Source organism: Zingiber officinale, chromosome 6B (assembly GCF_018446385.1).
Source record: "Zingiber officinale cultivar Zhangliang chromosome 6B, Zo_v1.1, whole genome shotgun sequence".
NCBI classification, from domain to species: Eukaryota; Viridiplantae; Streptophyta; class Magnoliopsida; order Zingiberales; family Zingiberaceae; genus Zingiber; species Zingiber officinale.
In genome coordinates this window covers 79,089,643-79,161,731 of record NC_055996.1, presented here as the reverse complement: position 1 = coordinate 79,161,731, position 72,089 = coordinate 79,089,643, and the positions used below count along the sequence as shown (strand labels likewise).

The following is a 72,089-nucleotide window of genomic DNA, read 5'->3' as shown; positions in this document are numbered from 1 at the left end:
TTTCCAACTTGGACTTTTCCCTTCCACATGATCAACCTTGATCAGTAATCAATCCGAGTTCAATTAACATCTGATACAAACTTAAATCAGTGTCAACATCAAAACAACAGCCAGGTCAGACTGTATCAACAATCTCCCCCTTTTTGTTGTTTGACAACACGATTTAAGTTTAGATCAGAAATGTTCTTATTTTCATAATTTTAGGGGAATCAAGATCCTCCCCCTAAGATGAATACACCACGATGTAAGGAAGTCAATAACAGGAATCAAGATCCTCCCCGTTATCTTCTCCCCTAAAATCAAATCTTCATACATCTCTAAACTTAGATATCCTCTCCCCCTTTGTCAAACACCGAAAAGGTGCAAATGAGGTGACAAAACTCAAAAGACTCCCCCTTAACCCATACTGTCGTTTTCTTAATGCACCTAGAATTCCCTCTAAGTGTATTATGAGACAGTAATAAAGAAATAAGAGGCAGTTAAGACAAAACATATGAACAGCATATCAATAGTCAATAGGAAATGACACATAAAGAAAAACAGGAAAATGAGCAGCATAAATAGATGAAATAAGCAAATATCCATGTCATACAAAAATATCCAACAGAATCGCATCCAAAACACAGCCAGTCAAACAGAATGTATCAATCAATGTCCTCAACATGAGGAACATCATCATCATCTGTGGGAGGCACGTAATCCTGCGGCGGCATGCTGGAGCTCGAAGGTGGATGGCCCGAGAAACGCTGCGGAGGTGGGTAGTTGGCCATCCAGCCTAGAAGCAGCTGCTGCTGCGTCTCCAATTGCTGACTACGTAAGTCATCGTAGCGCTGGTCGATCCGAACACGCAGTCCATGAAGCTCAGCAGACAGCAGCTCATCGTGTCGATCAAAGCGACTCTCCAGCTCGGTGATCTGCCAGCGCAGATCAGGATCGACCTCTCCATCGTCAGCAGCAGGAGGAGCAGCAACAGGAGCAGCTGCGACTTGTCGTGGAGGTCCCCGTGGTAACTCACCTAAAGCTCTCCCATCCTTCCATTGAACATCCCCATTTTGTCCTATGATGCCAGACTTGGAAAATGCCCGTTTCCCAAGTCGGCAATCCTGCCTGACCATTTTGATTACTCTACCCTTAGAGACATCAACCTGAAGGGTCTCGAGCCAATCAGTAATTATATGCTCATAAGACATATAAATAGTGGAGCTGCTAGGCTGAGAATATGATATGATCAAGGAGTAGATGCTCGACATGATATCAAAATCGAGACGCCGACGCAAACCATAGAGCATAAGACAATAATATGATCGGATCTCAGATAATGGTTTAGATGTGATAGGTAGAAGGCAGTTCGTGACAATCTTAAAAAGAATGTAGTCTTGAGGAGATAATCTCAAGGCTGCAAAAGTAGGGAAGTCAACATCTAGCTCATCTAGCCCTTATCTAGGCTGTCTGAAGAAGTACTCATAAATATCGTCAGGTGAGATATCAAAAGGTGGAAGTAAAGGATCTGGTAAGTCAGGAAATATCGAAAAGACATTACCGGTACACCTCCGACAATCGAGATACTCAAAGAAGGATGAGACACTGAAATCAAGAGTCCGCTTAGCAACTCTTGTTTTATAACCTAGATCATTAGTCTGATGAAGGTTATTATAGAACTCAGAGACCAAGTCATAGTTGATATCCCGTTCCAGGTAGACTAGTGAATCGAGTTTGTAGTAGGCTATGACTTCTGACACTTGTGGGCAAAATTCGTCCATGAATTTTCGATCCACGGACCTACAAGGGAGTAATTTGAATGTTCTTTGGTTGAAGGCATCCTCATAATGTTGGTTTGGAAATCTAGCCGAGACAGATGGTTGAGGTCGGGAAGTAGCCCTAGGCTTCGATTTCTCAGGTGACTTAGATTTAGAGGTCCCTTCACCCACTACTTTCTTTCTAAGGGTTAACAATGTGGTAAAATGGGGCAATGAGTGAGCACCGGAGCCACCAACAATTAAGAACCGTGACAACAGAAGATTCAGTGAGAAATGAAAACAAAATGCCAAGTTCTAGAGAAGTTAGAAGTTACCTTGGTGCCATTGAACTTTAGGCTAGGGCTTCCGAGGGCTAGAGCTTCGGCTAGGGTTCGGCTAGTGGTCCGCGTGCAACGAGAAGAGAAGGAGTGAGGTGAGGGAAGGAATCGGCTAGGGTTCCGCATGAAAGAGGAAAAGAAGAGATCGGGAAGTTTTAATGGTCTGATGGGTATACAGTTGATGAAATGATCGGACGGCTGTCCGAACAGGAGAAATCCTGACCGATCAGGGAACGTCCTGATCGGTCAGGGAGTGTCCTGATCGGTCGTGGAGACCGATCAGGGATCCTCTTGATCGGTCCCCGGACCGATCAATGGTGGATCAGAGGCCAGAGCCCCTGATCGGTCCCCGGACCGATCAGAGGTCGATCAGTAACTACTGATACGTGCCAGAACCCCTGATCGGTCTGCAGACCGATCAGATATCGAACAGAGAGTTGGAACTCTCCTGATCGGTCGTAGAGACCGATCAGATATCATCCTGATCGGTCCCTGGACCGATCAGTGTCTGATATTTAGTGATTTCAGTCTCTGAAATTCGTATCGAAAGCTCTAAAACTTGTTTCAACAACTTCCAAGTTCAGAACCTAGGATCTGAAGAGCCCACAGATTATATTCAGTGATACCAATGAATATTTCCTAATGATGAGCTCTAATGATTTGGAATTATTTAGGGCTCGAAAGTTTTAGACACTTCAAAACAAATGTGTTGATTCTCAAAGTTTCAAAACCAGAGAGGTTTGTTCTGTTTGTTTGCTGAAACTATGATCTATAGTGTGTAGGATCAAAAAGAATTTAGATATCTCCACAATAGCATGATATTGTCCACTTTGGGCTAAGCCCTCATGGTTTTGCTCTTGGGCTCTCCCCAAAAGGCCTCATGCCAATGGAGATATCTTTTCTCTTATAAACCCATGATCTTTCCCATGTGTTTCCAATATGGGACTATGTTTGCAACCTTGCAACCCCAACAATCCCCCCCTCAAACAAAGGACCATGGACTTCCCACGTCCGATCCTCGACCCACCAGGTCTTCCTGCCCCTCGGTCTACTCGACCTACTAGGACTTCCTGCCCCTTGGTCTACCCGACCTACTAGGACTTCCTGCCCCTCGGTCTACCCGACCTACTAGGACTTCTTGCCCCTCGGTCCACCCGACCTACTAGGACTTCCTGCCTGGTGTATGGTCCTCTTGATCCGAACATAGGAGCCCCCACTTTCTTTGTTCGAGGTCAATATTGTACTCACATGGTTCAATCAGACCATAGCTCTTGTGCACAGTCGGCGGTTAAACCTTCTGGTAATCCGGGCTCTGATACCAATTGTAGGATCGAAAAGAATTTAGATATCTCCACAATAGCATGATATTGTCCACTTTGGGCCTAAGCCCTCATGGTTTTGCTCTTGGACTCTCCCCAAAAGGCCTCATGCCAATGGAGATATCTTTTCTCTTATAAACCCATGATCTTTCCCATGTGTTTCCAATATGGGACTATGTTTGCAACCTTGCAACCCCAACATAGTGAACCAAGGTAATCAATCTGACTCAGGCTATCGGTTCAAAATATATCCTTGGTATGATTAGTTACAAGTTTGTCAAAATATGTCAAAATTTCTTCACCAACTTGTCCTATTTTCAATCAAAATCAGGAAGGTATCAATCAAGGGTATCAATCAACACATCAACAAGGTTAGATGATTTCTAGACACAGGTCCAACCAAGATTCCTTGGTTGGAATATATGAGTAAGATCTAGGAGCCAAATACACATGAATTATGTAATGGCCTTCCCCATACTCAATTTATGTCTCTTCAACCTAATTATTCAAAAGATGCATGATACATTTTGAATAATTTGGTTGATCCTAGCATCTCACCCCATTTCTAGCAAACATAAATATTTTGTTAAACCTTATAGTTTGTGTGAGATGTTCCCAAGTTGCCCAAATTAATTTCCCAATTTCTCTTGTCATTTTAATGGTCCTTATTGATCATGATGTGGTCAAAATGACTTATTGAGACAAATACATTCCCAATTCCCTCCTTAAATGACTAAACTCATTTTCCGGAAGGGGTTTGGTGAAAATATCGGCTAGGTTTGACTTTGACTCAACATATGTGAGTGCAATGTCTCCCCTAGCTACGTGATCTCTAATGAAGTGATGACGCACTTCAATGTGTTTGGTCCTTGAATGATGGACTGGATTTTTCGTTAGGTTTATTGTGCTAATGTTGTCACACAACACTTGCACTCCCTTATACGAAAGTCCATAATCTTCTAGAGTGTGAATCATCCACAACAATTGTGATACACTCTCTCCCATGGCAATGTATTCAGCCTCGGTTGTGGAGAGAGCAACACAATGTTGCTTCCGACTTGACCAACTAACCAATGATGATCCTAAGAATTGGCAACCCCCACTAGTGCTTTTCCGATCCAATTTGCACCCAGCATAATCGGAGTCGGTATAACCTATCAAGTCAAAAGACTCAGTACGAGGGTACCAAAGACCTACTCTAATTGTGCCCTTAAGGTATCTCAGAATTCTCTTAACTGCAATTAAATGAGATTCCTTGGCACAAACTTGATATCTAGCGCACATGCCCACAGCAAAAAGTATGTCCGACCTACTAGCTGTGAGATATAGAAGACTACCAATCATGCTTCTATATTGCGTTAGATCAACTGGTTTTCCACTCTCATCATTGTCAAGGCGAGTGTTTGTCGCCATTGGAGTGGATACTTCCTTAGAGTCACTCATTTTGAATTTCTTGAGCATCTCTTGAGTATATTTTGTTTGATGGACATAAATGCCATCTCGGGTTTGTTTGATTTCAAGTCCAAGGAAGAATGTCAATTCTCCTACTAGACTCATCTCAAACTCACTTTCCATGTGAGTGATAAATTCATTCAAATAGCCCTTGTTGTTTGAGCCACAAATTATGTCATCGACATATACTTGGGATACAAAAATGTTTTCACCATCTCTACGTAGAAATAGTGTTGGGTCTATTTGGCCTCTCACAAAACCCTTTTCTAGTAGGTAAGTTGACAACCTTTCGTACCAAGCTCGTGGTGCTTGTTTAAGCCCATAAAGTGCTTTCTTGAGCTTGTACACGTGGTTTGGAGCTTCGGTATTCACAAACCCCGGTGGTTGTTCAACATAGACCTCTTCTTTGATGAATCCGTTTAAGAAGGCCGATTTAACGTCCATTTGATAGAGCTTGAAACCTCTATGTGCAGCAAAAGCTAGCATCAAACGAATGGACTCTAATCGTGCCACGGGAGCATAAGTCTCATCATAATCGAGGCCTTCGACTTGACTATAGCCCTTGGCTACAAGTCTCGCCTTGTTTCTTACGACTTCTCCCTTTTGGTTTAACTTATTTTTGAAGACCCATTTAGTTCCAATAATGGTGGTCTTCTTAGGTCTAGGAACTAAGTCCCACACTTGGCTCCTTTCAAATTGACCTAACTCATCTTACATAGCTAAGATCCAATCAGGATCGTGCAATGCCTCATCAACTATTTTTGGTTCAATTTCTGAAATCAATGCGACTTCATTAGACTCATTTCTAAAGAATGACCTAGTCCTAACCCCTTGTTGGATGTCTCCCACAATTTAGTCTTGGGGATGACTAGTGGCTATCCTAGATTGTCTTGGTGTTGATGGTGCCTCATGAATGGTCTCACTAGGCACAAGCAAGGACTCAATATCAGGCAAAGGATCAGATTGAGTTCTTTGTTGCCTTTGCTCATCAACATCAGAGTCAACTTCGACTCGTTCTTCATTTTGATCATTCAAACTTAGATTTCTAAGTTCAAGTTGAATTTCTCCTACATCCCTTGATTGATCATTTAAGTTAGGGATTTCTTCAAAAGCTACATCAGAGAACTCTTCAATCAATTTAGTCCTATTGTTGTAGACTCGATAGGCTTTGCTGGTGAACGAATACCCGACCAGTATCCCTTCATCAGCCTTGGCCGAAAATTTTCCAAGATGGTCCTTGGTGTTCAAAATAAACACCTTACAACCAAACACCCTAAGATGTTTAATTGTAGGGGGTTTACCAAACCAAAGTTCATGGGGAGTCTTTCCTAAAAACCTATGTATCAGGATTCTGTTTTGCACATAGCAAGCTGTATTCACAGCTTCAGCCCACAAGTAGCTCGGTAGTGAGTACTCATTGAGCATGCTTCGTGCAGCCTCTTGTAAGACTCGGTTCTTTCTCTCCACATCCTCATTTTGCTGTGGGGTCCTTGGAGTAGAGAACTCATGTCTATATCCCTTTTCTTGACAGAAATCTAAAAACCTATGATTTTGAAATTCCCCACCATGATCACTTCTAATGGTTTTAATTGTTGTTGATTTTTCATTTTCAGTTCTTCTACAAAAGGAAATAAAAATATCTATGGTTTGATCCTTAGTTTTCAAAAAGAAGGTCCATGTATACCTAGTAAAATCATCAATAATCACTAAACAGTATCTACTTCCATTTAATGAAATAACACTACTGCAATCAAACAAATCCATATGTAATAAGTCTAAGGCAGTAGTTGTACTTACAGCGCTTTTACCTTTATGAGGCGCTTTAGTTTGCTTACCCTTCTGACATGCATCACACAATTTGGTCTTTTGGTACTTGATGCTTGGTAAGCCTCGTACTAATCCTTTGTTGGCCAGCTTCCGGATATTCTTCATGTTCACATGAGCCAACCTCCTATGCCAAAGCCACGATTCTTCTTCTTTTGACATGAAACACTTAGCAAGAGCATTAATAGCACTTTTAAAAGAAACTTGATAAATGTTATCTACCCTTGTGCCTACTAGTACCGTGTCAAGTGTGTCAATGTTTTTGACTAGACATTGACTTGAATGAAACTCAATTGTGTAACCCGTATCACACAATTGACTGACACTTAGGAGATTAAAAGTCATCCTCTTGACTAGAAGGACATTCTTGATTTGGAGGCATTCGGATATATGAATGTCTCCAACTCCTATAACCTTAAGACTACCATTGTTACCAAATGACACATTACCTCTATTTTTGTTTTGAATGGTAGAAAATAGTGACTTGTCCCCGGTCATGTGCTTGGAGCATCCAATATCAACAAACCAAGTTGATAGACGCTCCCCCTTTACCAATGCCTACAAGACACGAAAGATAGATGTTTTAGGTACCCAAATCTTGGGACCTAATGCATCTACAATGAAAGACTTAGGCACCCATGCCTTTGTTACCTTCTTCCTAGTCTCATGAACCCTAGAAACATGCGATCTATGAAATTGGGTTCTTGACACTAAAGAAATAAAGCTAGACTCCTTAGGTTGGTATCCTAATCCAGCCTTGTTGTAGACCGCCCTTTGGGCATTTAGAATCATGTCTAATGTCTTGGAGCTAGTTGAGAATTTCTCAAGCATTTTCTTGAGTTTCTCAACCTCACCCTTCAAGGCCTTGTTCTCATCCTCAAGGAGCTCTAGATGTAGGTCATCAACCTCATCTTCCCTAAGAGCTCTCAAGTTTTCTACTTCTTCTTTTAATGATTTATTTTCTGTTTTTGATTTTTTAAGCAAGATAGACAAATGTGTAATAGTCTTATAACATTTTTCTAGGTGAGAAGAGGTTACCTCTTCATCATCCGAAGATGATGAAGCCGCGGCTGAAGTGCTTGAGTCATCACTCTCGAACTCGGACTCCTCCCTTGCCATGAGTGCCAATTGCCGAGTACTCTTCTCCTTCTTCTCTTCCTCCTCCGATGAGCTTGAGGAAGATTCATCCCAAGTGGCCTTGAGAGCTTTCTTCTTCTTGACTCTTTCCTCCTTCTTTTTGGCCCGTTCCTCCTTCTTGAGTTTTGGACACTCACTCCGGTAGTGGCCTTTCTTGCTACACTCATAGCAAGTAATGTTAGACTTATCAATATTTTGATCTACAGTTTTACCTTTGTATCTCCTGCTTCTTCTCATGATCCTCCTCACAAAATTTGCCATCTCGCTTGATGATGATCCACCTTCATCATCGGACTCGGAGGAGGATGAAGATGAAGGAATCTCTTTCTCCTTCTTCTTTTCTTTCTTTCTTCTCCCATCCTTGCTCTTTTCTCCTGCAACCAAAGCTATACCTCTCTCCTTTTGACCTTTGTTAGCAAGTTCATGAAGTTCCATTTCACAAAAAAATTCATCTAACTTTACAATTGAAAGATCCTTAGAGACCTTGTAGGCATCTACCATAGATGACCACAAAGCACTCCTCGGAAAGGCTTTTAGAGCGTACCTTACAAGATCGCGATTCTCCACGCGTTCATCCACGGAATGGAGACCATTGATGATTTCTTTGAATCTTCCATGTAGCTCACTTACTGTTTCATTTTCCCTCATGGTGAGGTTTTGGAGTTGATTCAAGAATAGGTCCCTCTTGGCTATCCGAGAATCTCGAGTTCCTTCTTGGAGCTCGATAAGCTTGTTCCATAAATCTTTTGCACTCGAGAATGGACCTACCTTGACGAGTTGGTCCTTGGCAATCCCACATTGTAAGGTGACTACCGCCTTGGCATCGGCTTGCCCTTTACGAGTTTGTTCAGTAGACCACCTTGATGAATCGAGTTCCTTACCTTCTTCGTCCTTCGGTGGTGTGAATCCTTCCTTGACCGAGAACCACATGGAGATATCAGTCTTGAGGTAATACTCCATGCGGCTCTTCCAATACTGGAAATCTGCTCCATCGAAGAAGGGTGGTCTGTTGGTGTTGAATCCTTCCTTCATGGCCATCTTGTTGCTCCTTGGAATGTTAGTCCAGATGAAGAGCACCAGGCTCTGATACCACTTGTTGGGATCTTAGATGACTAGAGGGGGGGGGGGTGAATAGCCTCTTAAAAACTTAAACACAAATTTCTACAAAAAACTTGTTAGCACAACGGAATTAGAAAACTAAAACAAGAAGGAAACAATCACACTAACACACTGATTTACGAGGTTCGGGGATAACTTGCCCCTACTCCTCGGCGTGTCCGTAAGGTGGACGAGCCCTTGATCTTCGGTAGATCACACCCCGGATGACTCCGGCTAATGAAGCTCTCCTTCTCGGTGGAGTAACCTCTCCACAAAGTCTCAAGAAATATATATGTTAAAGCACAAGACTTACAGAGCTCGGTGGCAAAGAAGAATGAAATAAAGCTTACAACCACGCAAGGATCAGTGGAAACAGAGAACTCCCAGATTGTAGTTTTTCACCCGAGAGCTCAAGAACACCACAACGATCAACAGAACGTTTTTCACTTTCTTGCTTTCTTTTTTTTTTCTTTCCAGCATACACTGCTTCTTATGTCTCTGCATTCGATCAGCCTGCACCGAATCGCTGCCAACCTGCACCGAATCCCTCCTGCAAGCTACGGTGTCGCCAATCGCTTCTCTTCCTCTTCTGATTCTCTGAGCTCACACCAATAGAACCACGGTCTTCACTGGTGCCTCTGAGCTTGAACCAATCACCAGGAGTTAAGCCAATAGCCGCCTGATCCCTGCCAGAAACACAGCCAATCGCAACCTGTAGCCGTTGCTGCTTCAAATGCATTTGACGCAGAGAAAGCAGTGGAAAGATCCTTTGTCTCATTCCTTTGATGAGGTTTAATTTGAAACTAAGCACTGGTATGATATCTGCAACCTGCATCTTCGAAAGACTCACAGCAGAAGGTTAAACAAGGATGGGCAAAAATAAGTGCGAATCAGAAAACATCAGAGAAAGCGCATGCACAATGAACTTAACTGTGGATCGGTCAGCAGACCGATCACAGACCCCTGGACCGATCAGACAAAAGCATATGTCGGTCCTCGCGATAAGCAGCGAGGCCAGATGTCATGGCTGATTGCGAGCGATGTCCTAGAGGATGGGTCAGGAGGGAGAGGATCGAGATTACCGACTGTGCTCGGAGTGCTTCACGATTGGGAATCATCACAGGAGAGTGTGCAGTGCGATCGTAGATTCTCGCGAGGTTGAAATTTAGGGTCAAGAGCCAAGGATTCAGATCCCTATTTAGCACGAATCTAGGATGTGTTACTAGATTAATTCCAACTAATGTATTCGTCTTGATTCAGCTCGAGAACGAGCTACGATCCCTCTCTGACCTAATCCGGGTCAGAGAAAGAGCTCCCGAGCCCTCTCCGACTTCATCTGGTCCAGAGAACGAGCTCCCAAGCCCTCTCTGACCTAGTCCGGAGAACGAGCTGCCGATCCCTCTCCGACTTCATCTGGTCCAGAGAACGAGCTACCGAGCCCTCTCTGACCTGGTCCGGAGAACGAGCTACTGAGCCCTCTCCGACCTAGTCCGGAGAACGAGCTACCGAGCCCTCTCCGACTTCGCGTGCCAAGTTTCCAACTTGGACTTTTCCCTTCCACATGATCAACCTTGATCAGTAATCAATCCGAGTTCAATTAACATCTGATACAAACTTAAATCAGTGTCAACATCAAAACAACAGCCAGGTCAGACTGTATCAACAGTTGTGAGGTGATCAGTGAGCGTTGGAGAACGTCCAGAGGTTGGGATTTGGTTCGTGAAAAAGTTCGAGGAGGTTCCGAGTGGTGATCTTCTCAGCGACAGCAGCAATGACGTCTTCGACGATATCTTCAGCGAGTTCATGGGGAGATCGATGTCAGTCATTTACAGTTTACGTTTTGGTTGTATTTCATGCTATCCGAACCAACAATGGTATCAAATAAGTCTGAGATTGACTCAAATGAGCTTAAACAATAACATAACATAGGTCAGAAATCTCTGTCTAATTAGATTAGTTCTAATGAGGATAATAGACTAAGCTTAAGATCCGGATTCCTGATTGACCGGTCCAATGGGTCAGTCGACTTAAACTCCTGAAAATTGAGAAGATTTGTTTTTCTTGGTTTATAATGATGGTTGTATATCTGTATAAATTGAATTAAATTGGTTTTGTACTGATTTATTTAAATTCAATTTTTCAGATAGCTCGGACAATTACCACATTGACTCATCGCGAAGTACGGCGAAACCAGCTCCGAGAGGAGATTCAGGATATAGAGTATAAATCTGTTTATGGAGTCAACGAACATGTTAGAAAACTTGATAGACTATTATGGAAACTTGAGCAAGAAGAGTTTCTAGTCTTGGACAGTTATAGGATCTGGGCATTGATGCAATCATTGCCAGAGTATCCTAGAGTAATAGCACACTATGTATGAGGCCATCATGAAGGGCGGGTCACATATTCAGAACTGTGTGAGGAACTACTTCACTATATGGGTGAAGAAGAGCCTGAAGAGTTTGAAGAGGACCAGGAAATGTTCGAGGAAGATCCAGAAATGTATCTGATAAAGAATCCTGAAGTTGCCCCATCTGAGATTATCCCAAATGAGTCCAGGTTAACAGGAATAATGTTGGCCGCTACACTAGTTGATCCGGTGGTCAAGGCAGAGGCCCCCATTGCGAGGGGTCAACGCCACGTGGAGTTCAAAGGGTCAGGGGGTCCACCGGAGAAGGGTGAGCCGATCGGACTTGGGAGAAAAGGATAGATCGATCGGCCGACCGATGAGCATCCAACAGTAAAAGATGCCCTGACAGGGGTCGGGGTTCCGACGCTCAGTTGAAACAATAGCTAAGAGCCGAGCGGAAGGCCTAAGAGAAGGTGACATACTGCTAACAGTCCTTACGTAGCACCCGCCCGGAAGTCTCCCCAGCATGTCAATGCAAACGACAGGCGGGACGTGATGGGCGTGTCGCCCGGCCGGCGAAGGGGATGAGGGCCGTCCGGACGACGCTCTTCGTCCAGCCGGCCGGACGGACGTCCCGGCCTGTGGTGTATAGAGAAGGACGAACATCTCCTGATAGCTGTCACGTCCTATGGCTAGGCCATACTCCGAGTCTGACAACGAGGTGTTCTGTTGTCCCATCGAAGACATGATTGGACTGTAGCAGTATGGCGTCAGGTAAGCTTTCTGACAGACACATACCGAGGTATGGGCTGCGGACACGTACGCACCTCGGTGGACGTGTAGGAACTCTTTCACTGCTCTATATAAAGAGCCGCATACTTCGCCGGAGGTACGTGTGGAACTCCTTTTGAGCTACTTTTTCCACCATTTGCTTACCTGACTTGAGGGTCGGAGGGTCACCGCTGGGAACCCCTTCCCGGTCCGACTTCTGTGCAGGTTCGCCGGAGCTTCGTGCTACCAGTCGAAGATCCACGTCAATAGTCGGAGAGTGCCCCGTGCCCAGCGTCCGTTGGTTCAGCATTCGGACAGGATCAATTTGGCGCCGTCTGTGGGAACGCTCCTGCATCCGAACGGAAACAATGGACGAGGCTGAACGACAACACACGGTGACGCTTTCGACGGACGAACCTGACGCTCTGATCGAGATAAGGGCCGCCAAGCTTGTGGAGCAAAAACAGAAAGCCACAGCCGAGCGGCCGGAGCAGCAAGCAACGTCAGCGTCTGGTGGTCGAGCGGAAGCACCGCTGGCCACCGTTGCATTTCATCGAGCCCTATTCCGTACCCCTGAAGCCGCATCTTCGGACGAAATGCCTAGACGAGACGACAGAAAAGGGAAAGCCCCCCGAGCGGACGCATCGCCCGAGCGGATCAATCGCCAATTTTCAGAGGCTATTCTACGAGACCCTTTGCCCAAGCATTACGTACCTCCGACGATCGGCGAATACAACGGGACCACCGATCCGGATGATCATTTGGGCAAGTTTGATAACACGGCCACCCTGCATCAGTACACAGATGGGGTGAAGTGTCGGGTTTTCCTCACCACTCTCTCAGGATCGGCTCAACGGTGGTTTCGGAGGCTGCCGGACGGATCCATCACAAGCTTCAAGGACTTCCGAACGACCTTCCTCCATCATTTTGCAAGCAGACGACGCTATCAAAAAACCAGCGTTAGTCTGTTCGCCATCAAACAAGAAGCCCGTGAATCGCTCCGAGCTTACATCCAGGGGTTCAACAAAGTGGCCATGGATATTCCAACGGCCACCTCGGAGACCATGATGAATGCCTTCACACAAGGCCTAGTGGATGGGGATTTCTTCCGATCGCTCATCCGAAAGCCGCCCCGAGATTATGATCACATGCTACACCGGGCTAACGAATACATCAACGTGGAAGAAGCGCAAGCGGCCAGGAAAAAAGAAACTCCAACCGAGCGGGCTCCTCCTGCCGAGCGGAAACAGCAAGCCACTCATCAACCGCCAAGAGGACCGAGGGCCGAAGCAATCCGCTCCCCTCATGTGAGGTCCCAAGTGCAAGAAGTAGGAGCCGAACGGCCCAAGCCAAAGAAGAAATGGACTCCCATGTTCTGCTCAATCCACCGCACGGATACGCATAACACCAGAGATTGTCGGAGCCTTCCTTTGATTGCTCATCCTGTGCCTCGAAGTGGCGGGCGTAGATCACCTTCGTCTGACAGGAGACAAAGGCCTCATGAAGCCGATCGGACTCGAAACGATAGGCGACAGCAATAGACGCCCGATCGGCACCGCTCTCCAAGGCAGGAGAATCGCCGAAAGTCACGAGAACGGTCTCGACCATCCGCTCGGGAAGAAGAGAATAGAAACAATACTTCCAGAGGAGAGATCAACATTATTGCTGGCGGGCCGACCGGAGGAGACTCCAACCGAGCAAGAAAGGCGAGCGTCCGGCAGCTCCAAATCCATGTAGTCGGCTGCAGCCAAGAGCGAGCGAGCGGACCCGAAATCAGTTTCGGTCCCGGGGACTTGGAAGGAGTGGAAGTTCCCCACGACGACACTCTGCTCATCAAGACGGTAATAGCCAATTATACTATTCATCACGTATTTGTTGACACAGGAAGCTCAGTCAACATCATATTTAAGAAGGCGTTCGATCAGCTACAAATCGATCAAGCCGAGCTGCTACCCATGACAACCCCCCTATACGGGTTTACGGGTAACGAAGTTCAGCCGGTCGGACAGATCCGGCTGGCTATCTTGCTGGGAGAAGAGCCGCTCAAGAGGACGAGGACAGCAAACTTTGTGGTGGTCGACTCTCCCTCGTCCTACAACGTCATTTTGGGACGACCGGCGCTCAGGGAGTTCCGAGAGGCCGTCTCCACCTTCTATCAGAAGATCAAGTTCCCCGTGGAGGATAGAGTGGGTGAAGTACGGGGAGATCAACTTGCGGCTCAGCGATGCTACGTCGAGATGATCAGAGCAGAAGCCAACTCCGCTCGGAAGGCGCCCCGGATCGAGGTAAACACCATAACTGAAAAGCCACCCTCTTTAATTTATGAAGAAAAGAAGGAAGTGCAGATTCATCCAACCCGATCGGAGGCCACTACCTTTATTGCGTCCGATCTGGAGGCCAACCAGAAGAAGGAAGTGATCAAATGCCTCCAAAGAAACCATAATGTCTTCGTCTGGTCGACCCATGAGCTGCCCGGAATTTCACCAAGTGTAGCGCAGCATGAGTTCCACGTCCGGCCGGACGCTCGGCCAGTGAAGCAGAGAAAAAGATATTTCAGCGCCGAGCAGAATGCCATCATCCGGGCGGAAGTTGAGAAGCTTCTGGAGGCCGACCATATACGAGAAGTGCAGTTCCCGAGCTGGCTGGCTAACGTAGTATTAGTCTCCAACCCGGGCAACAAGTGGAGAGTATGCATAGATTTTCGGGATCTCAACAAAGCTTGCCCGAAAGACTTTTATCCTCTACCCCGGATAGATCAGCTGGTGGACTCTACGGCCGGCTACGAATTAATATGTATGCTCGACGCTTACCAAGGCTATCATCAAGTGTCGCTCGCCCGTGAAGATCAAGAAAAAGTCAGCTTCGTGACGGCCGACGGCACCTACTGCTATAATGTGATGCCGTTCGGATTAAAGAACGCGGGAGCCACTTATCAACGCTTGATGAACAAAGTGTTCAAAGAGCAGATCGGGCGGAATCTGGAAGTTTATGTGGACGACATTCTCATCAAGTCCGTCCGAGCGGCCGATCTCTTCAAAGACATGGAGGAAACCTTCCGGACGCTACGCAAATATGGAGTCAAGCTAAATCCCCAGAAGTGCCTGTTCGGAGCAAAAGGAGGGCGTTTCTTGGGGTACATAGACCGAGTCGGATAGCGGAAATTTCTGCTAGTGGCGGTCGATTATTTTTCCAAGTGGGTGGAGGCCGAGCCGCTAGCCAGGATCACCGAACAGATGGTCAAAAAATTCATCTGGCAACATATCATCTGTCGGTTTGGCATACCTCGCCGACTGGTTTCCGACAATGGGCGGCAATTCACAGGGAAGTTGCTCGAGGACTAGTGCAAAAGCTATGACATCGAGCAACACTTCACGTCCGTGGCCTATCCCCAAAGCAACGGTCAAGCCGAAGTAGCCAATCGGGAAATTCTTCGTATTCTGCGCGCTCGGCTCGACCATTTGGGAGGAAGTTGGGTAGATGAAGTACCGGGCGTCCTATGGGCCATCCGAACGACTCCAAAGGAAGGGACAGGCGTCACGCCGTTCCACCTGGTGTATGGCGGCGAGGCGGTCATTCTGGTTGAAGTGGGAGTTGAGTCCGCTCGGATCCAAAATTATGATGGGGACAACGCCGAGCGGAGGAACCTGGAGCTGGATTTGGTCGAAGAAGAAAGAGCCAAGGCATCCGTCCGGCTGATGGCGTACCGGCAGCGGATGAAGCAAAACTACAATCGCCGCGTAATTCCCAGATCATTCTAGGTCGGCGACCTTGTGTGGAAGAAAGTCAAGCCGATCGGCGACGTCGGCAAGCTAGAGGCCCCTTGGGCGGGCCCCTTCAAGGTTATTGAAAAGCTCCTCTCGGGCACTTATTATTTGGAGGATGAGGACGGGCGCCAGTTGGACCGGCCGTGGAGCGCGAATCATCTCCAGCCTTATCGAGCTGGATGAAAGGTGCACTAATGTAACTCATTTTTGCATATATTTTGATCGCCCAATGCCCTGGTAATGCATGAAGCAAAATTAATTCAAAGGATGGCTAATGTGTTCACCGAGCGGCTGTGTTCAAGTTTGCCTTTAAGGCCGTCGAGCTCCGACGTTAAATATCGAGAGACGAGCCGGCGTTTATAAACGTCCGAGCGGAAGACCGTCGAGCTCCGACGTTAAATATCGAGAGACGAGCCGGCGTCTATAAACGTCCGAGCGGAAGACCGTCGAGCTGCGACGTTAAATATCGAGAGACGAGGCGTCTATAAACGCGTCCGAGCGGAAGACCGCCGAGCTGCGACGTTAAATATCGAGAGACGAGGCGTCATAAACCGTCCGGCGGAAGACCGTCGAGCTCGGACGTTAAATATCGAGACGAGCGGCGTCTATAAACGTCCGGCGGAAGACCGTCGAGCTCGGACGTTAAATATCGAGACGAGCCGGCGTCTATAAACGTCCGAGCGGAAGACCGCCGAGCTCCGACGTTAAATATCGAGAGAGCGGCGTCTATAAACGTCCGGCGGAAGACCGTCGAGCTCGACGTTAAATATCGAGACGAGCCGGCGTTATAAACGCCCGAGCGGAAGGCCGTCGAGCCGACGTTAAATATCGAGACGAGCGGCGTTATAAATGTCCGAAGCGGAAGACCGCCGAGCTCGGACGTTAAATATCGAGACAAGAGCGCCTATAAACGTCCGAGCGTAAGACCGCCGAGCTCCGGCGTTAAATATCGAGAGACGAGCCGCGTCTATAAACGTCCGAGCGGAAGACCGTCGAACTCCGACGTTAAATATCGAGAGACGAGCCGGCGTCTATAAACGTCCGAGCGGAAGACCGTCGAGCTCCGACGTTAAATATCGAGAGACGAGCCGGCGTCTATAAACGTCCGAGCGGAAGACCGTCGAGCTCCGACGTTAAATATCGAGAGACGCGCCGGCGTCTATAAACGTCCGAGCGGAAGACCGTCGAAAGACGACTCGGCGTTTATAAACCTACCGATCGGACAGTAGTCAAGTTCCGACGATAAAATTCGACGGGCGACCGGAGCCTATGAGGCCGCCGGATGGATGGTTTTCTGCGCAGCCCTCGGTAGAACCCGACGTAACAGGGTTGGGCCGAGCGGCTACTTTACCACATGTACTTGGGCACAAAAAGCTCAAGACCAAGGCGAAAAACAAAAATCGGACGCGGGAAGAATGGACAAATAACAAGAGACAGTTCATCCACGCCGATCGGCGGATTGACAAAATTTATAAAGTTTGCCCCGAACGGCACGCATACAGAAAATTACAAAATAGCCTCACAGACAGATTCTTAGTCATCAAAATTAAAAAGATGGTCAAGGATGGAGCCCATCATGGCCGCTAGGTCTTCGGCAGGGATGGACAGATCAGCAGGAGCATTGCCTTTGTTCTTCATGTATTCCACCGCCACTTTGATTGCCTCCTCAAAAGTCAAGGAGAGCTTGTCGGTAAACTTCTTGCCAAACTCGTTCGAGCGGACGAAGGCCTTGCGTACCTCCGCCGATCGACCGGGCTCTCCATCTTGGTAATCCTTGAGAGCGGTCTGGGAAGCATCCAGGGAAGCCTGAAGATCTTGCAAGGCTCCTTCTGCTTTGGTCCGATCGGCGGAGCGACCCTCCCGCTCGGCAGTTAGTGAGGTGTCTAGCTCCTTCACCCGTTGTTCCAGCCCCCGGTTCTCCACCTTCATCAAGTCCATATCATCAATGGCCTTGAGCTTCCGAGCGGTCGCGGTCTTTACTTCTTTATCCCGCTGCTTGACTAAGGCTTCAAGGCGGGCAACCTCGCTTGTCAATCCGGAAGTCTTACCCCGCTCAGCTTCCAGCAACCTTTTGGACTTCTCCAGAGCGGCCGTCGATTGTCTGCTGTCCCCCGCAGCCTTGAGTTGCTCGGCGCCGAGCATCCTCCCAAGTTTTTGCAAGAGGGCCCGTCAAGGTGATCTGCTGCTCGGGGACCACTGGTCGATCAGCAACAGCCATGTATTCCTCCGAGGGGAGGCGCAGGACGGTTTTAATTAAGTTTGGGCCGCTCGGCTCGCTCTGAGAAGCAGCTGCCTCACTAGACGGCCTACCGGTGGACGAAGAAGGAAGTTCGCCCAACCGCCTGATACGACGTAGAGTTTTCGGTGGACTGGACGGCGGCACCTCAGAGCTTGCCCTCGGTGAGCCATGCCGTGTCGGGGTGCTCTCTAGGGAAATCGTCCCGGATAACATCGGAGCGTCAACGCCCCGCTCAGATGATGGCTCATCAGATGGAACCGATGCAGGTGCCGACTCTGGCCGTCTGCGCTTCCGAGTGAGCAGTGGAATATCGTCGGCCGAACGACCCTCTACCTCGACTTGAGCAGAGGGTTCTACGTCGCTCGTGGCCTCGTCGTGAGAAGCAGGGGCGTCCAAGGCTTCGGGGATAGTTTGAGTCCCCTCACCTTCTTCGCTGGCCGGACCAGCTGAAGCCGAGCCCCGCTCGACGACCTCCCTATCCTTTACCACCTCAATATTGGCGGCTTTCAGCTTGAGCTTTTCGGTTGCCTTGGCGCGCCACATAACTTCAGTTGCAGAAGTGAAAAATAAATCAGTTAGAACAAAATAAACGGGAAGATGAGGGAACTTACTCATGCTGCAGGGCAAATCGGCTGGGGTAGAAGACAAGCCGAATATGTGCATTACTCCCGGAAGGAGCAGCTTGTCAATATGATAACGCTGACCAACCAGCCGTTCGGCTGCATGAAGGTAGGCCGCATCGCCTCTAAATTTGCCGAGCTCCGGTTGCGCTGGCATCGCCGTCTGCCACTTGGTACGGAAGGTTGGCGGCTCGGGAAAACGTACATAGAAAAAATGCTCCTTCCAATGTTTGTTGGAGCTCGGCATGTTATCGAAGAGGACGAAACCTATCCTAGACTGGAAAACAAAGGTGCCCCACTCGGCTTGCTTGGGATAAAAAAAGTAGTGGAAAATCTTAGGGTCGAGGGGGATGCTGTTCATCTTAAAGAGAATTATCACCCCGCTCAGCAGCCTAATGGAATTGGGAACTATCTGGCCGAGCGGGATGCGGAAGTAATTGCAGACTTGCAAAATAAACTTATGGGGTGGGAAGCGTAGCCCGACCAAAAATTGGTCTCGGAAGAAAAGAACAGTGCCGGGCGGCGGTTCATGAGGCCGATCGGCCGGTGTGGCTAATACTATGTGATGGTCGGGAGGAATGTCGTAAGTCCTGGCAAGACGCAACGCGTCCTCCTCATCGAAACGACTCTCCATGGTCGTGTACCACAGACTAGGAGCATCGCCGGTCGACTGTGAAGTACTAGTCATGGTATAGGGCCGGGAATAAACGCGGAATGGATGGAAAAAGAAGTAAAACTAGGGAAGATGGCAAGATGATGAAAAAGATACCTAATAGTGAAAAAAAAGAGGCAGCAAGGGAAAGGAAGGCTTACGGGCAAAGGAAATGATCGAAAGGAGCTGTGGAGTCGTCGGAGAGCTGAAACGCAAGGTCGCCAGCGAAAAGAGGAGCAGCGGGGTGTCTGGAAACGAGGAGGTCGAAATGCGGCGAAGAGCAGGGGTCGGGAGCTTTATAAGGGCGGCAGCGATCAATTTCCACCGTCCGATCCAGGTCGTCGATAACGAGGTCATCATCCAGCCGTTCCTTTCAAACGGCGGCTGTCCCATCGGATGTGACGCCACCGCCATACCCTGACAAAAGAAAGGCAGCCACGTGTCAACAAGTTATGGGTTAACGCACGTGGTTAACAGAAGCTTCGGCATAAATTCCAAGGCACGGGCAAGATATCGCCGAACGGCTGAGCATCCATTAGCCAGTCCGAGCGGACTAAGGTATCGGTCGTCATTCGATCAGATCGGCAGTCCAGTCAGTCGGACTTCGCCTCCTTCGACTAGACTTGAGGGGAAGGCAAGTGATCCGGTGGTCAAGGCAGAGGACCCCATTGCGAGGGGTCAACGCCACGTGGAGATCAAAGGGCCGGGGGGTCCACCGGAGAAGGGTGAGCTGACCGGACTTGGGAGAAAAGGATAGACCGATCGGTCTACCGATGAGCATCCAACAGTAAAACATGCCCTGACAGGGGTCGGGGTTCCGACGCTCAGTTGAAACAATAGCTAAGAGCCGAGCGAAAGGCCTAAGAGAAGGTGACATACTGCTAACAGTCCTTACGTAGCACCCGCCCGGAAGTCTCCCCAGCATGTCAATGCAAACGACAGGCGGGACGTGATGGGCGTGCCGCCCGGCCGGCGCAGGGGATGAGGGCCGTCCGGACGACGCTCTTCGTCCAGCCGGCCGGCCGGACGTCCCGGCCTGTGGTGTATAGAGAAGGACGAACATCTCCTATCAGCTGTCACGTCCTATGGCTAGGCCATACTCCGAGTCTGACAACGAGGTGTTCTGTTGTCCCATCGAAGACATGATTGGACTGTAGCAGTATGGCGTCAGGTAAGCTTTCTGACAGACACATACCGAGGTATGGGCTGCGGACACGTACGCACCTTGGTGGACGTGTAGGAACTCTTTCACTGCTCTATATAAAGAGCCGCATACTTCGCCGGAGGTACGTGTGGAACTCCTTTTGAGCTACTTTTTCCACCATTTGCTTATCTGACTTGAGCGTCGGAGGGTCGCCGCCTGGAACCCCTTCCCGGCCCGACTTCTGTGCAGGTTCGCCGGAGCTTCGTGCTACCAGTCGAAGATCCACGTCAATAGTCGGAGAGTGCCCCGTGCCCAGCGTCCGTTGGTTCAGTATTCGGACAGGATCACTAGTATTTGTCCTAGTGGGAGCAATATTGACCTATCTAGTTTATTAGTGTTCTGTTTACTGTCGTTATGTACGAACAGTGTTAACTCATTTAGTTTTTGAGTCATGTAATAATTTCTGTCGTTATGTACGAACAGAATTATATAATGAAAAGTTATGTTATATGTTAACAAACTTGGAAATGATTAGTTCATTTCATGACATGATTAGTTCATGTGAATATAATTCGTTCATATATCCATATGATTAGTTCATATAAAAAATGATTAGTTCATTTTAATAATGATTCGTTCATTAGATGGGTTGTGTGTAATAAAATTGATCGATGTTGATTAGATTAGAACATACGAATGATGAGTGGAAATAAAATTGTCACTTGATTTTGTAAACTAATTCTAATTTACACTGAATCAATAATTAATTGCACATATATGAATTATACTAAAATAATAAATAATGTGTTTATTTATGTAGATCATGACAACTAAAAACATCATAGCTGAACTCAATAAGGGTAAGAAATTATATGGAGATAACTACAAAATCTGGCACCTCAAGATACAATACATTCTTGAGGAACAAGAAGTTCTAGAGACTGTAAATCAATTGATGGAGGAACCGGTTGATGGTTTTACAGCACAGCACAGACGTGACCTTGATACCTATAAGACATGGAAAAGGAAGGACTACATTGCTAAGGGTATATTGATTAGTTCAATGGTGGATGACCTGGTATTTGAGTATGAGCCATTACCATCTGCTCATGCTATCTGGGTAGCCCTTAGAGAGAAGTACAGTGGAGTAAGCTCCGTCAGCTAACTATCAAATTTGATAGTTGTAAAAAGCGCTCGAATGTTACCATGGCCCAACATCTCAGGGAGATGGGTAACATGATTCGAGAGCTTAAGATTGCTAGTCATGCGTTGACTGATGAACAACAGGTTCAAGCAGTTATCCATTCCCTTCCTGATTCTTGGGAAATGATGAAACAGAATTTGACCCATAGTGAGAGTATCAAGACTTTCATCGATGTCTCACGCCATGTTGAACTTGAGGCGGAGAGGATTGAATCCGTAGGATTTCTGGTCAAGCTTTTGTAGCTGAAGGTTCTGGTTCCAAGAATAAGAAAAGATGGTTTAAGAAAAGAAAGGGAAAAGGAAAGGAGGCTAGTGCTGTTGCTGTTAAAAATCAAATCAAGAAGAAAGGAAAGAGATATGGACAAAGACCTATGAACAAGTTGACTTGCTTCAACTGTGGCAAAAAGGGTCATTTTGCTCGGAATTGTACTGAGCCTAAAAAGGTAGGTCCATTGTTATCTTCTTTCCACGAGCAATATGTTGCAAGTACAGTGTTGTTAGCTGATTCGTATCCTTTGTAGATTATAGATTCAGGAGCAATGAACCACGTAGCACGTGATCGAGCTACATATATGGAGTATCGTCTGGTACCAGCTGGCAACAAATGGATATATATATAGAAAATAATACAAGAATTGAAGTCAAAGGCATTAGCACTTGCAAGCTCAACCTACGTGGTGGGCGTACCTTGTTTCTACATGATGTCCTGTATGCTCCTAAGATTCGACGGAATCTGGTTTTTGTCATTTGTCTTCTTAATTTATGTTACAATGTAAATTTTTATAGCCGTTGTGTGGAACTTCGAATTAACTCTGTGTTAATTGGGTATGGTTATGTAACAAATGGTTTTATGGTTCTTGATGTAGAACTGAATAATAATGATGGTTGTTTTCCAAACATTGCTCTTACTAGTAATGATGATGTTAATGATGAAATTTGGCATGCTAGGCTAGGTCATAGGACAAGAACGAATGAATAGATTAACTAAGGAGGGTCTTTTAGGCACTCATGCTAAGATTAACTTGTCTATATGTGAGCATTGTCTTGCTAGAAAGACGACTAGGAAACCATTTGGTAAGGCTATTAGGGTTGAATCACCATTACAATTAATTCATTCGGATATTTGTGGTCCAATGAATATGAAGGCTAGAAATGGAAATTCTTATTTTATTACATTTATTAATGACTTCACACGTTTTGCTCATGTGTATTTGATTTCTCACAAATTTGAAGTATTGAATTTCTTTATTCGTTACTTGAACGAAGTTGAGAATCAATTAGAATGTAAGGTTAAAACCTTGTGCACTGACCGTGGAAGTGAATATTTGTCTGATCAGTTCAAGACAATGTGTAATGAGAAAGAGATTATTAGACAGTTAACTATCCCTGAAACTCCACAGTAAAATGAGGTTGCTGAAAGAAGAAATAGGACTCTTCTTGAAATGGTTAGGTCTATGATGACGTAGGTTAATTTTCCAATCTCCTATTGGGGAGATGCATTATTAGTTGCGGCCTATATACTTAACAAAATACCTTCAAAGTAAGTTCCATCTACCCCACATGAACGTTGGACAGGCAGAAAGCTAGATTTAAGTAATCTGAGACCTTGGGGGTCAGCTGCCTACGTTCATGATAAGACTCATGAACATGAAAAATTAGGACCCAGAGGTAAGAAGTGTATCTTTATAAGGTACTCTGAGACTTCTAAGGGTTATATTTCTATTGGTAAGCAACAAAATGGAACCATCTCTGAAATAGAGTCAAGAGATGCTACTTTTCTTGAAACTGAGTTCCCAACACGAGGTGAAGTTGATAAAATAATTCCTCTATATGAGATAGAGGAGGAGGATAGTATTCCTTTATCAACAAATCAGGTGATGTCTGAATCTAGTCAACCTAGTGGGAGGAATTTGCCACTGAATGAGTTAGTTTCTCAACAGTCTAACATTCGAAGAAGTAGTCGTCATATTATTCCTCGGAGAAGGTTTGATATTGAGAATGAGGCATTGATTATTCTCCCGGTTGATGATGAGGAACCTCAAACGGTTGAGGAAGCTTTGAGAAGCTCAGTTAGAAAAGAATGGAAAATTACAATGGATGAAGAAATGGAGTCAATGAGAAAGAATCAAGTTTGGGATTTAGTCGATCTTCTTCCGGGTCGAAGGGCTATTGGGAATAAGTGGATTCTCAAAGTAAAGAGGAAAGCAAATGGATCGATTAATCGATACAAAGTTCGATTAGTTGCAAAAGGATATACCCAAATGGAGGGTATTGACTTTGAAGAGACATTCTCCCTAATTATGAAATTTGTGTCAATACGTGTTATCCTAGCTATAGTAGCACAATATGACATGGAATTACATCAGATGGATATAAAAATGACTTTCCTTAATGGTAATCTTGATGAAGAAATTTATATAGTACAACCAGAAGGTTATGTTGCTGAAGGCCAAGAAAAACTGTATGTAGACTTAGGAAGTCTATATATGGGCTAAAGCAAGCGTCGAGACAATGGAACATAAGATTCAATGAAGTCATTTTGTCTTATGGTTTCGAAATGATCAATGAGGATCATTATGTTTACCTAAGACAGGAAAAAGGAAAGTTTGTCATTTTATCATTATATGTTGATGATATGCTAATAGCTGGAAGCAACATAAAGTGTGTGATAGAAGTTAAAAGTTGACTTTTATCACAATTTGACATAATAGATATGGGAGAAGCAGAATACATCTTAGGAGTGAAGATCATTAGAGACCGATCAAAAAGGCTTTTGGATTTGTCTCAAGAAGCTTATATCACTAAAATGCTACAATACTTCAATATGTCAGATTGCAACATTGAACAGATGCCTATAGCAAAAGGTACTATTTTGAGCAAAAGTATGTATCCCAAGACTCCTAAGAAAATAGCCGAGATGAAAAAATAACCATATGCCAGTATCATTGGTAGTTTGATGTACATTATGTTGTGTACTCGTCCTGATATAAGTTATGCTGTTGGCTTAGTTAGTCGTTTCCAGTCAAACCCAGGATCGAGACACTAGAAAGCGGTGAAGATGATATTCAGATATCTCAAAGGAACAGCGGATTATTGTCTCTACTTCCAAGGATCATATATGAGCCTAAGTAGCTACACAGATGCAGATTAGGCAGGGGACCTAGATGACAGAAAATCCACATCTGGCTATGCCTTCTTGCTTCTCATGGAACAACAAGAAGCAGACTTGTGTAGCCTTGTCGACAATGGAAGTTGAGTATGTGGCTTGTGTAGCGGTTGTGCAAGAGGTTGTCTGGCTAAGAAGGTTCCTGAAGCATCTGAAGATTGCTGATAACAGTGGGAGTCCTATTACAGTGTACTGTGACAGTCAAGCTGCAATAGCTTTTTCCAAGGATCCCAAATATCACAGCAAAGGAAAGCATATAGAAATTAAGTATAATTTTATAAGGGATATTGTTGACAAGAAAAAGGTGATTCTTGAGTACATCCCTACACGAAATATGTTTGCTGATCCTTTTACTAAGCCATTGACTAAAGAGTCATTTCATGGACATGTGAAGTCTTTGAGACTTCGAAGAATGTAACTAATTGTAAAGACATTTTGATAAATGAAAAATGTCATGATCTATTCATTGGATATGTCTTTGTTACATTCAAATAAAAGTCTCGATAAGCATGTTGGCAGATTGAAATTGGTCCACTCACATGGACAATCCTTTCTATTTGTTAAGTGCAAATAGAGATAAGATCGTTGCTTATGGGACAACTTATGTAGCTATGAATAGAGACATAGCCATAAATTAAGGTCACCTTGATAATTGTGTTAAGATGAGATCATTTGTGTAATGATCGGAGTAAATGCACCCACCATTTACTAAATCTACTTAAAGGCCATATTAGAATTCATATGTTGATTTCAGGATTAGACATTAGGTATGTCTAGATTGAAATCTATACGATGTTAAACTTTAGGAAAAACGTGCGTTCTTTTTAGTAAAGAGAATAACATCATAACATGTGATTCATACCACATGTGCTGTGGCGACAAGAAGGATAGTAGGAGAATAGATCTCTGCTTCTCTACTATGTGAGACCCTTGAGATTATAAGTTAATCTCAATCTTACCCAAAGTGACTATTTAGCTGTCTACTTGAAGTTCTGATCAGTGTCTGTTACTTTAGTATATTTTCTATTGGCTATGGATGATTCGGTCTATATATGAAGCATAACTAGGAAAGCGACTGATTATAATGAATAGATTCTAGCTAAAAAGGAAGATTAAAATTGATTTACATCTGTGACATTTATTCACTGATACCAGTTACATTTTTAGTTCAGTACATAAAATGTAATTGTGAATAATTTGTTTGATTGGAGATGTTGAACATGCTCTTGATATATAGTCAATATGAGGGATTAGAGATGTTCATGATGATGTAAATAATTTAATCTGGGGTAAAGGCAAGTCATTTATGTCTCTGATTCGTTCTGATCCGGTGATAAGGATGGGGGACCCTCGTCGGCGGAAGGTCAATGACACGCGGAGGTCAAAGGTTAAGAGATTTAACCCTGAGACCCGATCGACCGGAATAAGAGGGCCGACCGGCCGCCCGACCGGCCGCCCGACCGGCCGCCCGACCGACCGGAACGAGATGGCCGACCGGCCGAGAATCCCCCGTGGAATAAAAGACAACCCGACTAGGGGTCGGGTTTCCGATGCTCAGGTAAAAGGGTTTCAGGGCCGATCGGGCTGTCCGTTCGGCCGGGGCACAAGGCAACAAAGACAGGCAGGAGCAATCTCATCCGAGCATACGACTGAGGCAGAAGTGATATGCCTGCCGAGCGGCCTAACCGCTCGGCCCTGGAACAGACAGGAATCGCAAGAGGACAAAGGAGACAGGGGATAACATCATCCTCGAGACGCCTGCCGCCGACAGGCAACAAGGTTGGCGGTCGAGCCGTACACAGGATCATACGGTGGAAGCTTCCACCGTCACATCCGGGATATGCTCGGACGATTGCAGAATGGCGCCAGAGGTACTTTTCTGGCAGGGGCTCGTTAAGGTATGTTCGGGGAAACGTGCATGCATAGAAAAGCGTGCCCGCTTCTCCCCCGGGGTCCTATATAAGGACCCCCAGACGTCGACGAAGGTATGCGCAAATCTCTACTGTAGTCACAGTTACGCTGCCTCTCTCGTTGCCTGACTTGAGCGTCGGAGGGCCGTCGCCGGGAAACCCCTCCCGGCTCGGCTTCTTTGCAGGTTCGCCGGAGATCTACACCAACCGTCGGAGACAGCGGAGCGTGCCACGTCCCCAGCGTCCGTCGACTCAGCGCTTGGACAGGATCACATTCCATGGGCATTTATATCTCTGATTCGTTCTATGGAGTAGCTAAGTAAGGTGTGACAATCTTCTTAGCAGTTGAATGCTCAATGTGTTTGCTGTCGCACGAACCATTTTCCCTAATGTATATATGGAATAGATGTTCTTATTTGGTCTTTGTGACTAATTAATTTTACTCTGGTCTTCGTGACTTGATCCTCATAAAGTCTACGTGACTTATTTGGTCTTTGTGACAAATTTTGCTCTGGTCTTCGTGGCATGATCACCTTGTAGTCTATGTGACCATATAACATTATGGATTGACTTGGACGAGTGGGAGATGTTGGACGTTACAGGAGACGAAGGGGGTCGTCTCTTTCGTTGCTGCAAACGTCTTGATGCTGCAAGCGCCAAGGAGACGAAGGGGCGTCCTTTCCCCTTCGTCTTCCTTGACCTTCCTATAAAAGGAGCGTCCAACCAATGAGAAAGGTAACAGCGGATGAAGCAGAGGTGATCAGAGAGCGCAGCGGAGTTGTGAGGTGATCAGTGAGCGTTGGAGAACGTCCAGAGGCTGAGATTTAGTTCGTGAAAAAGTTCGAGGAGGTTTCGAGTGGTGATCTTCTCGGCGACAACAGCAGCGACGTCTTCGACGATGTCTTCAGCGAGTTCATCGAGAGATCCATGTAAGTTATTTACAGTTTACATTTTGGTTGTATTTCATGCTATCCGAACCAACATGCATATCCTCATGAAAAGAAAATTCCTGCCCCCAGGGCATAGCGCAGACGGTGGGCGCATGGTATCTCTGGCGTAATGGTCAGGGGTCGATTCTCAGGAACTGACGACCTGGGGTTTACCCCGCCATGCGCCTATGGCCTGTGTACCTGCATGAACCTCCCTCCATATCCATGGGGCCGGCACTAGGGGGGCCGCTAAGGTAGCGGATCTACCTTTTTATGAAAAGAAAATTCCTTTCACCCTTAATTAACTTGATAATTACGGCTAAAAATTGATATTATAATTTATCTCTTTTCGTATAATTTAGAAACGAACTATGATCATCGTTTAAAATCAGGGTAATCATTTTTTTATTATAATTGATAATGCAATTAAAATTACAGTTTATTATCGATCTCACTTTTTTTATAAATATTTTTATTTTTTAAGAATTGTAATATGTCATTATCAATCAAATTTTTTTTTTTATAATTCAGGTATCTAAATTCGGGATCGAATTAGTAGGAGAGGAATGATCAGGATGGCAATTTAGATAAGTGAGATGGGATTTAAAAAATATATTAAAATATCCTAATCCAAACATGATCCGAACATGAATATAACTTGAAATCCTTAAATCTGAATCTAAACTTAAATCTGACCAACCCTGAAGCTAACCTAAATAACTTAAATAACTTGATTAAAAATATTTTTTTTATTTTTTCTATAATTCACTTTTATCTCAATACTTCATTATTATTGTACAAACATTAATATTGATATATATATATATATAAAGAATCTTAATTTTCAAAATTAAATTTAATTTAATCCTAAAAAATCCACTAATATCTAAATTTGAGTCAACCTAAGTCAACCTGAACCCGATCGAAAAATTTCTAAACCTCCCACCCGAAAACCCCCAACATGAACTTATTTTTTTCAAATCGACTCGGACATCATGAAACTCCTAATCAGTCGACTCATAAAAAAATCAATCGAATTGATTTTTGTTTTTGAATTAATTTCTTTCTATGTTGAAGTTTTAAGCAAATCAATCGACTGATAATGAAAATCAGTTGAATCAATTTGCTTCAATATCAAAGTCGGTTTTGGGCAAAATCGGTTGATTGACCAAATAATCTTGAATTGATATAAAACTAGCTCTTATATGTTCAACTAGTTCTCCTAATTATATTCATACTTTCAAATATCAATTTGATTCAATACATTAAGAGCAGTGATTTTTTTAACACAAATATTTTTGAAAATTTTAATTCGTGTTCAAAAAATCACTATAGGCATGAATATAATTTAGACGAATATATAGGAACTAGTTTCATGTTAATCCGAAATCATTTAGTCCATCAGTCAATTTTGGGCAAAATCAGTTGATGGACCAAATGTCCTCAGATTGATATGAAACTAGTTCTTATATATTTAGTTAGTTCTCCTTATTATATCAATGTCCTCAAACATCAATTTGACCTAATATATTAAGAACAATGATTTTTTGAATACGAATACATTTAAAAAATTTAATTTGTGTTAAAAAAAATATTACTATTAATATATTAAATTAAATTTATATTTGAGGGAATGAATATAATTAGTAGAACTAGTCGAACATATAGAAGTTAATTTCATGTCAATCAGTTCATTTGGTCCATCAGTTGATTTTGCCTAAAATCAGTTAATGGACCAAACACCATCATATTAATATGAAACTAGTTTTACGTGTTTATTTAGATCTTCTGATTATATTCATATCCTCAAATATTAATTTGATCAAATATATTGATATAAGTGAATTTTTAAACATGAATTAGATTTTTTTTAACACATTCATGTTTAAAAAATCACTACTCTTAATATATTAGGTCAAATTGATGTTTGAGAGTATAGATATAATCAGAAGAATTAGACGAATACATATGAGTTAATTTAATGTCATTTTTGAGTTGTTTAGATCCATCAAACATCAATTTAACTCAATATATTGAGAGTAATAATTTTTTTAATATGAATTAGATTTTTTGAATATATTCATGTTCAAAATCTAATTCGTGTTAAAAAAATTATTGTTCTTAATATATTAGGTCAAATTGAATTTGAAGGGTATGCATGTAATCAGGAGAACTAGTCGAATATATATAAATTAATTTTATATCTATCCAAGATCATTTGGTCTATCAATTATTTTTATTTAAAATTAACTTGATATCGAAGTAAAGCAATTCGACTCATTTTTATTATCTGTTGATTATTTATTCAAAATTTTGGCACATATAGAAATCAATTCGATAAGTGTTAAAAAATCAGTCGATTAATTTTTGAATAGAAATTTATTGGACTAATATTTTATCAGTTAATTGATTAGAAATAAAATAAAAAGTAAATACAGGATGATTTAACAATTTTAAAACTAATTTACACAGTTTGCCAGTTTGGTAATTTAAAAGCATCTACGTGGTTTCATACAAAACTGATAATTCTAATATAACACCCAACGTCATATACATTCCATCAATCAGAATACTTAAGAATGGAGTCATGGCTGGATCCGTACAATCAATCATCGGAGGGAATCACTTAATTAAGGTCCGTAAACTAAACTACCAATCTCATTGGATAATAAGACACTTAACTTTAAGTTTTTAAGTCATAAAAAGTGAATCCCTTTTTTTTAATCAAAAGATTCTCCAAACTTAAACATTTTCTAAATTATTCTTATAAAATTAGTTTCATAAAAAAATGAATATAATTACGTTTATGAAAAATATATTTAATAAACTTCTTTGCGAACAAAGCGTCACTGAAAATTCTTTCTAGAATTTTCTTTTGATCCGTGGAAACACGAGATCGGATTAGCTTGTCAATTTTTTTTTTTACGCAGAGGATCCATAATATAATTACGGTAGAATTAGTTGTGATTTAACTATTGGCTGTGCCCTTATGTTATAATTTAGATCAAGATAAATATCATCTTTACGTACAGAGATTAGTAGTCGTCCATAATTTATCTTAATTGACGGGGACATTCGGAGCAAACGTAATTTATCTCGACACCCGATAGTCCGGCCATCCGTTCATTATCGACAACCTCTCGACCATCCATTCCAATTTAAATTATAATTTAAATAAAAAAATTATAATTAATTACGATGAAATCATCATTATAATTGTCAAGACTAATATTATGGACCATCAAATTTCATGTTGATCGTACCTTGAATTAACGGTAGCACTGAGCCGCTTTTGCCACCATTATGGACCATCGAATGAAATCCCTTTGAAAAGGAAACTCCAACAAAAAAAAAATGCAAAAAAAGGGAAAAAAAAAAATAAAAGGAAAAAGGTCTCTCTCACCGTTGGCAAGCTTAGTTCGGCGGCAGAGGAGGAGCTTCAGAGGCGGCACTCCCGCCGGCGAGAAAAGGCTGGATTCTGAGGTCTCAGCTCACTGCTCTCCGTGATCTGTTCGTGGTGGTGGTGTTCCGGCGAGATGCCGACGATTCGGTACGAGATAAGGAACGAGTACGGGCTGGCGGATCCGGAGCTCCACCGGGCCGCTGACAAGGATGACCCCGAGGCCATCCTCGAAGGGGTCGCCATGGCTGGCTTCGCTGGCGTACTGCGACAGCTCGGGGATCTCGCGGAGTAAGTTGCTTATGCCTGGCTGCTTCTCGCGTTTTGTGTCGTTATTCCTTTTCCCTGTGCCTCAATGGCGATGAAGTTTCGGGCTTTAGGATGAATCTGTGTGTGTGCATTTGACATGCAATGTTATTACTACTGCTTATGGGTGTCATATCTGAGTAGTTGAGCTGTTAGACTAGGGTTTACGTGGCTACGTCAAATCTCAATTCTTTGGTTGAAAAGAAAATTGCCCACGTAAATTCGGATTTTACATATAATATTGTTCTTGTTTCATACTATAGTTCAGGAAAGAAATGTTTTGTGGATCTTCGAAGAGTATGATTCAGAGTGTCTAGAATTGTTATGTTGCGTCTGAATTCGGAGACCATATGAAGAAACACATTAGATGGAAAACAATTACTAACTGACTGATGGAGGAGTTACGGTCGTACTCAAATGGTAAGTGCTCAAGTAGAAAGTGACCATAAAGAAACCAGGCAGAAATGTAAAGGACAATGAAGATGGCTAGTTGCTGCGTTGCTGCATTTTTTCCAACTAGGTAACACTAATTGGTTATGGTGTGTGGATGTGGCATATCTTGAACTAGTGTAGTTGTAGAATTTTTGCTATAGTATTTTATTCAGCTCGACTACAATGATCATAATTGCTGATATTCCTTTTGCAGAAACAGAAACCTAAGTTAGTTGATGTTCATGAATTGTTTTTCCCACTTATGTACTAGAATAAACATAATCTTCTTGTATTGCAAACATGCAATTTTATGGAAACAAACTCATAGCGATTGTTCTTCATTAACTTCTTAATATTTGCTCTTTTAAATACATCAGCTTTATTTGATTCCTTTCCTTGGAATTTACTGTTTAATATGACACACCCTTATTCTTTGAAATAGTTTCATGCATAGTGATGCGATTTGATTGGTTGTGACTGCTATATGTTTCTACATATTCTGAGAATAACTCATGCGTCTTGGTGAAATATTGCAATTTATGTCAAGATTTATCACAGTATGGATCTTGTAAATAGGTTTGCTGCAGAAATATTTCACAACTTGCATGAAGAGGTCATGCGTACTGCTGCTAGAGGGCATGGGTTGATGCTTCAAGTCCAGCAACTTGAAGCAGATTTCCCAGCAGTTGAGAAGGCTATTTTCTCTCAGTCTAGTCATTCAGGGTTTTCATACAGCAATGGTCAGTATGCATTTTAACTTTTTCCTCCAAGAAATTCAAATTCAATCTTTTAAATCACTCGTTTAGTTCCAGTTTCCTGGTAAAGGAACTGGTTTTGTTGTTCTAATAAATTTGTTGCATCAAGACAAATGGTTAAACTTGGATCGACAATGGAAAAGTTATTTAGCTAGTTCTTTTAAGTTGCTTCTTTTGTTCTAGTTCTTCCTAGGTGAAGCAATTGGTTTTGCCATTCGGTAAATTCATTGCATCAAGACAATGTTAAGCTTGTATCAACAGGGGACAGTATTTTAGGTAGTTCTTAAACAAACAATCTTGTAACAACATAGATAGTCCATATTGAAAAATGTTCTTTATGAGACCTTCATTTTGTATGCTGACATCATTGCTAGGATGTCAAATGCAAGTTATATTTCACTTTGAAAATTGATGGGCGATCTAGCACTCTAAAGAGATTGGAACACTCTTTTTTCAAATTGGAGCTTTATCTTTCTTGCAAGAAGAAATTATCTTTTGCAAACCCCCAATTAGAGAAGAAAACTATTCCGTATCCTAATCTTCTGTGTTTCCAAAAAATTACCAACCACACTTCCTTTCCTCTGTTCAATCAAACAAAATAAGAGACTGTCACTAGAGTTAACAATTCCATAGTCTTGTCTTACTTGCTGTCTTCACCACTTGTGAAGACAAACAAAGAACTATAAGATATAAATTTCTTGTAAGATAATACTTGAATATTTTAAAATTCTTATGTAGTGCGCATCTTGTTTCTAGTGATAAAATGTTATCTAGAACTCTGGAAAAATGAATGAATAATGATTGTGTTGAAGATCATCTATTTTCTTGAATCAAAGGTTTAGCAATAAAGTCTTTGTGTTTATCAATGAAAAAACTTAAGCATAAAAGACCGATTCATGCAATGTGGCTCGCCTATTTGTTTGTACCATACAATTTTAGAAGAACTGGATGGCATATACTTGGATATTAATGTTGTTTCCTAATGCTTCTATTGTTGCCTTCATCTAATCATCAGCAGGTATTGATTGGCACTCTAACTTTCATCTGGATCAGAACATCATCACTCAAGGGGATATGTCACGGTTTATCTTGGATTCGTATGAAGAATGTCGTGGCCCACCTCGGTTATTCATACTAGATAAGTATGATACGGAGACTGACATATAGCTCAGAATTTTGAATTTGCGCTGGACTAAATGGCCTGTTTCCTTCAGGTTTGATACTGCTGGTGCAGGAGCTTGTTTGAAGAGGTACTCAGATCCATCTTTCTTTAAAACAGAATTAGTTTCCTCTATCTTGATGGAAGCAGAGAAACCAAGAGAGAAAAAACCTCGGAGGACTAGGGTAAGACATCTTAAAGGAACACATTATTTTTGTTTTGGTCCTTTTTTACAATAAATAAATATCCTCTTCTTTGACTTGCACAACTACATTCTACTATCTCTTTAATAGCTAACCCTGTCTGCTGAAAAAAAATATCTTCACTTTTTTAGATTGTTAAGAATTGTTCTCAGCATTGACAAAAGTTAACCTGACTTTCTTTTCTTGCTGAATCACATTGGAAGACTGATAAAACGCTAGAATTTTTATTGTCACCACGTGCAAATACTGAGTAAGTTCAATCAGCACATACAGTTTGATCAAATGATATAAACCAGCATCAGTTCTGAATCTTGTTCTCTCTCCTTCTGTTGGTCTTCTATAGTTCAAAGCCAGCAAGTTCAGTTCAGGTGGCTGATAAGTCTGCTACCAGATTTGTGAGGTTGAAATCAAGGAATTTGGATGATACCAATGAAAGTAAATTGAGTGGCTTAAGGAAGCATCTTCTTCAACTGCATTTGGATGAACAGAAAATTGCTTTCGACAGTTCTCAAAGTTCTTCAAATTTAAATTCAAATCTAATTGATTCAAGTGTACCAACTTCTCTAACACACGATACAGCTATGAATATGTCAGAAAATCATTCTCTAGTAGGAGATTCATGTCCTACCATGAACAGTAAAGAAGAATCGACTAGGATCACTGCATATGAACTAGATGGCCGGAAGGCGGAAGCTAAAGAACTTTCAGAATCAGTGCATAGGCCAATAGTGGGCGTACCTTATACTCAGAGAGGATATAATCTTGTGGACAGTAGGGAAAACTCAGCTGATTCTGACATTAAGTCAGAAAGCAGTGCCTATGACAATGAACTTAGTGATATAGTGAGAAGCACATCTCAGAGGGTGGCAGATCATAAGTTAGTGAGGGCTGAACTTCAGTTAGAAGGCAGTACTGATGGCTACAGGACTGAAGACATTGGTAGTGAGCAAGAAAATTTCATGGATACACCCAACAGCATGGAATCAGAAGTTGAAACACATTTAATAAATAAAGGTGTACCAGATATTGGTGCTTTGAAAAAGGAAGGTCAGGAGATAAACACTCACACTAGTGAAAGACTAGAGGAGGTGCACACTCAGATATCCGAACCTGATTATACTGGGCCAGTAAGATCTAACAGTATGCTAATCAGTGGAATGACAAATCATACTAGTAACCTAGATGAAGTATTTACAAATCAGGAAGCAGAGGATACCCAGGAGCCTACTTTGCCACATGGTGAGGTTGCTAACTCTGCTGATTTAGTCTCTGATGAAGCCAGCAATATGGAGACATTTGATGATCCCACCACGTTGCAACCAAAAGAAATCATAAATGAAAACTGGGATTCTTATGATACTTATCCTGTTTCTGATTTCATAAATATTAATCCTGAAGAAAGTTCTGCACCCTGTTTAATTCCTGGAAACAAAAGTACCTCAGCCAGTAACCATGCCCAATTAGAATCTGATGAGATTGCCAAATGCTTCAATGGTAGTTTTGTCTTTCAACTTATTGTATAAACACCGTGTTCCTGTTTTTCTGTAACAACTCTTAACATTTTTATGCATATTTTGTTCAATATGACAGGTCCACCTCATCAAGATCCATGTCTATTTGAGAGAACTCGTCCAGAAGATCATGTGGATGCAGACATACATATAGTTGATCAGCTTTCCTGTCCATTAACTAGAAGCACTTTGGTGGAAGACCTTGAGAGTGAAGATTCATTCTCCATGACCACAATAGAAGAGATACAAGTTCCAGTGGATCAAGAAATAAAAATTTTTGCCTCCAAAGATGCAGCAAACAGTTCAATTCGAAGAAGCATCTTGCCAGTTGCCTCAGATTTTGTCCCTGACATCTACAAGGATGCTTTACATTGTGGCGCATTATTAGCAGATGTGGACGACTTTCATCATCCTGAAGAACTACTGAGTGATGCATCTATTTGTGTGGAAGGAACTGATGATCTAGCACAATACCATAGGACTGAAAACTCTATTATTGGATGTGACTCTGTGCTGCTAATTTCAGAAGAGGCAAAATCCAGTCTGGACTTGCCTGATGAAATTTCCAAAACAAAGCAGGAGAACGTTGTTTTAAAAGATTCTCTTCCATATGATGAAGTTCTCCTTCAAACCTCAACTACAAACATAGGAAATTCCCCAGAGACAGTGAATCAACATGCAGAAACATGCCCAACCCAAAACATATCACCTCTGGCTCATGTTATTTCCACCATCAGCATTGCGGATTGTGCAACAGAAATACAATCTGTGCTTGCAGTCGAAAACATAAAAGTTAGCATTGAGAATGGTGATGATGGGATAGAAAGCAATTTCTCGATGCCCACAATATTGCAACCCCAGTTTGACTATTTTTCGAGCACAGAGGAACCCTTGGAATCTCCCAAGATGAACTTGGGTGAGGAATTCCAAAAGTCCTTCGAGGGGAACAATGAAGAGAAGACACCTTTATGTTCTTCTAGAGAAATATTTTCCGAGAGTGTCAGTAATTCCATCATGCTTGATGATAGCATCTGCAGTTGCTAGAAGATAGTAATGATCTCGCATCCTTTTATGAGCATCAACCAATTAACCATGAAATGTATCCTTTGAACACGGTGGAATCTTTAAGTTCTCAAAGCACTCTGAACATGGAAGATTCTCCAGGATTAGACCCAACTGCTTCATGCTCTGGTTTGCCTGTGAATAATTCATCTAATGCAAATGATACTTGGTTACTTGGTGATATTCATGAAACTATGCCGGGTGGCCATGTCAAAGCATATCCTGTTCTTGATGATCCATATCTAAATTATCGTGCTCAAAGTGAACATTCTGATTCAAAGTGTATAGCGCAAGGTGAACATGAAAGTGTACAAGGAGATATGCCCTTGCCAACCAACTCAATCTTTGATTTTGTTTCTGCCATTCCAACTGGCAATGGAGATGTCTCTACCTTGCAAGCTAGCGAAGGAGGTGTCTCTACCTTGCAAATTAGCAATGGAGGTGTCTCTGCCTCTCAAGCTAGCAAAGAAATTGCATCTGCCTCTCAAGCTAGCAATGAAGTCATCTCTAGCTTACAAATTAGTGACCAAGAATTCTATTATTTTCAAGATAGAAAAGAACTCTATGAAGCTAACAATTGTGATGTCTCTACCTTACAAGCTAGTAATGAAGAAATATCTACCCCACAAACTAGCAAAGAAGTTGTCTCTATCTTCCAAGCTAGCAATGAAGAAGTTTCGCCTTTACAAGTTTGCAATGCAGAATTCTCTACCTCACAAGCTAGAAATGCACATTACTCTACCTTAGAAGCTAGCAATAAAGAATCAGGATCCTTACATCAAAAAGGTAAATGCCTTGAACTGGAAATTCCAATTCATTATATTGAATTGGAAGATAAACCATCAGAAGGACCTGAACCAAATTATCGTGCCTTAACAAACAATGTGTTACTCCATATGCCAGCATCAAATACGGATGAGAATGCAAAAATGGATTCACAGGCTCATGTTTCATCTGAGTGGAATTCAGAAATTTCTGCACATCATGCGACTTACGATATCTCTGATATGGCATTCTATCCCTTGTCAGGCTCCGATGTGAGTGCTTTTGAGAGTACATCCAGAATATCACACCAGTCTCAGGAAGGCAACTCAAATTCTTCCTTCCCTTCCCAGAATCATGAAGAAACACCACCCTCACCCCCACTTCCACCTCTTGAATGGAGATCTCAGAAGCTGTCTTCTCTGTTGCCCAACCAAAATCCAATTCTAGCTTTACCTAGGGGAGACTTTTTTATGTCATCATCAGACAGCACTCCAGAAAATCCATATCTCGCCTCACCAATTAGTTTATCTGAACTACCACCACTTGTTGCTGATTACAGCAATCAACCTGATTTCCTGTCTCGAACAGGCAAAATTGCAGATTCACTACCATCGTCTTTGTTCATGGCGTCATCTTTAGAATGTGACAAGAATCAACATGCTCGTGATGCATATGAGACAATAAAATTACCTCAAGAAGATTCGTTGTTGATATCAGAAAGCCTATCATTTCAAAATTTCCTGTTGCAGAAAGATAGTATTCAGCCTTTGGTGGAGAAAAGATCACAGATTGGTGAATTTTGGACAGATTTAGAATCAGAGAAATCTGGTTATTCTAACGATAGGCATCTACATTTGGAGAACGAAGTGGTTCAGTCTCAGAGCCCTTTCTTGGTTGAAACTAGCAACTTGGACGATAACCATCATATTCTGTCACTCTCTTCGGGGCTAGACATGCCCCAGCATGGCTATGTGTATTCTTTGGAAAGGATCCAGCCAACTTTATTTGCTTTTGTACCTACCAAAGAAGGTGAAATGTTTGGTATTAACCCTCGTTCCATTCGTAATCGCCCTAGAAATCCATTGATTGATGCTGTTGTTGCTCATGATAGAAGCAAGGTAATGCAGTCTACTTGGTTTAATGCTCAAGTTCCAACCATTTAGTTCCCTCATGTTTGTCCACTGTCCTGCAGTTGAGAAAGGTGTTAGAGGTGGCTAGGCCTTCTGATGAGTTCAAGGCAGATCAAATGGATGCATTACTAGAGTCCAATATTTTGCAGTTGAGGAAGGTATCGGAGCTCGCTAGGCCTTCTGACAAACCTAAATCAGAGGAGAAAGATGCATTATTAGAGCAGATAAGAAACAAGGTTGGTGCGTTTTCATAGACTGTTGGCCACTTAATCGGGTTGTATCTCTTCTCTTGATTGTAACTTGGGCAAACTTCTTTTTTCAGTCATACAGTCTGAAGCCAGCAACTGTTCTTTTGAAGCCAAGCCACAAGAGTGATTCAACGAACATTAGAGTTGTGGCCATCTTAGAGAAAGCAAATGCAGTTCGCCAGGTTAGTCTTAAAATTGACATTGTTCTTGAGTCACTAGCTTCTTGATTGCTGTTCTGCTTAGCATCTGCTCTTTGGATAGGCAATGGTCGGAAGCGACGAAGATGATTGTGAAGATAATTGGAGTGACTGCTGAAGTGTTGAACACAAATTAGTTTGTGATAAATTTAAAGCTGTCCCAACTCTGCTTAAGCCAAAAAAAAAAAAGAAGAAGAAAAAGTGCAGTGCAGACACGAAAGCCACTTGTAATCTAAGCATTGTGTACAGGTCGTTCTCTTTTTCAACCCTTGTTCGGTTTGTATTCTATTAAGGTTGAATTCTGTTTGATTGTATCATGTAACATATCTATCTAGAGCAATAGGCCCTTGTTCAAAATGTAGAGGAAACACGTTTTCTTGTGTTGATAGATCTTCTGGCTTGAACATTCTAAATGTTGGTCCAAAAGACCAAATCTTTGGGTATGACTTATGATCCAGGGCCATGTTTGATTCATGTAATGTTTTATTTCACATGGTAATACATTCTTAAGCAAATGCTTTCATTAAAAAATGAGGATGTTATGCACAAAAATATTGTTAAGTTGACGAACTGTTATACCATAGGCGGATCCAGAGGGGGGGTGACATCGGCGGTCACCCCCCCCATAATGGAACCCTTAGTAGTATGGGGTTCCACCGGTGGAGATAGAAGATATTATCTTTTATTTCATGTAAAAATCGTCCTTCCATATTTGAATTCCTGAATCTGTCACTATGTTATACCATGTAACATGTTAACTAAACACATGTAACATGCTAACTAAACACCATATAGAATTAAGATCATATGGTGTATGTTTCATCGCATTTCTTAAAATAAATTTTATTAATAATTAATATCTGGACTTTTAAAAGTGAAAATGCCGAAATTACTCCAGTGTCTACTTAATCATCTTTCCGATTTTAATTCAACATACACAGACCATAATTATTATTTTATTTTTTAAAAATATTATTGATTTTGTTTTAAAAGAATCGAATCTGGTACAAAACAAACTCTCACGTTAAAAGCCAATTGATATATCATCAAAAGTACAGACTGACATCCACATTTATAAAAAATTTTACTCCAAATAATATTACTCACAATCAAAAGATGCCAGACTTGTAGTTCATTCGTCACAAACACTTTTCGATTTATCTTAATAACCTTCCTTTATATAATCCAAGGACAGATTATGACACTTATATTTACAGAAATTTTTCCTTCAAATGAGACTCGCAACTAAGAAATATTAAACTTCTAGACCACTTGTCACAAGCGCTTTACAATTTACTTTGACAGTCGATGAGAAATTTTTATGAGCCCAGACTGGTCATCCCGAGTTCAACATTATCTAACTTGATTAATTATTTTTTTTAAGGACAAAATATGAGAGACATCTGAAATAAGCATAAACATCTTGCTTCAAAGAGTTAAGAAACCATGGGACTATGGTGCGACGGTAAGGGACGGACTCCTTGGATAATAATGGTTCAAATCTCCCCTAGCACAAATTACATCTTGGAGTTTGAAAACCTTAAGACGCCAGGCAATAACAAAATCATCTTTTAGGCAGAGGAAAAAAAGACGAGCATAGCATCACCGGACAGGACGACACACAAAAGAAACTAAATGTTACTGGCAACAAATACAATTTCTCTAGTCTTCAGATGTCCAGTTCCCACTCTTTTTTCCCCCCTTTCTTATCCACGTCGATGGACCAAAATTTACTAGGCGAAAATAGCCTCGCAGTGTCGAAACTTTTCAAGCAAAACAAGCCATGCATCCAGTACGCTTGAATCCAGTCTTGTTCGAAAATCTCCAACTTGTGGACTTGGTGGGATCTGAAAAGTATGGCAAAATGGAAGAAATAGCAAATCAAATACTCAAGCACACAAGTATCTGATTATTACATTACGACACTATTTACTGGTATAAGCAACCATGTTCCTTTGTACTCTAAGCACAAAAGCACATTTGACAAAACGAAGCTGCATACTACAGCATCGTTTCCTTTTCAGAGATGGGATTCTAAGCACAAAAGTTGAAAGTCAGATGATAATGGTGAGATGCAAAGCAGCTAATGAATGCTTTACCAAACAAATAAAGACAAACTGCCTGGTGGCTTATGAATGATCCATCTTTCAGCAAACAAATAATGGCGAGATGCAATGCAAATCAAAATCTTTTAAGCAAACAGTGCGGTAGCGTAAGAACGCTCCATCTTTCAGTGAACAAATAAACCAAACAAAAAAAAACACAAACCGCCAAGGGCATTCAATTTTGTAACACAAGGAAAGGATAAACAGAAGGTCCTGCAAATTAATCAGTGGTGAGACTGGACATCTCAACATGCTTCCTTTCTTCTTTTAATCTTAAATCAGTGCTAAGAATGACCATCAGTCTATGTTTATATAACTATTTGAGATCAACAAGGGGATTTTATTCCCTGGCTGTCAATTTAAGACTATCATTAATAATATTCAAATTATTTAAATCAATGTTATACTACATTTTAAAACACAGGCCAAATCTTAGCTCATGTATCCATCATTACACTAGAAAAGTAATAATTATAAAGACAAATTAAGGGGCCATTTGAAGGATCCAAGAAGCAGATGAATAATCAGAAATCTGAAAACAGAAAAGAAACTTGAGTGCAAAGCTTCGTAACACGTTAGATATGCAGTGGAATACAAATCACAATGGAACAATGCTAACAAAATAATTTAACTTGGTTCAGCCCTCCAAGTCTTTCTCCTCAAAAATCCCACTAATATGTTCACCTTCAAGAGGTGGAAAACCCTCATACAAAAAGCCCTTCTTTTACAGAAGGATTAACCAAGTAAAGAAAAAGTAAAAGCTTGTATAAATAGTTTCATTCTGAGCTTAGTCATGAATAATGTATGTTAAAGTTTCATTCTGAATTTGATTTTCAGAATTTAGTCATGAATAATTATTTTAACAGTTTCATTTTGACTTTCTAAAATTCCATAACTCAACTGACAAAATTAATAGGGTTATTAATATATCATGCTCAACCCATGTTAATTAGTTTGGAACAATAAGTAACTTTGCTATGGTTATCACCATTTCACCTACTTAACAGTTATACATTCCAGCTATTGTGCTCTGACCTATGTGATGCCTTGTGTATCTATATGTGGGTTTTACTTGAATCCTAGCTTAGAGTACGACAATTATTTCCTCTCTAAGTTGTACAGTCGCATCTTCTATTCTAGCTGATTCAACTCGTCTAACTTTATAATTAGGTTGCCTTTAAATATGCCTATATCTTATTAAATCTATTTTTCCAACTTTATTATCTACTGAAGCCACGTTTAGTTGTTCCTAAGTGGTTTTTAAACTTATTAGTATCACATACATCTATCTAGCAAACCTTGCAATGATACACTCCAAAAGTTGAGATACCTGGAACACAAGTTGATGACAACTTCAGTACAATAGCAACATGTATATCAGCTTCCATGATATACATGATCATGGAAGCTGATATACATGTTGCTATTGTACTGAAGTTGTCATCAACTTAACATGAACACAATAACCAGAATGACAACAGAGATGATGTTGCAATATCAAAATGAAAAATAAAGATAGAAAAAAGATACTCATTACACTGGGAGATAGGATTAAATATCCAGCTGAAGAATGAAAAACAAGGAAAGCAACACAAGAGAACTGGAACCTAAAATTGATGCAAGAGGGAATCTAAAGTATTCATATTTGCATCTTTTTGACTTTTTTTTTAATTAGTTATCTGTTAATTGAGTTTAATTTATTTTTTTTCTTAATTATATTTAATTTGGTCCTAAATCTTAGGGAACTAAGTCTTGTTAGTTAATTTATCCTAAATCTTAGGGAATAAGTCTTGTTAGTTAATTTATCCTAAATCTTAGGGAATAAGTCTAGTTGGTTATTTTTTTTCTATTTAGATTTTTTTTAGAGTTTTGAGAGCTATATAAACCTATACTTAGATGATGTTTAGGAAGAGTTATTTTGATATTGAATCAATTGGTTTCGCTTAAGCCACGTTACGGCTACATCTCTTTCATTCTTCTATTCTCGTTCTTGTTTTCTCAAGAAGGTTTTTAAACCTAGCTTGGGCTACTTCTAATTTCGTTATTTCTCTCTTGTTTTCTTGTTAATTCCTATAAAACTTCACGCCCAGAATAATCTATATTCTGTTCGACATCAATTGGTATCAGAACTCTCTAGATCCCATAGATGGTCGTTGTGGTCGTGGTCGTGATCATGGTCGTGCCAAGCATATTCCGACAAAGGAAATCTTGCACCGTGATTATAGCACCCAAGACGAGATTCAATATCTACAGAGACAGACGACGTAAGATCGTAAGTTCCTTTATTCCCCTTTTGAAAAATCCTTAATTTCCAATCGAGAAGAGATGTCCAAGCACAAGTTTAGTTTCGAGAGATGTCGGATCAATCGCCCCGCCACCTACAACTTTGAGATAACGTCTGGTCCACAATGCTTCTACATCCACCCTTCCTCCTATGGCGGCGGAGACAACCATGAGGATGCGGACCTCGACAACATCGACGAGTCTAATCTACCAATCGTCCGATAGTAGGAGCCGACGAAGATGATGACAAGATCAAAATACTTGGTAATCCAGTTTATGACGATGATGATGAAGTGGTTGAAGTTATCGATGAAATTGATGAGCTACCTTATGATGAGGCAATAAGGCATGAAGTTTTCACATCCAGGGATGACCCAAAAAAACATATTATCGAAGACCAAAATGCAATAGAAGATTCTTAAAATCATTTGGAGAGTGTTGAGGATAAAATCTCAAAACATGACGAATCTTCTCAATTAATTAATGTTGAGGATGGGACTAATGTATATGTTGAAGAAAACAAGTCTTCAACTAATGATGTTCTGGATTCTACTGCTAGTAGGCATCATTTGGGCCAAGAGGATGCTCTTCGATCAGGCATAGTTCCATTGGTAATTGGTTCTTCATAGATTGCTATAGGTACTTCCTACCCTCCACCACCTTCAACCCCACCTGATGTTTCCAATTGTGATTTTGATGGCGGTAATCCAAACATCCATGTCTAATCATTCCTAGTCATGCCACTTCTTCTGATTCTTCAAATATGGATGTGTCAAAGATGAAGGTCAATGCTGCTACAATTTTGCAACATTGCAAGGGCAGTTTCCAAGGAGAAGCAATGCATTCTCAAGGAGCATCTGCTTTTTTTTTCCTTTAGTTCTGATGGTGTGAAGTTTTCAGCTTTTGAAAGTAATAATGGTATTAGAACCATAGGCAATCTTGATGTTGTGGAAGAAGCAGTTTTTAAAATGGAAGTGGATAGTTTCGCAGTGTCTGAATGGCAGCAAGGGAAGGAAGAGGACAAAATTAAGGAGGAGGTTTTGGTGCCTCAGAGCTCTTATACCATGCCTTCCTCTGGTTTTGATGGTGATCTTTTGAACTGTGATAGCTTTGAGATTGCCAATGGTCAAAGTTACCTGGAGACTGCTCTTAAGTATCATCCTGATAAACATACTACACTCATTCTTGCTGAAGAAACTGAAGAGGCTAGGCAAACTATGAAGGATGAAATAGAAAGTCATTTCAAAGACTTGATCAAGAAGCCTCCTGAGTTCATCAGTTTCTATCCCACGATCACCCGAGCTCAATTTGAGGAGCTCAACATGGACCCATTCAAGAAGTGAATGGAGCCAGTAGAGAAGTACTTGAGGGACGCGAAGATGGCCAAGAACAGTGTCCACGATGTTGTGCTCATCGGCAAATCAACGAGGATTCTCAAAGTCCAACATCTACTAGTAGTTTTGCCGATTTAATGTCAAATGATCTTCCTCCTGGGCTACCTCCTGATATTACTTTGAACTCAAGGACGAGTTCTTTTTAACCTCGGGTGACTGATGCAGAAGGGAATCCAAAGTACTCAGATTTACATCTTTTGCGTTTTTTTAATTAGTTATCCGCTAATTAAGTTTAATTTTTTTTTCTTAATTATATTTAATTTGGTCCTAAATCTTAGAAAATTAAGTCTTGTTATTTAATTTGGTCCTAAATCTTAGGGAATAAGTCTTGTTAGTTAATTTATCCTAAATCTTAAGGAATAAGTCTATTTAGTTATTTTTCAGTTTAGATTTTTTTGATGATTTTGAGAGCTATATAAACCTACGCTTAGATGATGTTTAGGATAAGTTATTTTGATATTGAATCAATTAGTTACGCTTAAGCCACGTTACGGCTACATCTCTTTTATTCTTCTATTCCCGCTTTTGTTTTCTCGAGAAGGTTTTTAAACCTAGCTTGGGCTACTTTTTATTTTGTTATTTCTTTCTTGTTTTCTCGTTAATTCCTCTGAAACTTCACGCCCTAGAATAATCTATATTCTGTTCGGCGTCAAAAAATTTCTTCTAGAAAAAAACAGTTCCATTACAAAAATAGGCTATAAATACTCAATTCAACAAAACTAAGAATCTAATGAAAGCTCCATGAAGTGTGATCATAAAATTACCATATGGAAACATTTCGAGATTCAAAGTCTAACCCTTCCATTCTGCCTTTTCTTTTCAACTCAGAAACCCGATTTTCCTGTCAAGTATACAAATATTGCCTTTCAGCAAAGGTATCTCCATCAGAATAACTGCATGCTAATCAAATGTATCAAAAGTAAATGTGTATTTAGGAAAAAGAAATAATGCATGGGCAGGGATGAAATCTTACATGAGTATATAAAAATGATAAAAACAAGAAAGGTATTACAGCACAAAAAGAATGTTGGTCGCATTGATCACATCCAGCAACATGAAATCTATATGATATTAATATAAGTGAAAACAAGGGAAACTATGAAAGCGATAGGTAAAACAACCATGACATTTCACAATCCCGGAAGATTGAATCGGTGACATGATCCTGTTACCACCAGTTTCCTTTGTAAGCATTAGAGATAGGAAAATGGCATGAAATATAATTGTCTCTTTAGGGCTTCTCATTAATATAATTCAACTGCTGAGGCTGCTAGTTTAGAATCAAGATCTATAGTCTGAGCGAAATAAGATATGAGAATTAACTAGAATGTACTCGTTCTCACACGGAACAGCAAATTCAAAATTTTCATCTGCCAGAAAGAAGCAACTCAATGTATTAAACTAGAAAACAAATATGACCTGCTCAAGAATCTTAGCTGAACTCTCATCCACGACTTTAGCCAAACTTTCTAGCTTAAGCATCATCTTTTCATACAAATCTTCCAATTCTGAGGTGTACTCTGTGGCCACAGACCCTACCAGCCTCCCCAATCTATCCACTTCAAACCCTCCTGTAGAATCATCTAGCTGCTGCTGCTCTCTTGCTAACTGCCGGAGTTGGTTCAAGCTCTCCCCTTCCAGCTTGTTCGCTTCGTTGGATCCCCTTGGATGGCAAGGCATCCATGGCAACCCAGACTGTGCGGAGAAAGAATTGTACTGCGCCCTAAACAACGGCCCTAGATTCACGATCTTCATAGATGTCGGCTCGAGTACACCCTTGCCAGCACTAGGACGGAACACGAAGGCCCTGTACTCGTGGGTGTGAACCGCTTGATTCCCAGAGGCGGAGGAGGACAAAAGGAGGAAGATGGAAGGCCGATGTAGGACATCGCGGCATCCCAGAGAGGATCCGGTCGGCGGCACGCCTTGGGCAACATCAATAGAAGATAGGGTTTTAAACATAGAGAAGGAAACGGCGCGCTCCCTCATGGAGAGGCGCAGTGGGGATTGGCGGCGGCCAGAGAACCATCCGAGGCAGGATGCATCAGGATGGACGGAAGACGCAAGGACGCTTTGAATGGAGGAAAGATGGATGCGGCCGAGGGCATCGTAGAAGGAGAACGGAGAGGGGAGGAAGAGATGCCCGGTGACGGTGGCAGCTAGGGGACAGTTTGAGGTGCCGTCGGAGTCCTCGGGAGAAGCAGAAGAGCCGATATCATAGTCGTCAAGCGGGTCAGGAGGGGGGAGGCGAGTAACGTGGCCAAAGAGGAGGCCGTCGATGTCGGCGGGGGCGGAAGCGAAGCGTTGGATGATGGAGGCCAGGGCAGGGCCAGAGATGGAGATCTGGGAGAGAATCTGGGAACCTTCACCGTCGGTGGTGGCGGCGGCGGCGGCGGCGGTGGCGGCCATGGTGATCGGGCAGGTAATCGGTCACTGCGATGGGGGCGGCGATATCGATCTCAAACTCCGTGGGTAGGTTTTCATTTTGCCACCCCAATTACGCATATTCACAATGTTATTTCCCAAAATATTTCATTGGACGTTCATTTCAAACAGTGTGTTCAATTTATTATATAATTTATAAGCGTTCCTGAAATTTCAAATAATAAGAAAATAAATAAATAATAATAATATAATTTTGTTAGACATTTTTTCAAGGAAAAAAAAATAAACTTGAATTTTAAAATCATTTCAAAAAATATTAGAGAAATGCAAATCGAATATAGATTTTTAACAAGTTAAAAACTTTTAAATCCGAATTTATTACTCACATTTTACTTCTCCTTTTAAAATCTTTTAAAAATGACAATAATATTTAAAAAATACAAGACTTTTTTTTTTTTAATCTTTTCATTTTCTCTAAATTTTTAAGCTAAAGAACAGGGGAAAAACTCTTGTTTCCTTCGGCTTAATTATAGGTAATTAAATTAATTGTGAGAAAATATGCGTTGGAGGACGGTAGTTGTTGCAGGTGATCCTTAGGTCGCTAGTTCGAATCTGACAGGTCAGATTTTAATTTTTATACCTCTCAACTAATTAACGAATCGATTTAAAATTTGTCATTCAAGATTATTATTTCTTTAAAATTTAAATTTAAAATAATATGTGTCACCGACCTTAGCTCAGTTGGTAGAGCGGAGGACTGTAGTTGTTGCAGGTGATCCTTAGGTCGCTGGTTCGAATCCGGCAGGTCGGATTTTAATTTTTATACCTCTCAACTAACGAATCGATTTAAAATTTGTCATTCAAGGTTATTATTTCTTTAAAATTTAAATTTAAAATAATATGTGTCACCGATCTTAGCTTAGTTGGTAGAGCGGAGGACTGTAGTTGTTGTAGGTGATCCTTAGGTGGCAGGTCGGATTTTAATTTTTATGCCTCTCAACTAACGAATCGATTTAAAATTTGTCATTCAAGGTTATTATTTCTTTAAAATTTAAATTTAAAATAATATGTGTCACCGACCTTAGCTCAGTTGGTAGAGTGGAGGACTGTAGTTGTTGCAGGTGATCCTTAGGTCGCTGGTTCGAATCCGGCAGGTCGGATTTTAATTTTTATGCCTCTCAACTAACGAATCGATTTAAAATTTGTCATTCAAGATTATTATTTCTTTAAAATTTAAATTTAAAATAATATGTGTCACCGACCTTAGCTCAGTTGGTAGAGCGGAGGACTGTAGTTGTTGCAGGTGATCCTTAGGTCGCTGGTTCGAATCCGGCAGGTCGGATTTTAATTTTTATGCCTCTCAACTAATTAACGAATCGATTTAAAATTTGTCATTCAAGGTTATTATTTCTTTAAAATTTAAATTTAAAATAATATGCGTCACTGACCTTAGCTTAGTTGGTAGAGCGGAGGACTGTAGTTGTTGCAGGTGATCCTTAGGTCGCTAGTTCGAATCCAGTAGGTCGGATTTTAATTTTTATGCCTCTTAACTAACGAATCGATTTAAAATTTGTCATTCAAGGTTATTATTTCTTTAAAATTTAAATTTAAAATAATATGCGTCACCGACCTTAGCTCAGTTGGTAGAGTGGAGGATTGTAGTTGTTGCAGGTGATCCTTAGGTCACTGGTTCGAATCCGGCAGGTTGGATTTGCCTCTCAACTAATAAATCGATTTAAAATTTGTCATTCAAGGTTATTATTTCTTTAAAATTTAAATTTAAAATAATATGCATCACCGACCTTAGCTCAGTTGGTAGAGCGGAGGACTGTAGTTGTTGCAGGTGATCCTTAGGTCGCTGGTTCGAATCCGGCAGGTCGGATTTTAATTTTTATGCCTCTCAACTAACGAATCGATTTAAAATTTGTCATTCAATGTTATTATTTCTTTAAAATTTAAATTTAAAATAATATGCGTCACTGACCTTAGCTCAGTTGGTAGAGCGGAGGATTGTAGTTGTTGCAGGTGATCCTTAGGTCGCTGGTTCGAATCCGGTAGGTTGGATTTGCCTCTCAACTAACGAATTGATTTAAAATTTGTCATTCAAGGTTATTATTTCTTTAAAATTTAAATTTAAAATAATATGCGTCACCGACCTTAGCTCAGTTGGTAGAGCGGAGGACTGTAGTTGTTGCAGGTGATCCTTAGGTCGCTGGTTCGAATCCGGCAGGTTGGATTTTAATTTTTATGTCTCTCAACTAACAAATCGATTTAAAATTTGTCATTCGAGGTTATTATTTCTTTAAAATTTAAATTTAAAATAATATGCATCATCGACCTTAGCTCAGTTGGTAGAGCGGAGGACTGTAGTTGTTGCAGGTGATCCTTAGGTCGCTGGTTCGAATCCGGCAAGTCGGATTTTAATTTTTATACCTCTCAACTAACGAATCGATTTAAAGATTTTAATTTTTATACCTCTCAACTAACGAATCGATTTAAAATTTGTCATTCAAGGTTATTATTCTTTAAAAATATAAATTTAAAATTAAAATATATAAATATACTTGGAAGGTTATTTGAGTGTAATTATGTTTTTTTTATCCATTTACTAGTTTTGGACCAAATTTGTTAAATGATAACTCTTTTGCTTAAATTTTATTTATATTTTTTAGATGCATTAAAAAAAATAATCATACAAAGAGCTTCCTTCACCCAGTTTCCCTTGTTTTCGAGCTCGGCCTTTTCCTCACCGCCACTCTTCCCTCTCTGTAGTGCGTTCTCGCCACGACTCTTCCCTCTCCTCAATGCAATCCTCACCGCAACTCTACCCTTTCCTCTCTTCTCCTTTGTTGGGCTATCTATTGTCGAAGATATTAGGGAATTAACTGAATTGAAATTATACATTTGTTATTCAAGGTTATTATTTCTTTAAAATTTAAATTTAAAATTAAAATATATAAATGTACTTGGAAGGTTATTTGAGTTTAATTATGTTTTTTTTTTATCCATTTACTAGTTTTGGACCAAATTTGTTAAATGATAACTCTTTTGCTTAAATTTTATAAATAATCATACAAAGAGCTTCCTTCACCCAGTTTCCCTTGTTTTCGAGCCCGACCTTTTCCTCACCGCCACTCTTCTCTCTTTATAGTGTGTTCTCGCCACGACTCTTCCCTCTCCTCAATGCAATCCTCACCGTAACTCTACCCTTTCCTCTCTTCTCCTTTGTTGGGCAATCTATTGTCGGAGATATTAGGGAATTAACTGAATTAAAATTATACAAAATCAATTCTAACTTATTTGTCAAGATGACCTGAGCTGATAATCTTAAGCTGCCAGCTGGACTGATTCTGCCAAGCTTTCGGTGGTTCGAGTCGCGGAATCAATGCGATGCGTAGCAGAATCAGGAGTCGATCACTGAGTCGGAAAGAAAATTCATCGAGTAAGGTGTCGAGGCATGTGTTCAACGCAGTTTCCTTAAAACAGATTCGCCCCACCTCTGGCTGTGCTTCGAGGTTCTCTCGGATCGTTTGTTTCCCAGGATACAACAACAAAACCACGAACACAACCAAGCACTGGTTGTTCGTGGTGAACTGAGAATGCACCTGAGTGTTATCACGAGTAGTTTAGCCGAGCAGATGCATATGTAAGAGAGTTTTGTGAGAGAACACGGGTGGATAGAAGTTCGCTCCTTGCTCTTCCTCTCGCTTTCTCTTTCGCTTATCTTCCGCTCTACTCTTTGCTCAAGATCCAACCTCCTTATATAGGAGCTCTCACCTTACCTACAATACATGATCAAATTATGATCATTTAATGTTGGATTTAATGTCATCATTAATGGGTTTAATGTCTTCATTAATGTCGAGACGTTACGAAATCATTATTAATGAGTTTAATGTCACCATTAATACCGAGACGTTACGAAATCACCATTAATGAGTTTAATGCCGCCATTAATTTCACATTAATGCTTCCGTTACACTCTTAAGCATGTAGCAAAAAGATATTCAAGTGGTAATATGTTGGTTTTGTTGGTGCGGGTAGCACTAACGGTCTAACCCAGGTTTTGATGAATGACAAATAGGTTAAGTTAGTTGTGTTGTTGTCTGACACTTTGATCAAGTGTGCAGGAAAAGTCCAGCTAGGTCGACGGGCTGACCGGATAGCTGGCGAGAAGTTCAAGCGGGTCGACGGGCTGACCAGACGCTTGGCGAGAAGTCCAGCTAGGTCGACGGGCTGACCGGATAGCTGGCGAGAAGCCCAGGCGGGTCGAATGGCTGACCGGACGCTTGGCAAGAAGTCCAGACGGGTCGACGGGCTGATCGGACGTCTGGCAGGTAAGTGAGGTAAGTCACTGGAGGGGAGTGACTGCGAGGACGCGTTCCCGGGAAGGGAACATTAGGCGTCGATCCGGCTTAGATCCATTTCGGATATCTAAGTCGAGATCGTGACTAGATTCCGGTCTCGGAAAGACGGAATCTAAGTCATACTCTTGTTAATTTTTATTACTTAGCGTATCTATAAAAATGTGCTTACAATCTGTGCTGCAGGGTTTTTATTTGTCTCGGACTAACACTGTTTTGCAGGTAGGAAACAGTGAGGGTCCGGGCGCCCGGGATGGTTCTGGGCGCCCGGAAGGTATCCAGGCGCCCGGAGGCAAGTTTTATCCCCAGGACGACGTTGACACTTGGAGCATGCTGGTTGGGAGTGTTACGTCACATTCCAGGCGCCCGGAAGGGATCCAGGCGCCCGGAGCAGCATATAAAAGAAGCCCCGGGCAGGAGCTTCAATATATCTGTGTTCTGAGAACTCTGAGTTCAATCACTCTGCTACTCTGCGCTCCAACGACGTTCACAAAGCTCCGACGACTCACTCCGGTTTTCTTTTAATTTATTATTTGTCGGTATAGCTTTGTTTTTCTTTCATTAGCAATATTTGTACGTAAATTGTAATTATCCGAATTGCTAGTGAATTGCCCAACGAAAGTACTCAAGGAGTACGGGCCTTCGAGTAGGAGTCGTCACAAGCTCCGAACGAAGTAAAAATCAACCGTGTTCATCTCTTTACTTCCTTACTTTTCCGCTGCGTTTTAACTCGAGATTTTCGAATCGATATTCACCCCCCCTCTATCGAATCTAACGGTCTTACAAGTGGTCTGATTTGGTGCAACCACCAATTAGACAAAGAGGGGGTCTTTTTAAAGAAAAATTATATATCGTTCGTTTTTAAAATAAAACCTTACGCCTTTCGTTTTTTTTCCTCCAAAACTATTTTTGAAAAATACATCGTCATCTTTTCACTATTATTTAGTATCGATAAAATATTACATTTTCAAAAATTTGAGATAATATTTTTTATTAATATTTTAATAATATTTTATTATTTTTTAAAAAAAAAAAATTAGTGAAATATTATTTTTTCCAGCACTGCTAATCCAAGACCAAGTCTTGGGATTTTGTCTTCGTTTCATTGTGTGCAAGAACAATGTCTTTTCAAGAAGGATGGAACCCCAATGAACCACCACCGTACGATGAAGATTTCAACTACTGGAGGCGAAGAATGGAATGCTTCTTAGGAAGCGTAGATATCGATTATATGCTAATATTGAAAAAACCTTCTCAGAACTCGGAACTGAATAAAAACGTAAGTAAAATTATTTGTAATATTTTACCTAACAATATCATATGCAGACTAGAAAAATACAAGAATGCATATGAGCTGTGGACCCAGTTGATCAAGCTTCACGAGACGCCAATGGAGCTAGAAGATCAAGTTAAAGTCGAATCCGGACTCGAGTCAGATCCAACCGAGAAGCCTGCTAAATTAGGGGTTGCGCTCAAGGTTAGTAATATTTACCAAAACATCCTTACTAGTAGTAGTTTAAAATATGTGCATGTTAATTTGGATATATCTGAAAGTATATGTGAAAATAGTGTATATGACAATACTTGCGAAAATACCCCTAGGACATTTTCTGATAAAACAAATATAATTAATTCAAAAAATACAGAAAATACCCCTAGGATATTTTCTGATAAAACAAATATAATTAATTTAGAAAATACAGAAAATCTGAAAATAATTAATAAATCTAAAAATTCGAATTTAAACCTAAACAAATTTGAAAATTCAAACAAAAAGGATGACAAGGTCAATATCAATCTAGACACAATTAATAAATTGTTTAATAATCTAGACAATATCAATCTAGAAAATTCTATCCAAACCCAAGATAATTTAATTAACAAAAAATTAAATTTTAATGATAAGACTTATTTAATAAATTCCACTAATTATATCCACTTAAAAGGTAAAGAAAATATAAGGATAAAATCAAACACTTTGATAAAATCAAAACGGAAGTTAACAAACTTAAAATTAAATGTTAAAGATAACATATTAAACAAAAATAATCTAGAAAATTTAAAATTAACAATTAATAAAAAGTTAAAAGATAAACCCTTAAAGAAATATAATTCAAACAATTTAATTAACTCAAAAATAAATAAAAACCTAAACTTTAAAAATAAGCTACTAAAGAAAGATAAGTCAATTAACCCAATAAAATTAAAATTGAAAGAAAATTTAAATATTAAATATACTCTTTTAAAGAAAGATAATTTGACCAATTTAATTAATTCAAAATTAAAAACTTAAATTTAAATTACAAATTAAACATTAAAACTTAACTAAAACTAACTCTAATTATACAAGAAATCTTAAAAATAAAAATCAACAATTTAGGGGGAGGCTCCAGAATAGCTGGCACCTCCAAAAATAATTTACCCGCCAGGATAACCTTACCCTACAAGGGTAACTAAACCAACCTACCTGGCAGGTAGTTAGGAATAGAATAAACAGGGACAAAAGTTTAACTTGACAAGTAGTACTGGTGAAGTTTTGGATGATAGTACGTTGGGGAAGCTTGGGCATCGCATGTCTAGAAAGATATGGCTTCGATCTGGTGCATTTGGCCAAGTGGAACTGACCGAAGCTACCCCTTACGGATCCTAACTAGGTAGACCAAGGTTTAGTACTAAGCTCCGTGGATAGGACTATTCGGAAAACCTCGAAGGGTTGGTTACTTCTAATGATGTCCAGGTGACTCACCAAGCTTAGAAGTTTATCCGAAGAATGCCTATTTGTTGAGACCAAAGCTAAACCTGAATCTAACACAAGTTAAACCAAACTCTGTAATTAAATCTAATTCATCTCACAAAATTATAGGATTCCCTGATTGATAATCTAGATCGGGTGAGATGAATAAGGATTAAATTAAATAATTTTCAAATTAAAATTAATTTTCAAATTTCAAATTAAATTAAAATTAATTAAAAATAAATTTGGAATTTCAAATTAAATTAAAATTAATTAAAATTAAATTCCGAATTTCAAATTGAATTTCAAATACAAATTATAATAAAAACTATTTTAAAAATTCTTTAAAAACTATTTTTAAAATTCTTTAAAAATTATTTGAAAAATTCTTTAAAAAAAAAAAACTATTTGAAAAATTCTTTAAAAACTATTTTAAAAATTCTTTAAAAACTATTTTAAAAATTCTTTAAAAACTATTTTTAAAAAATTCTTTAAAAAATATTTTTAAAATTCTTTAAAAATTATTTGAAAAATTCTTTAAAAACTATTTTAAAAATTCTTTAAAAACTATTTTAAAAATTCTTTAAAAACTATTTTTTAAAATTCTTTAAAATCTATTTTAAAAATTCTTTAAAAACTATTTTAAAAATTCTTTAAAAAACTATTTAAAAAATTCTTTAAAAACTATTTTAAAATTCTTTAAAAACTATTTTAAAATTTTTTAAAAACTATTTTTAAAATTCTTTAAAAATTATTTGAAAAATTCTTTAAAAACTATTTTTAAAATTCCTTAAAAATTATTTGAAAAATTCTTTAAAAACTATTTTTTAAAATTCTTTAACAACTTTTTTAAAAATTCTTTAAAATCTCTTTTAAAAAAATTCTTTAAATTTTTTTAAAAATTCTTTAAAAAACTATTCTAAAAGCTTTTTTAAAAAATTCTTTTTAAAACTCTTTTAAAACATTTTAAAAATTATTTTAAAAACTCTTTTAAAAATCAATTTTTTTTTTTAAAAAAAGAAACTTAAAAAAAAAAAATTTATTTTAAAACATTTTAAAAACTCTTTTAAAAATCATTTTAAACTTTAAAAAATTCTTTTAAAAATTATTTTAAAACATTTTAAAAATTATTTTAAAACATTTTAAAAATTATTTTAAAACATTTTAAAAATTATTTTAAAAACTCTTTTAAAAATCATTTTAAAAAAAACTTTAAAATTTTTTTTTTAAAAAAATTCTTTTAAAACCTTTTAAAAATTATTTTTATTTTAAAAATTATTGTTATTTTAAAAATTATTTTAACTTTAAAATTATTTTAATATAAAAATTATATTTTTAAAATTATTTTAACCTAAAAATTATTTCAAAAATTATTTAAAAAAAAAAAACTTTTAGAAATCATTTAAAAAATATTTTAAAAATCATTTTAAAACTATCTAAAAATTTTTGTATCATTTTGAAAAATTCTTCTTATTTTTTTTCACTATAGTGAAATTTTGTTAACTTAAAAATAGTAATAATAAATTATTTCTATAGATTATTTTCACTTTAAAAATTATTATTTTGACTTTAAACTCATTTTTAATCTTAAACATCATTTTAACCTTAAAATTAATTTTTAATTTGACTTAACTAAAAATTAAATCTTAAATTAAAACTCATTAAAACTTAATTTAAACATTACTTTTCAACTTAATTTAACCTAACTAAAAATTAAAACTTAAAATTTAAGTTAAACTTAAAACTTAAACCTAAATTAATCACTGATATTAATTTTAATCTAAAATCAAAACTGAATTGAACGTATATTAATTGTCATTAAATAATTATTAAAATCATTTTAAAATCCTGTTAGAAATCCCTTAAAAATAATAATAATTATAATTATTTTAAATTCATTTAAAACTTAGACATCTAATTTAAAAACTTAAATTTCGTTAACTTTAACTTTAAACTTAATTATGTAATTAATAAGTAGAACTTAACTATTTAAGTTTAACTTTATTTGAGAACTAAGCTTGATTTGATTAGAACATAGGTTTAACCTTAGTAAAAATATTAAAATTACTCTAAGTCATTTTTTTCAACCTTTAAAATATTAATTATTTTTATTAAAACATAATTAAAGTTTGACTTAAATTGAACCTTACTTAACCTTGTTTAATAACGAGTTTAACTTCAAACTACTACCAACTTTAAACTAAGTTAATCCAACTTAAAAGGAAGTAAATGAAAAGTTAAATTATAACTAACACCTTCATCAATTAATACAAAATTTAGATTATATTAAATTATTGAATCAAGCAAAATTTAATCAATAAATTATTAAATTAATAACAACTTATCTCACTTAACATTACACTAAAGGTTAACTCATTTCAACTGAATCTAACGTTAATTACGTTTAGTCAAATTTAAATGAACAATTTTATAAAGATAATTATACAATCGCCTAAAACACTTAGGTACGAAAATATGTTACGATTGTAAAATTTTATATTAAGGGGGAGTAATAAATAAGGAGGATTAACAAATTAAAGGAGTATCAAATTCAGGGGGAGGTTATTAATTATCTCCTTAAGTGTTATTTTTTAATCTTCTCTTTAAAATCTCTCTATAAAATTCTACCTCGATTTTTTTACTTTGAATATATTTAGCAAATATTTTCAAAATTTTATGTCAGGTTCAGGGGGAGAAATAAAACTAATTCAGTTTTTCAAATCGAATTTTAAACTTAATTTTGAAAATCAAAGTTTAAAAATCAATTTTCAAAATCAACCTGTTTAAAATTGTGAAAAATTTCTTAAATCAACTCACAATTGTTTGTTTTAAATCACAAACTTTTTATCATTTTTACTTAGTCCTTGAAAACTGAACCTTTCTAGTGTTTTTTAATCAGTTTTGAAAAATAAATTTTTCAAACTCAGTCTTGGAATTTTTGAAAACTTATTTGAAAAGCATTTCAAAATTGAAACTTGAAAATTTGAATATTTAATCTTGAAATTTAGACCTTATACACTTATGTTTGAAAATTAAAACTTAGCAATTTTTCTAAAAGCTAAAAGCTACTGCTTTATACAAGTTTTCAAAACTTTATACTCCCCCAAGTCAACTTGATCTCTTCTTGGATTTAAAAATTGTACTTTTTTCCTTGAATTCTGAACCAAACTCAGTTATTTTTTAAGATTAAGTGTTATTGTTTTCAGTAACTCTACACTATGATTGTTTCCCTTGTTTTTTTTGATGAATGCCAAAGGGGGAGGAGGGTTAGGTGGTTAAGTTAGCTAAACCAATTTGAAAACACAAACTAACTTTAAAATCACACAAATGCATGTTGTTTCGTACATATGCTTTCACTAACTTAACCAGGTTGTCATTCCATCAAAAAGGGGGAGATTGTTGGTGCGGGTAGCACTAACGGTCTAACCCAGGTTTTGATGAATGACAAATAGGTTAAGTTAGTTGTGTTGTTGTCTGACACTTTGATCAAGTGTGCAGGAAAAGTCCAGCGACGGGCCGATCGGATAGCTGGCAGAAGTCCAAGCAGGTCGACGGGCTGACCGGACGCTTGGCACGAAGTCCAGCTAGGTCGACGGGCTGACCGGATAGCTGGCGAGAAGTCCAGATGGGTCGAAGGGCTGACCGGACGTCTGGCGAGTAAGTAGAGGTAAGTCACTGGAGGGGAGTGACTGCGAGGACGCGTTCCCGGGAAGGGAACATTAGGCGTCGATCCGGCTTAGATCCATTTCGGATATCTAAGTCGAGATCGTGACTAGATTCCGGTCTCGGAAAGACGGAATCTAAGTCATACTCTTGTTGTTAAACTTATAAAATGTGCTAACACTGTGTGCTGCAGGTTTTTTATTTGCCTCGGACTAACCTTGTCTTGCAGGAGAAGGATGGTCTGGCGAAAGGAGGTCTGGGCGCCCGGAAGGTATCCAGCGCCCGGAGGCAAGTTTTATCCTGGCGACGTTGACACTTGGAGCATCTCTGGTTGGGATTGCGTCACATTCCAGCGCCCGGAGGGGATCCAGGCGCCCGGAGCAGCATATAAAAGAAGCCCCAGGCAGGAGCTTCAATATATCTGTTTTATGAGAACTCTGAGTTCAATCACTCTGCTACTCTGCGCTCCAACGACGTTCACAAAGCTCCGACGACTCACTCCGGTTTTCTTTTAATTCATTATTTGTCGGTATAGCTTTGTTTTTCTTTCATTAGCAATATTTGTACGTAAATTGTAATTATCCGAATTGCTAGTGAATTGCCCAACGAAAGTACTCAAGGAGTACGGGCCTTCGAGTAGGAGTCGTCACAGGCTCCGAACGAAGTAAAAATCAACCGTGTTCATCTCTTTACTTCCTTACTTTTCCGCTGCGTTTTAACTCGAGATTTTCGAATCGATATTCACCCCCCCCCTCTATCGAATCTAACGGTCTTACAGGTTTATTCTTTTGGGCAAATTTTGTCTCAACCAGTCCGACATTCAACATACGCAGGTCGTGCTGACACACGAATCAACCTTGGTTCAGTATAATCCAGGCCCTGGATTTGCACCCACCCCTGCGCACTCATGCGTGAGAGAGTCTCTTCCCATGCATATGTTTACAACATCAATGCATGTGTCATAACTTAAACCAACAATAAAGTCAAGAGACTTCTAATGTGGGACTAAACTCATGCACAATAGAGTCTCTTCGTCTCCACCTCTTTATTCCATTCACATTTCCAATAATCCCCACATGAATGGAAAACAGGGTATATGATAGCATTCAATAGTTGAGTCAAATATATGATAGGTAGGTTTACCCTTTGAACCTTCCCTTGTGAAGATTTGTCTGCTTACTGGCTGACAGTAGACATGATGTCCTTGAACTGTTTTGCCGTCTGTGTAAGCATTAACATATCTGACCCAAGACTCTCCCTGATACAACATAATTCTCATGAGTGTGTTCGTTCTTGGCCATGAACACATCTGATTCTGTGAGAAGCTCTAAGAATTGTGCCTCCAATTCTCTTCGAAGCTGCCCCACTTCTTTCTGTTGGTGCGGTTAGCACTAACAGTCTAACTCAAGTTTTGATGAATGACAAAGTATGTTAAGTTAGGTTCATTGTGATCTAACACTTTGACCAAGTGTGAAGGAGAAGCTCAAACAGGTCGACGGGGCAGACCGGTTGTCTGGCACGAAGTCCAGACGGGTCGAAGGGCTGACCAGACGTCTGGCAGGTAAGTTAAGGTAAGTCACTGGAGGGGAGTGACTGTGAAGACGCGTTCCTGGGAAGAGAACTTAGGCACTGATCCAACTTAGAACCATTTCGGAACTCTAAGTTAAGATCTTGATTAGATTTCGGTCTCGGTGAGATGAAATCTAATTAATACTTTGCTTGTTTATTATAATCGTGCTAACACCTTGTTTTGCAGGGTAATATTATTTGCATTTTGGCTCGGACTAACTCTTTCTTACAGGAGAAGGACTTTCTGGAGAAGAGAGGTCCAGGTGCCCGGAAGGGATCTGGGCGCCCGGAAGGGATCCGGGCTCCCGGAGTGCAAATACTATCTACTCATCACTTCGCCACGTGGAGCTTCATGGTTGGCTGGGCTACGTCACACTCCAAGTGCCCGGAAGGGATCTGGGCGCTCGGAGCCTCCTATATAAGGAGGATGCACGCTGGAGCAAAGAACATCTCACAACAAAGCCTTCCAAAGCTTGCTCTGTCGTGCTGTGCTCCTGCGACGCTGAAGCTTCTCCGACACTGCGTTATTTCCTTTCTTTCTTAATTATTGTTGGTATTTAATCTTCTTAAGCATTCTTGTACTTTAAATTTGTAAAAACTTATTCGAATTGCTAATGGATTGCTCAACGAAAGCACTCGACGAATGCGGGCCTTGGAGTAGGAGTTGACCAAGGCTCCGAACCAAGTAAAAAATTACTTGTGTTAGCATTGTTCCAATTTCGATTTTTCCACTGCGTACTCGATCTTCCTTTCGCATTTTAAAATCGATATTCACCCCCCCTCTATCGACTTTCACGATTCAACAAGTGGTATCAAAGTAGGTACCGCTCTGATTTGGTGCAACCACCAGTCAGACAGGGGGTGAATTTTTTTTTTCCCATTTTTTTTAGTTTTACGTTGAAAATCCAAATTGATATCATTACCTTTTTGAAATTTTTTTTCGTAGTAATTAAGCTGAATTGGTGCAACACTAATTCAGTTTTAGATTCTTTTTAAGTTTATTCCGCATTGCTAATCCAAGACCAAGTCTTGGGATTCCTCGTTTTTTTATCTATTTGTGTGCAGGATAAAAATGTCTCAAGTCGAAGGCTTCAGCATAGTACGTCCCTCCTAATTTAACAGGGAGGACTTCCCCTACTGGAAGAAGCGAATGGAGGTCTATTTGAAGATCGAATTCGATCAGTGGTTCAGCGTCACCAGAGGATACAAGGTGCCGGTTGAAAACTTCGAAAATCCACTAGACCCTGAACAGTGGACTTAGGAAATGAGAAATAAATCCTCGACGGACAACAAAGCTCTCAACACGCTACAATGTGGGCTGATAAAAGAAGAGCTGAACCGAGTGAGACCGCACCAAAATGCGAAAGAGTTATGGGACAAGTTGATCGAACTACACGAAGGAATAAGCGACGCCAAGGTAACTAAGCGCGACCTTTTGTTAAATAAATTATTTAATATTAAAATGTAGGAAGGAGAAACAGCGAGTCAACTTCATTCGAGGATCAAAGACATCCTCAACAGACTCCACGCGATAGGCCATCAAATGGAAAATCGTGATTTAATCAAGTATGCATTAAATGCTTTTCCACGAAATTCATTGTGGACATCTATCGTGGATGGATACAAAATTTTGAAAAATTTATCTAAATTAAAACTAGATGAATTATTCTATGAACTTGAATTACACGAGCAGACTAACGTCGGAACCAAGAAAGGTATTGCCTTGTTTGCAGGTTCCTCCAAGGAAAGGACAAAGACTAAGCCTGAACCTGAAGATAAGTCCGATCAAAATTCTAAAGACGAAGAGTACCTGGTGAACCTGGTAAGGAAGATGTTCACCAGGAGGAAGAAGAGCTTCAGCAAAAAGGACCTGCAAAAGATTAACTCCCGATTGAACCAAGGAACGTGACCTGCTTCGGGTGCAATAAGAAAGGCCACTACAAGAATGAGTGTCCAAGATTGAAGAGCGATAAGTCGAAGACATCCAAGAAGAAGACTCTCGGAGTGACCTGGGACGACTCAACCTCAGAAGAATCGGAGGCCGAAGACCAGAAGCACTAGAGTCACCTCGCGTTGATGGCCCACGAAGCAGAATCGGAGGATGAATCGGAAGACGGGTCCAAACCCGAATCGAGCCACGAGTCCGTACTCGTTGTTGGGACCGAAAAGTAGCTAAAGGGGGGGGGGGGTGAATAGCTCGTCGTGTGCTAGGTGCTCGTCGTTGCATGTTTCTTCAAAGATGCGCAGCGGAAATACAAGAAACAAACCACACAACGCTAACAAGGTTGGTTTACTTGGTATCCACCTCACAAGAGGTGACTAGTCCAAGGATCCACACCTACTCACGCACCCTCCACTAATAAAACCCTCCTTTTCGGTAACTACCGAAGGCGGAGAAGCCTTACAACACTCTCAATACAAAAAGAAGAAAGGGAAATACAAGATAAGCAAAAGCTTACAAGATGTGCAATAAAAACCCTAACCCTAACTTCTTCTTCTTGTTTTTGATCCGCCTCTTGACTTGGAAAAGCCTCCAAGAATCTTCAAGAACTGGTGATCTAGAGCTTGGAGAGAGCTATGGAGGTCCTGGAGAATATCTGGAGTGAATCGGTGAAGTTGTTGCCAAGGAAATGAACGCCTGCGGCTTAAATCGACGTCAACGATCGGATCCCGATCGATTGGATTGCTCCCAATCGATCGGGGAGGCTTTGGATCGATCCACGGATCGATCCAGAGTGCCTCTGTGCTTTCTGGAATAGCCTGGATTGATCGGTGGATCGATCCAGGGCTTATCGCGCATAAACAGCAGCTCCCAATCAATCCACTGATCGATTGGGACCTCTGGATCGATCCACCGATCGATCCAGAGGGGTTCTGTTCGCGGGGACTCACCGGATCGATCGGCCGATCGATTGAGCATGATCCAATCGATCGGCTGATCGATCCAGATCTGCTGGATCGATCCACTGATCGATCCAAATCTGCTGGATCGATCCACTGATCGATCCAAATCTGCTGAATCAATCGGCTGATCAATCCAGATCTGCTAGATCAATCCAGATCTGCTGGATCAATCGGCTGATCAATCCAGATCTTGGTTTTTGCCCAAAACCAAGTCCAAAGCCTCCTAAACCAACATCTAGTCAACCATGACTTGTTGGTACATAAGACCTAGCATCCGGTCACCCTTGACCAGCTAGGACTCTCTCACCAAGTGTCTGGTCAATCCCTTTGACCCACTTGGACTTTTCTCTTCTTGCCAAGTATCCGGTCAATCCCTCTGACCTACTTGGACTTTTCTTCCTCGTGCCAAGTATCCGATCAATCCCTTTGACCTACTTGGACTCTCACCAGATGTCTGGTCAACCTTGACCCATCTAGATTTCTCCTGCCTGGCTTCACTCACCAGGACTTTCCCAATTGCCTAACTTCACTCACTAGGTCTTTCACCTGGCTTCACTCACCAGGATTTTCCTCCTGCCTAGCTTCACTCACCAGGACTTTCACCTAGTTTCACTTGTTGGGGTTGCAAGGTTGCAAACATAGTCCCATATTGGAAACACATGGGAAAGATCATGAGTTTATAAGAGAAAAGATATCTCCATTGGCATGAGGCCTTTTGGGTAGAGCCCAAGAGCAAAACCATGAGGGCTTAGGCCCAAAGTGGACAATATCATGTCATTGTGAAGATATCTAAATTCTTTTCGATCCTACAATTGGTATCAGAGCTCGGACTGCCAGAAGGTTTAACCGCCGACTGTGCATAAGAGCTATGGTCTGATTGAGCCATGTGGGTACAATATTGACCTCGAACAAAGAAAGTGGGGCTCCTATGTTCGGATCAAGAGGACCAGACACCAGGCAGGAAGTCCTAGTTGCGACTAGGCATGGAAGTCCTAGTAGGTCGGGTGGACCGAGGGGCAGGAAGACCTGGTGGGTCGAGGATCGGACGTGGGAAGCCTACGGTCCTTTGTTTGAGGGGGGATTGTTGGGGTTGCAAGGTTGCAAACATAGTCCCATATTGGAAACACATGGGAAAGATCATGAGTTTATAAGAGAAAAGATATCTCCATTGGCATGAGGCCTTTTGGGTAGAGCCCAAGAGCAAAACCATGAGAGCTTAGGCCCAAAGTGGGCAATATCATGTCATTGTGGAGATATCTAAATTCTTTTCGATCCTACATCACTCACTAGGATTTTCTTCTGCCTGGCTTCACTCACCAGGGCTTTCACCTAGTTTCACTCACTAGGATTTTCTTCTGCCTGACTTCACTCACTAGGGCTTCCTTCTACCTGGCTTCACTCACCAGGACTTTCAGTCAAGTATCCAGTCAACCTTGACCTACTTGACTTTCCTTCACAATCTTAACTGGTCAACTTTGACCAAACGGGAATTGTATCAACAATCTCCCCAATTGAACAACTGCACCTGCATTGTCCATATCATCTAAACCCAATATATTGTCAAACATCAAAACCCAAACCAAGACTTAGGCTTGGTTAACCAGGTCAACCTTGACCTAGGGAATATTGCACCAACAATCTTCCCCTTTTTGATGTTTGACAATACCTCTTGTTAAGTTAGGAAATTAGGCTACTCCCATAGCCTCAACTCCCTTCATGCCAACATATGAATTCATAAGTTAAGCCCTTCATTCTCCCCCTAAGAGGGCAAACTCCCTCTAGGTAATGAAATCCTAACTTACTCCCTTTCATTCTCCCCCTATTGGCACACATCAAATCATGCCCCATTTTTGGGCACACATCAACAAATTCACTTGTTGAAAACTCTCCCCCTGAAGAGTTGCTCATCGTTGTTCACAACTTCACTCGTTGTGATCAACACGATAATGAAGATCCCATACCCTTCATTATCCTTAACCCTACATTCTCCCCCAATGTAGGCAAATGCCCATCCTTGAGCATTATCCACTTGAAACCACTTGAACAATGAGGATATCCACTCCCCATTAAAGTTCAAATGCTCAACCTTGAGCATGTTCTTAACGGAAGGTTAACCACCTTCCAAGGTTCATGAAAAATAATTTTCATGTCTTTAAAGAGTCCCTCCCCCTAAAGACATGGTGGTAACTTCTATCATTGCACCAATAATGACTTGGAATCTCTAAAACTTTAGGAAACCCAATTTTAGAAGTTTTGAGGTTCAAATATTCAAAATTTGAAACAAAACTCAACCTAAACTTCAACTTAGCCTTCCTTAACCAATCCATCCTTGTTTTCCACACGAAAACATCCTTTTTATGTATACAAATGTATTTTCAGGGGTTTAGAATGGTTACCTAGACTAAAATAGGTTCAAAGATGCTGAAATCAGACCTTCCCAGCCATTTGTTAATACCACTTGTTGACAACACTTGTTGATAAATGCCATTTGTCCTTGCTTTTAAGGAATTAAACATAATGCATGATAATGTTATGGCATACATCAAAATGAAATAGCTTTCAAAAGAAAGATTCCTATAATTACATGATGTATGTATGACATGACATGGTATTTTTTGTATTTTTCATAATAAGTTATGAATGAAAAATATAAAACTAAATATGGTGTCATGGCATGTGATGGGCAAACATAACATGGCAAGGTTTAGCATAAATAAAATTACCTAGATTACCTATCTAAGTATCCTTAATCTTAGCTAACTTAAAAATTAAACCTAGATTTCCCAAAAGTGCTTCAAGAAAATGCCAAAACCTATATTGGCATTTCTAATTCTCTTGATTAATTTTTGCCAATTGAAATTAAGTGTATTCCTCAAATATTGGCAAATTTCATTTTTCCACAAGGGTAGCACTTTAAATTAAGGCTTAGATTGACCTTAAATTTCCTAAGAACATACCAAAATCCCAACTTGGCAGTTCCTATGATTCTCCCAATTTGTGTCACTTAAAATATCATCTAATTTATCAAATTGTGACACATTTTACTCTTCCCAAGAGTAAACATAAATCCATTTCATTTTCAAAGGTTAATAATAACCTTGAAAATGCTCCTTGAGTGTCAATTTCTTCAAAGTTGGGTTAACTACCCTTCTTCTTAGAGTTGACACTCTCTAACCCTTCTATGGGGTAAAGAAGATGCTCCTAGGAACCCAAAACCTATTGGTGCTCTTTGGATGCTCTAGGCATTCACTAGGGATAACTTCCCTAGATACCTTCCTAATGACCTTGTTTAGCTTCTTAGAAGCCTTGGTCACTTTTTCTAGGTCAACTCTAGGGATAACCTCCCTTGTGACCTTGTTAGTGACTTTCTTAAACTTCTTAGAAGTCCTAGTCACATTTGTTGTTGCAAAGATACTTCTAGGGATGACTTCCCTTGTATCCTTGACTTGACTTCTAGACTTAGGGTTGGTTCCATAGCTATATGGAACCCTATGGTAAGTAGGTACATCCTTTTTGATTTTAGGTTTGTATCTCAAACCTCTATGGCCCTTGGATGACCCTTGTTGTCATAAACCTAGATTTTGCTCATTTTGCCCTTTAAGGATATTTTCCATTCTTTTTAGGGTCTTTTCTAGTTTATCAAGTCTTGACCTCAAGACTTGATTTTCTATCATTAAATCCTTATATTTTGATTTTTCATTACACCCATGAGCATTTTTGTTTCTAGGCTTATAACTATGGTCCTTAGTGTGATTGCCTAGATTTTTATCTATCTTTCTAATCCTAGGTGTGGTAGTCTTAGCATGATAAGTTACATGATTTTCTTTAATTTTATCATGCCTCCTATTTTCATGGTAAATAGCATTAAAATGATATAAACTTGAATTAGCATCCTTTTTACCATTATGCAAGCGAATAGGCTCAATGAAAGTTACCTTTCTTTTTACCTTAGAGGCTCCCCCTTGAATTGAGCTTCCTCCTTGAGCCTTGACCATCTTCTTCCCCTTGGGGCATTGACTTCGGTAATGCCCCTTTTGATTGCAAGAGAAGCATATAATATGCTCCTTGCTCTTCTTTGTATTGGGGATGGTCTCCTTGGGCTTCACCTTTCCCTTTTGTGCCACTTGACCCTTCTTCTTGGCCAATTTAGGGCATTTACTTTTGTAATGCCATTGTTCCCTACACTCAAAGCATATGATATGATTTTTATCATTAATTGAAATGTTTATACCTTTGCTTGTAGGGGTGGCATCTTCTCCTTTTGATCCGGAGGTAGAAGCTTCCTCTTGATCCGAAGATATTCCTCCATTCGATTTTGCTTGACTTGTGGAGGTAGAAGCTTCTTCATCCTCATCTTCTCTTAACCCGGATGTGGAGGATTCTTCTTGCTCTTGATCCGGTGTCAATGAAGATTGCTCCCCCTCAATCCTAGAGGTGAAGGCTTCACCTTCTTCTTCATCCTCTTGTACATGAAACAAGGAATATGTTCCTTCCTTGCTCTTTTGATTGCACTCCTTTGAGGATGAAGCTTCTTGGACTTCCTCTTCTTCGGAAGTTGAGCATCTCTCAACTTCGGAGTCCTCCTCTTGATCTTTCTCCAATGAGTCGCCCTCTTTGGATTCCTCTTGATTCGGTACAGTGGAGGGTTCTTCATGGATTGTTGCTAATTTGCTCCAAAGCTCCTTGGCATCGTTGAATTCTCCGATTTGAGCCAAAATGTGGCTAGGCAATAAGTTGACCAAAAGCTTGGTCACTTTATCATTTGCCTCGCTCCTTTGAATTTGCTCCAAGCTCCATTTGCTTTTCTTGAGAAGCTTGCCCTTGGAGTTTGTTGGAGCTTTGAAGCATTCCATTAGAGCAAACCATTGCTCTATCTCCATCATAAGAAAATTTTCGATTCTTGATTTCCAAGAATCGAAGCTTGTGGATGTGTACGGTGGAGCCACCCTTGTGTCAAATCCAAGTCCATCTTGGAATTGCATCTTGAAGTTGAGCTTCTTGAATTCTTTAACTTTGATGAATTTGCTCCAACTTCTTCACCCTCTAGCTTTGCTTGTTTTGTTTGCCCCTTCCGGGGATGATTCCGGTGAAGAGCGGCCTCTCTCTGATACCACTTGTTGGGACCGAAAAGTAGCTAGAGGGGGGGGGGGTGAATAGCTCGTCGCGTGCTAGGTGCTCGTCGTTGCTTGTTTCTTCAAAGATGCGCAGCCGAAATACAAGAAACAAACCACACAACGCTAACAAGATTGGTTTACTTGGTATCCACCTCACAAGAGGTGACTAGTCCAAGGATCCACACCTACTCACGCACCCTCCACTAATAAAACCCTCCTTTTCGGTAACTACCGAAGGCGGAGAAGCCCTACAATACTCTCAATACAAAAAGAAGAAAGGGAAATACAAGATAAGCAAAAGCTTACAAGATGTGCAATAAAAACCCTAACCCTAACTTCTTCTTCTTGTTTTTGATCCGCCTCTTGACTTGGAAAATCCTCCAAGAATCTTCAAGAACTGGCGATCTGGAGCTTGGAGAGAGCAATGGAGGTCCTGGAGAATATCTGGAGTGAATCGGTGAAGTTGTTGCCAAGGAAATGAACGCCTGCGGCTTAAATCGACGTCAACGGTCGGATCCTGATCGATTGGATTGCTCCCAATCGATCAGGGAGGCTTTGGATCGATCCACGGATCGATCCAGAGTGCCTCTGTGCTTTCTGGAATAGCTTGAATGGATCGGTGGATCGATCCAGGGCTTATCGCGCATAAACAGCAGCTCCCAATCAATCCACTGATCGATTGGGACCTCTGGATCGATCCACCGATCGATCCAGAGGGGTTCTGTTCGCGGGGACTCACCGGATCGATCGGCCGATCGATTGAGCATGATCCAATCGATCGGTTGATCGATCCAGATCTGCTGGATCGATCCACTGATCGATCCAAATCTGCTGGATCGATCCACTGATCGATCCAGATCTGCTGGATCAATCGGCTGATCAATCCAGATCTGCTGGATCAATCGGCTGATCAATCCAGATCTTGGTTTTTGCCCAAAACCAAGTCCAAAGCCTCCTAAACCAATATCTAGTCAACCATGACTTGTTGGTACATAAGACCTAGCATCCGGTCACCCTTGACCAGCTAGGACTCTCTCACCAAGTGTCTGGTCAATCCCTTTGACCCACTTGGACTTTTCTCTTCTTGCCAAGTATCCGGTCAATCCCTCTGACCTACTTGGACTTTTCTTCCTCGTGTCAAGTATCCGGTCAATCCCTTTGACCTACTTGGACTCTCATCAGATGTCTGGTCAACCTTGACCCATCTAGATTTCTCCTGCCTGGCTTCACTCACCAGGACTTTCCCAATTGCCTAGCTTCACTCACTAGGTCTTTCACCTGGCTTCACTCACCAGGATTTTCCTCCTGCCTAGCTTCACTCACCAGGACTTTCACCTAGTTTCACTCACTAGGATTTTCTTCTGCCTGGCTTCACTCACCAGGGCTTTCACCTAGTTTCACTCACTAGGATTTTCTTCTGCCTGGCTTCACTCACCAGGGCTTCCTTCTACCTGGCTTCACTCACCAGGACTTTCAGTCAAGTATCCAGTCAACCTTGACCTACTTGACTTTCCTTCACAATCTTAACTGGTCAACTTTGACCAAACGTGAATTGTATCAACAATCTCCCCAATTGAACAACTGCACCTGCATTGTCCATATCATCTAAACCCAATATATTGTCAAACATTGAAACCCAAACCAAGACTCAGGCTTGGTTAACCAGGTCAACCTTGACCTAGGGAATATTGCACCAACACTCGTTTCCGAAGGTCCCGAATAGGTAAATTTTAATTTGAATAAGAAATTTTTTAAAATTATTGCTTGTTTAAATAAAAAATTAACTGTAATAGAAAATGAAAATAAATTGCTCCTTGAGGAAAACCAAAACCTCAAGGAACAAATCACAAATTCTAATCCAACTCAAAACATAACACTTGAGGAGGAAAATTTAACACTAAAAACAAAAAACAATAAATTAAAAAGTATGTTAGAAAAATTTACAACAAGATCTAAAAATTTAGATTTTATTTTAAACAGTCAAAAAGCAGTCTATAATAAAATCGAACTTGGCTATAAGTCAAGTTTAAATAAAACATTTAAATCATTAATAACCCAATATAAACAACAAAATAAAGTCTGGGTTTCGAAAGCGTGCTTAATCACACAAGTAGGAATTAACCAATATTACATACCCAAAGACAAAATATACTATGTAAAATCTGATAAATCAAATAAAAAACTGAAACACAAAACTAGACCAACAAAATAAAAATTGAAAAATTTTAGAACCCATAAAAAATCATATTATCATCAAGTTAAATATAATTATAAAAGTAACAGACATAAACCTAGAACTAAAACTTAAAAATACAGGCCAATAATTCAGGGGAGGCTCTAGAATAGCTGGCACCTCCAAAATTAACCTATCCGACAAGGTAATCTAAAAAAAACTAACCTACTCGGCAGGGTAATTAGGACTAGTTTAAAGGGATAACAGTTTAACTTGACCAACGGTACTGGTGAAGTTTTGGATGATAGTACGTTAGGGAAACTTTGTCTATGCATATCTAGGAAGATATGACTTTGACCTGGTGCATTTGACTTAGTGGAACTAACTGAAGCTATCCTTTACGGATCCTAACTAGTTAGACCAAGGTTTTGTATTAAGTTCAGTGGATAGGACTATTTGGAAAACCTCAAAGGCATAGTTACTCTAATGATGTCCAAGTGACTCACCATAACCCAGAAGTTTATCCAAAGAATGTTTAGCTGTTGAGCCCAAAGCTAAACCTGAATCTAATACAAAGTTAAACCAACCCTAAAATTGAACTCAACTTCATCTCACAAAATTATAAGATTCCCTGATTGAAAATTTAGATCGGATGAGATGACTAAGGATTGAAAATTTAATTAAATAAAATAAAATAAATTAAATTATTGTATATTAAAAATTTCTTTTTAACTTAAAATTTATTTTAAAAATATTTTTAATTTAAAATTTATTTTAAAAATCTTTTTAAACTTAAAATTTATTTTAAGAATCTTTTAACTTAAAATTTATTTTAACTCAAAAAAAAACTTTTTAACTTAAAAAACTTTTTGACTTAAAAAATTTATGTTAAAATCTTCTCTAATTTTTTTTTTAACTAAGCAATCATGCTAAGTAAAGTTAGAATTAAACTCAAACTAACCCTAACTCCTACCTATTGTAGGAAACCAAGTGGCTCTTGGATAGTGGTTGCTCCAAGCATATGACTAGATATCACACCAAATTCACTCAACTTACCTACAAAAGCTTAGGAACAGTTACCTTTGGAAACAATGACAAACTCAAGGTAATTGACATAGGTAATATTAAACTTAAAATTGACTTTATTATTACAAATGCATTACTTGTTGAAAACTTCAAGTATAATCTCCTCAGTATTAGTCAATTATGTGACACTAGGTATAAGGTTAGGTTTCTATCTTCGGAATACTTAATTAAGCACTTAGATAACTCTACGATAAGTCTAAAAGGGTTTAGAAAAGATAACATCTATGCAATTAACCTAACCACTTCTTCAATTAAGTGTTATTTAACACAAAAAGAAGAAACTTGGTTAAGGCATAGAAGAATGTCACACACAAATTTTAGAAATATAAGCAAATTAAAAGGATTAGTTAAAGGATTACCAAAATTACCTAACTTAGATTCAACAATATGTAATGCTTGTCAACAAGGAAAACAAACAAAATCTACTCACAAACCATCTAATCATTCTCAAACCAACTCAATACTAGAACTTCTACATTTAGACTTATTTGACTTCCATGAGGTCAAATCAATAAATGGAAGTTTGTATTATCTAGTAATAATAGATGACTATTCTAGGTTCACCTGGGTAAAATTTTTAAAAAATAAGAATGAAACTTTTGAAGTCTTTACAAACTTTTGCAAGCAAGTTGAAAATGAAAAGGGCCTTAAAATTAAAAGAATTAGAAGTGACAATGGAGGTGAATTTAAAAATCATAACTTTAATAAATTTTATCTTGAAAATGGATATCATCATGAATTTTCGTGTCCTAAAACACCTCAACAAAATGGAATTGTAGAAAGAAAAAATAGAACACTACTTGAAGCCTCTAGGACAATGCTAAATGAGTATAATCTACCTAAGTACTTTTGGGCTGAAGTTGTTAGTACAACCTGTTATGTGCAAAATAGAACAACACTAAATAAAACACATAACAAAACGTTCTTCGAAATATATTATAATAAACAACCCAATATAAAATACTTTAAAGTATTTGGGTGCTCGACCTTCATACTAAATACAAGAGAACATTTAGGAAAATTCACTTCTAAAATAGAAAATGAAATCTTTGTAGGATATTCACTAAATAGTAGGGGTAATAGAATATACAATAAGGTTACACTAAGAATTGAAGAAACCACAAACGTAAAATTTGAGGAATCCAAACAAATCCTAATTCAGCCAATTGAATTTATTCAAGGCAACAATAATCAAGAAAGAACCAATGAAGAAGAAGAACCTCAAGAGAATCAACCGCCTAGAACTATAAGAGTCAACCCAAATCATCCAATTGACCAAATAATTGGTGATCCAAACTGAAGGGTTCAGACTAGATCATCCTTTAGAAACCTAAGTCAAATCTCTCTGATTTCAAAAATTGAACCCAAAACTATAGCTGAATCATTACTTGATCTAGACTGGGTCATAGCTATGCAAGAGGAACTAGCTCAATTTGAAAGAAATGAAGTTTGAGATCTAGTGCCACCACCCAAAAATAAAAAGATAATAGAAACA

At 40.0% G+C, this 72,089-nt stretch overlaps 1 protein-coding gene, 9 non-coding genes and 1 pseudogene across 10 annotated transcripts; 10 read left to right on the top strand and 1 right to left on the bottom strand.

The window, feature by feature from the left end:
* The first annotated feature begins 31,014 nt into the window (after nt 1-31,014).
* On the top strand, nt 31,015-39,021 carry LOC121992809 (annotated as a pseudogene).
* Nucleotides 39,022-40,224: 1,203 nt separating this feature from the next.
* LOC121992808 lies at nt 40,225-47,112 on the bottom strand. The gene is made up of 3 exons (XM_042547390.1): nt 46,022-47,112; nt 45,367-45,443; nt 40,225-40,667 (listed from the first exon to the last, which is right to left on the bottom strand). Coding segments are annotated over exons 1-3 (1,068 nt in total). The 5' UTR covers nt 47,012-47,112; the 3' UTR covers nt 40,225-40,666.
* Nucleotides 47,113-47,713: 601 nt separating this feature from the next.
* On the top strand, nt 47,714-47,798 carry TRNAY-GUA. The gene is given in 2 exon segments: nt 47,714-47,750; nt 47,763-47,798. It is a non-coding gene; the product is annotated as a tRNA-Tyr (tRNA).
* Nucleotides 47,799-48,062: 264 nt separating this feature from the next.
* TRNAY-GUA lies at nt 48,063-48,147 on the top strand. Its single transcript is given in 2 exon segments — nt 48,063-48,099; nt 48,112-48,147. It is a non-coding gene; the product is annotated as a tRNA-Tyr (tRNA).
* Nucleotides 48,148-48,244: 97 nt separating this feature from the next.
* TRNAY-GUA lies at nt 48,245-48,329 on the top strand. Its single transcript is given in 2 exon segments — nt 48,245-48,281; nt 48,294-48,329. It is a non-coding gene; the product is annotated as a tRNA-Tyr (tRNA).
* A 101-nt stretch (nt 48,330-48,430) lies between these two features.
* On the top strand, nt 48,431-48,515 carry TRNAY-GUA. Its single transcript is given in 2 exon segments — nt 48,431-48,467; nt 48,480-48,515. It is a non-coding gene; the product is annotated as a tRNA-Tyr (tRNA).
* A 97-nt stretch (nt 48,516-48,612) lies between these two features.
* On the top strand, nt 48,613-48,697 carry TRNAY-GUA. Its single transcript is given in 2 exon segments — nt 48,613-48,649; nt 48,662-48,697. It is a non-coding gene; the product is annotated as a tRNA-Tyr (tRNA).
* Nucleotides 48,698-48,784: 87 nt separating this feature from the next.
* On the top strand, nt 48,785-48,869 carry TRNAY-GUA. Its single transcript is given in 2 exon segments — nt 48,785-48,821; nt 48,834-48,869. It is a non-coding gene; the product is annotated as a tRNA-Tyr (tRNA).
* Nucleotides 48,870-48,966: 97 nt separating this feature from the next.
* Nucleotides 48,967-49,051, top strand: TRNAY-GUA. Its single transcript is given in 2 exon segments — nt 48,967-49,003; nt 49,016-49,051. It is a non-coding gene; the product is annotated as a tRNA-Tyr (tRNA).
* An 87-nt stretch (nt 49,052-49,138) lies between these two features.
* TRNAY-GUA lies at nt 49,139-49,223 on the top strand. The gene is given in 2 exon segments: nt 49,139-49,175; nt 49,188-49,223. It is a non-coding gene; the product is annotated as a tRNA-Tyr (tRNA).
* Nucleotides 49,224-49,320: 97 nt separating this feature from the next.
* Nucleotides 49,321-49,405, top strand: TRNAY-GUA. The gene is given in 2 exon segments: nt 49,321-49,357; nt 49,370-49,405. It is a non-coding gene; the product is annotated as a tRNA-Tyr (tRNA).
* Nucleotides 49,406-72,089: the final 22,684 nt, after the last annotated feature.

Excerpts from the sequence above, each read along its gene's own strand:
- LOC121992808 (XM_042547390.1), bottom strand. The coding sequence starts at position 47,011 with ATGGCCGCCACCGCCGCCGCCGCCGCCGCCACCACCGACGGTGAAGGT. Across the intron at positions 45,444-46,021 it reads CAGCTAAGATTCTTGAGCAG|GAAAATCGGGTTTCTGAGTT; the intron begins GTCATATTTGTT and ends TATACTTGACAG.